The following is a 72,089-nucleotide window of genomic DNA, read 5'->3' as shown; positions in this document are numbered from 1 at the left end:
TAGAGTCAGTTGACTCTTCAAGGACTATAATATAAGCTTGATATAAGCTCATTGATTTTTACTTTATGATTTCCAGTTGAAAGCAAACAGAGATCACTCGCTTTATAAAGCTGTGAAAATATGTGTGTATTTAACATACCAATATTATTTATAAGCAGCAGCTAATATTTAAGTGCCTCTTGTATGCCTTGATAAAAGTGGTTCATGAATTCAGCCCTCTCAGATGTTCAGAGGATGTTCTTCCACATTATTGCTATCGTCATTTGTCTTTCCTCTCTGACATGTGCAGTTTTTTATGCAGGAAAACTCTGTAGACGAGGCTCGTCAGCAAGGAGGAAGGCAGCCTGAATACCTATGAGGTGTTGCTGGAAACCAAGCACCTCCAAAAATGCAAGCCTGGCTCTCCCATCTTTTTATGCAACAGCCTGGGAGCTTGCAAGGCAGAAGGGTGACCAGGAGACCCCGAGGAAAGCAGGAGTGGGATAACACTGCAGGTGTAGGGTGTTAGAAGTAGGGAAAAGCTTATTGGATAGTAAGGACTTTCTGGGGTGACAGGTAGAGGGAGAAAGGTTTAGTTTGGGGTAGGGATTAGAGGGAGGATAAGAACCCTGAGACTCATCGGGTGCTTGTGAAGCTCACAAGCCTTCTTGGTAAATGAAAGCTAAAAGACAAATCCTGCAAAAACATACACCAACAGGTGAGCAGCATTGAACCCAGCTCCTCTCCACAGAGTGCAGGTGGGGTTAAGAGCTCTTCTGTGCCACGCACTGATGGTCGGCACTGCATACACAGGGATTTCGGAGGGGTGTCCCCATGCTCTGTTGCCCCTCAGCCACCCTCTGCATCGAGCCAGCTGGGACAGATGGGCCCAAGCAAGAGCCAGAGCCAGAGCTGAGCTTTGGTGCTCCCTCCAGGACTTCAGCAGTGCAAATCAGAGGTGAAAGCCGCAAATCACAGGTAAAGTGCCCCAGTAAATGCTGGTGGCGAGAGCTGGTGCTCTGTCCTGAGGGCAGGAGGATTGCACCCCATGCACACAGGCCCAGGGAGCTGGTCAGGCTCAGCTCCCTGCCAGGGTTTACAGGAGTCTTGGTTTCGATCCCCAGGAGCATTCAGGCACTGAGAGGCAGACGATGCCTGGATGCAACAAGATTTCATACTTTTTGAGCTAATATTCATGAGATTACCATGAGACCAGCCAGCCTGAGCAGTGGTTTCACTGGCAGGGGACAGTACCTCCTGGCTTCAATAAGTGCATGGAAGAAATCAATTTAACCAGCAGGAAGCTCCTACATCCTCAGGACTGGCCATCGGGTCTCTCCACTGAGTCAAGTGGTTGGCTCTATGTCAGGTGTGACTCCACCTTTCCTTGTGCTTGTCCCCCTTGCCCCGTGTGGCTGAACAGGCCTTTCTAAGGCATCCTGTCAGGGGAGAGAGTGGCCGGGCCCAGTGACAGCATGGAGTGGGCTGCGTTTGCTGCGTATGCTGCAGACAAAACCTCGCCGAACCAGAGGGCTTCATCCTGCCCTCTAGCCGTGGACAAACCTCAAAAAACAGGCTCCGGCATCTGAGTGTAGAAAAGCAAATCTAGCAGCAGCAGCAGGAACATGTAGGTAAATCGCCTCAGTGCCACGTATTTCTTAGTAACAGTTTTTACCAGGGCAGCCACATTACTAAGTGCGAAAAAAATCCCCCAATAATGGCAAGTGCTTGGGTTTTGGTGGTTTATTGTCTGTAATTCAGATTTGTTAAAAGTCTGAATCGGGGAGGGAAGGATGAGCCAAACTGCTTGTGTCCCATCAATGCCCAGATCTTCCCAAAACCAAAGGAGGGTGTCCAGGGAATGAGGATCTGGGGTTTCAAATAAAAAGACAAAAAATGAAGAGAGGAGTGAGTTTTGTTTCCTTCCCAAAAGCATGAGTTTGTTTTCAGTCATGATATGGCAGATACAGATGAAAACAAAAAAAAATTGCATTTCCACAGTACTTATTTGCAGTTACATGGTGCATTTCTCCTGGTTTCTGAGATGCCTTGCCTAGCCAAGGTGATGCAAGCATCAGGGTGTCACTGGCACACACCGGAGGTTACCACCCATCTCCGGCGTATGGGGAGGGGATGAAGGTGCCCCAGCACCAGGCACGGGGCCGCGTCTGCCAGCGGGTGAGCCTCTGCTGCGGCAGGAGAGCTGTGAAGGCCGGAGAACATCCAGGGCCGCTGCCATCACCTGGGTATGGGCGCCTGGGCTTGGCTTAGCAGGCAGGAGGACTCAGTGGCAGAAGCCCTCTGTGGCATATCGCAAGATAGAAAAGGCTTCACGCCCCTGTGAGCTTGAGTCTTTGGGGAGGTGAGTTGTAATGATCACAGAGGAAAGCTGGTCTCAGTCCTCCAACTGCTCCATCCCCCTTTCGCACAGCTTTGGACGCTGGAAGAGATATAACAGGGTGAATAATTGGATGAGTCTCAAGACAATTTTTTGATGGTCTTGAGATCAGCTGGGTTAATAAGAGTTCCTCAAACCAGCAACAGGGGAAGGGGAGGGGAAAAAGCTGTGAGAAGAGGAGGCGATTAGCAGACTGCACCAGGGGAGCCCAGCACGAGCCAGGGAAGCTGCTACAGAGCTGGCACCTTCTCACAAACACGGCGGCTTGCCTGGGGCAGACAATTCATTTCTGGCCAGGATTAAGCCCGAGCACATGTAATGGAGGCTTCAGTGCTGGCCACTGCTCTCCCAGGGCTGAGGGGTGGTGCAGGGGCTGCTTCCCTACTCAACTGGGCCCCCTGGCATAGGTCAACCCTGAAAAAGGACAGAGCTGTAATTAGTCTGAGGGCAAACAAAGGAGAGGCTGGATACAGTGGGTGATAGCAGTGAGAGGAGACCGCATTGACCCTTCTTTGTGCATTCCCACCTGTCCAAGCCTGTCTGGTGGCCCAGCTAAGCCCTGCTCCAAAAAATAGCAACCCCAGAGCAGCAGCAGCGAGCTGGGGGCTGGTGGCATGTGGGAAGCACTGCCTGGCTGGTGTGGCCGGCTAGACTGTGGTGCTGTCCCTGCAGAGGGAGTCTGCCAGTGCAAACACAGCGGCAAGAAATCCCTTACAAGAGTGAATGACAGTAATTGGGAGTAATTGCAGCAATGCAGACATGAAAAAGGCTTTTCAGTAATTCACCACTCCCTATAATATAATATGAATAATCCCCCTCTAAAGTGATGGTTATGACTGCAGCCTCATCATTTTTTTGAGTTTCACCTTAAACTAGTTGTAAACTGAGATAATCAGTTTCTGTGGGATTATTAAGAAGATCACACATCTATTATGCTTCTCAAATCAGGCATTTTTCCACCGTGTCTTTACTTAATGTCTTTTTCCTTTTATTCACCCTTTAAAAGAAGAAAATTAACGTCCTTTATCACTCAGGTCTGCTCTCCTGGTTACAGGTGCCGTGACAAGACATTTCCCACCAGGAAGGCAAATAAAATTTGGCCCAAATTCTGAAATACTTTCACAGGGATCAAAACTCCTATCTCCAAGGTCTTGCAGTACCTCAACTAGCTTAAGCGTGATGTGACACTAAAAGAGACAGAGGCAGCCATCAGCAGCTGGTGCAGGAGCTTGCTCTGGTAATAAGGGTTACACAGAATTTGGGCTGAAGAGTGAGTGATGACACCATGCAAGACCATTGCCCAGACATCAGCCTTCAGACCTGTTTTGGGTGTAAAACTGCTGATGAAGCCTAAAACACATTTGCTTTGCCTCATGCCTTAGTTTTTTTATCTGACAGGGCTTCCTACCTTCCTCCTTCCTGCCTCCCAGGTTGTCTGGTGGCTGTTCCAGGAGAATGGAAGGTATATATATTTAATCTGCAGCACCAAATGCTCAAAAAATTCAAGTGCAATTGTGTAGGAAATGCTCATGTTGTGTTCAGAATAACCCTCATTCAGTCAATATTTTCTGTTGCATCATTATCAGCCAGCAGAGGAGGCTCAGCTGCCTCTGAAGCTGTACTCACCACATTGCTGAGAGCCCTGGAGCAATGGCTGGTCTGCAGTCTAGCTTCTGGGAGTCAAGTGGTAGCACTCCGAAAAGAAAGGGTGTAGGAAACTGAGGGCAAAGGGTCAAACTTCTCAAGGGAGTGAATGAAGGCAGATGCACCTGGGCGGGAGCTACAAGACGTTATGAAGAGGAGTAAACTTTCAGGGCCAGGACAGTTTGCGGTGCCCTGCACAGGGGCAGCCGTTCAGCCCACACCAGCTGGTGCCCTGCCTACTGCCGCCTCTTGCCTCTCACCCCACTGCAAGGACTGGGGGCTGAGGGCTCCTCGGAATGAATGTCCTCTGTACCCAGGGTCTGCGGCAAAAAGCAGTATTTCCTCACTTTGGAAAGCCAGGCCTCTTACATGGGTGTCTGAAAAGAGCTAACGAAACCACAGTAGGAATCCTCTGCCCTTATCCCACAGAGAGTGTCCTTCATGATTTCAAATAAGACAGGTTCCCCAAAAAACTGGTGGAGTTCTTGTGGACTTTCCTTCTGAACAAAGTATGCTAAACTGCTTCCGAGTAGCGCGCAATGCTTTAATCTGACATTTGGTGTTCTGGTATGCATCGTGTATTCTTGTTTCCATCGGTCACAATTCCCCTTTCAGGCAGCCTGTGAGGTGACTTCCCCTTCTGAGTGTGCAGGTGGGCTATGGAAAATGCAAACAGGCTGTAAATAACCTCTGATATGACCCACCATAACATTTCAGGGTTACCTTTTGGGTGCACACAGTAAACGAGGTGCGCTGTGGTGGCTGGCTGCAGTTCAGAAAGAATATGAGTAATTCTGCAGAGTGGATCTGGCACTGAGATTAGTGCATAAACCAAGGAGCAAAGGTCAGAGCAGCACGATTAGAGCATTTCAGACAAGGAAGGTTTGGATCTGGAGTTATTTAATTCTCTGCAGCTTGACCATTCTATAAAATTTTGGGGAAAAAAATGGACAAGCACATTATGCATTATGATTTATCGCATATGGAGAATCTTTGTGCTCTCATGGCCGTTGAGCACTGGAGTGTCAGCACTCAGGTCTAGAAGACATTCCTAATAATTTTTTTCTACTGGTAATGAGCAGGCTTTTCTTCTGCATCCAAGCCCTAGCAGCAAGCAGAGTGCCTTCTGTGGGTCAGATCTCGGTGTCTCTTCTTCCCCCTCGTCCCCTTTGGAGCCAGACACAAGACTTAGATGACTGTGAATCGTTGAATGGGGTTCAGCATGGAGCAGCGCTCTGTTTCAGGATCTCTCCTCCTGAATAGAAAGTCTACATCCACCCTGAGCTTGCAGGGTAAATCTACCCCTCTGTAGAGTCCAGAAACTTGGCTCTAAACAGGAATTTAGGCACCATCTCTAGAAATAATCTAGCCTGTTCATAGTATCAGGACAAAAATTTGCCAGTGATGGATTAAAAAAGGAATTTTCTGCCTAGCATACTCAAATAACTTTGTATCTGTCATGCTGGAAATAGCTCCCAGATAGCAAAGCTCACTCATTGTACAGGCTCTTTCTATACCAATATCTAATCCTTTTAATTATCCACTGCAGAATGACTTGTCTGCCATCACACAAACCTGCTCAACTCAACTCCACTCAACCAGTGTAGATGTAATAGCATCCTCCTAGGCACTTTTCAGAAATCCCACCAATGCCTAGCTGGGTTTCTGAATTTATGGGACCTACAAGCACAGGCTGGTGGCTCTGATCAATATGTGCCATAGCTAGGAGCTTGGTCACCCCCAATGAGTCCTAAAATGCAGTTTGTGCAGTCGTCCCACTGCCTGCATGGTTTTGGCATCTTCACAGTAATTCAAATAAAGCTGCTAATTTCTGGGAGAAAAATGACAAAGCCTGTTTCACTAGCAAGCTATCAAAAGCAACTTCTTTGATTACTAATTAAGGCAAGAAACTGAATCAGCTCTGTTTCCGTGCAGTGCTTTTGGTATTCCGTTGGTGTGTCTAAGATTTCTCATCTCCTGACACACTGAGACATTCATCTTCAGTTAGAGTGAAAACCCACAGGTTTGCAGAAAAGTCAAAAACTTGTCCTCATCTGCTGCCTGTGATGCAGTCAAATGTTTCAACCCAACAGCTCCAGAATATCTCATCCCTTTTGCAGTGTTTGCTCAAGTATGTCCACTTCTCCTTAGTTCTTTGCTCCTCTCGTGGTATTTCTTGGCTTAATGGCTGTGTTTGAAGAGGGCTTCACTATGCACTTGCAGCAATACAAGCATCAAGAGCCTTTGAGGTGCTCTGTGAAGAGGCTGTTAAACAACAGCACAGCTGTAGGAAAAAAGTGGGAGCAAAAGTAACATGAGCATGGCAGACCGAACCAGTACACCTCACGGAAACACATCAACAAAAACACAAGGGGTATGGGAACAGCAAGTTAAACACAGAGCTACAGGATAGTGCCCGTGGGGAAAACACAGACATAAATACACTTTTCAGAGAGGGGGGAAAAAAAAAAAAAAAAGAGACATTGTAATTCTGTGCAAAAATCTGAAGTGGAATATACCTTCTAGCTGTTGATTGTTTTTTTCCTCAGCTGCTGAACAGAATAATTCTTATGAAAAAACACCTCAAAGATGTGAAGAAAACATATTAGGAAATCAGAATACATTTGTCAATCTAAATCACTGAGCTTTAAAAAATTACCAAATACTAACAGCATCAGTAGGATCATCCACACATGGACACAAGAACCAGATCCTTGGGGCACCAGGGGAAGGCATGGGAAGGGAGGGAGGCATTTTGGGGCTCAGAGGCTCTAGCTCCCAGTGTCAACCCCACTCTAAATGCCACAGCACAGACCTGCTGGCTGGCAGCTGCCTCCTCGCTGGGCGAGAGCATCCCCTCAGTCCTGCTGAGCTCCTGCCTACGTGCTTCAGTTCTGGCTTGGGGAGGGAAAAACCAAAACACGTCACACTTGAGAGGAGCAGGTCCCTCATACAGGGAAGAGTTTGCTCACTTCTATAATCCCTGTGGCTGGAGAAGACCTGAATTAGCAGGATTTTTCTTTATCTGCCCAAGGACTTTGAACAATCAGCATTTAGTGGATCCAAACCACACCTGCAAATCAACCAACAATGTTTATCTCAGGTGCCTTTTCGGGGCACTAGTTGCATACAGACACATTAGTATTTCTATATTTCTACATTTCTATCACACACTCAGAGCTGCCCAGGCTGCTGTTAGGTGGCACAAATCCTGCCTGTTTGCCTGAGGTTGGCCCTGGCAGGAAGAAGAAAATCAACCCCGTTCAGCTGCAGTCACACAACGCTCTTTTAGGGACAAAACTGCAGTTCCAGTGAGTTTCCCTAATGTAACAAGGACAAATACCACTCCTAGACATTGGCCTCTTGCCCACCTGACTCTGACAGGTTTGTGACTGTATCCTGGAGTGACACTGATCTGGACTGACAAGCACACTTTTTAGCTGTAAAAGAGAATGTATTTCATTCTTGTAAAAAATGTGTAGCACTGTGAGTAGGAAGCGCATTGTGTATTCCCAAGAACTGGAAAGAAATGTAGGCATTGCTGGATCTCCAAAATCCCCCAGGTAATTAAATGTCATTTTAGACCCAGTTGAACAACAGATGTCCTGAATTAACTGCATCAATTAGAAACCAGTTCCGTGTCACTGGCACAGCCCCTTGCGTGGACACTGCCAGCAGCCAGAGTACTATGTTTTGATTTAGCTGGAGTTGGGCAGAAGACTAAACCAATTTAGTCAGACAGTGAGATGGCTGGTGTAAACAAGGTGCTGTCTGACATTGCATCCGGCACCATTGCTGGGGGAGTTTGCTTTGATATGAGGATTTCTTTCCAAGTCAAGCATCCCTAATTCCTGACTGGAGGTTGTTGTAAGAAGCGGTAGGGAATGCACAGCGTGTTTTACCACCTACAGGGCCCTTTAGCCCAGCCCAGGCATGCTCTTCCCTTTATCCCTTTTCATGTGGCAAAGCAATGGTTGTACCTGGCAGCATGGTAGGCAAAAATCCCCTTTGCAGTGGGCAAAGGAGCTGCCTGTTCCCTTTCCCCTACAACAGCTAGGAAATTGTGTATCTGCTGCAAAAAAAAAAAAAAAAAATTCTTAAAATATGCCTTTCCTCTTGGAAAAAGGCTCTTGCTGATTTTTTTTTTTTTAAGACTTTGGATCTGCTCGCCTTCAGAGTGTGACTCTGCAAGATCCTTTGGCCAGACAGATGCTGGATGTTGCCAGGCTGCAGACAAGCATGGTTTTGGTCTGCAAAGACCACGCTCAGCGCTTCTTTAGTGGCCTCAAGGTACTTGATATATCAGCGGCTAAGCTGTTTTCTCTGTGGGTCCCATGTACAGCCGAGCACTCTGCTTTCCTGGCACAAGTGGGCAGCCTCATCCTTCTCAATTTTGTGAGCTGTAAGAGCCTCAAAACAGCATTCTGTTTAAAGGGGAGCAGTCAAGGAGAGCTATGCTAATTATCTTGGGTAGAGGATCCTTTAGGTCTTTGCCAGTTTGTATCAAAGCATAAAAAGCAATTATTAAAATTAATGCAATTTACCATGTGTTCTACTTCTAGCAAAGCTATTTTTGGCAAGGGTTGCCATCTGTCCCATTCAGCAAGATCAGCCACAGACTTTTGCTCTCTATTCCACTTCCCACAGTTCTCATGTGGAGCTAGGCAAACACATGCCTTTTTGCAGAATCAAGTACCTCAACTGCAGCGTCTAGCTTACCTGAAAATTGCCATCACCTGGTGGCGGGTGTCCTCTGCATGACAAATACTTTTTCTTCTTTCCCTGCTGCTCTCTCCTGGCACTGCAGATGCCCCTGCTTACCGCCGGGGTGAGCAAGTGCTGCATCCTCTGCCCTGAGCCTGTGTCCAGTGGGAGAGGCCGTGGGGGCAACCAGCAGACCTGTCTGCAGAGTGACAAAAATCAGCTTTTGTCTGTATTTTTCACTGTTCCACAGCCTATCTGTCCTGAAGCAGCTGGAAATCAGTTCATTTACATTTTTATAAACTGAAGATAAACCAGCACAAGGAGAATAAATGAGTAGGGAATAAAGACCTGACTCCAGGACAGTGTCTGTAGGCCCGCAGGCATTCGAAGTGTTCTCACAAGGAGACTCTGAAAACCTGGCAAACACCTGTATAAATGGGAACACAGCAGGCGTGATCATCCAGAGTGGAGGCAAATGAATCCTCCGAGTGACTGGGTGCTGGGGATGGTTTCGTATTTGCCATTCCCTCACAGTCCTCTGGCAGCAGCATCCTCTGCACTGAGATCTCTCCTCCGTACAAATGAAAGAGAATCCTGTGAAGGAAATAGCAAGGGCAGCTCAGTCTGTCCTTTGTGCCATTCGTCTGAAGTTGTGTGGAAGAAGGCAGTTGGGCAGATGAAGGAGGCTACTCTAACATGACATACTGAAGTCATAGCGGTGAGCCAGTTTATTTTCATTGGAAAATGAAAAAAAAAAACCTGTATTATTACCTGTCCACTGAGCACATTAAGAGGAAGGGAAACCCAGATGTGATGCTGTCACTGAGATACCTACTTACTTGCTTCAGACTAGCTACTTATTAGCACTTTAAAATGAAGAAAGGTGTAATAGATTGAGTGAGGAGGTGTGATAATGACATAATTAAGAACAGAAACCTATTAAAAGATGTGTCTTAAATGCCAAATAGATGCCTGCCCAGTGAGAAAAAAAAAACTGGGGTATAATCCCTAAGGAGATGATTAAATACATAAAGAGGGAACTCTGATTCAAAGTCTTTAGACTCAGGCTGTCTGATGGCTGGATCCCACGATGTCCATGCTTGGCAGCACAACAGCATATTGCTTTCTGCTTGCCATGCTTCCTGAATAAAGGAACCTGAGTGACAAATTTGGCAGCAAATTAGTTTGTGCTTAAAGCCGTTAATATCCCTACCTGGTGGGAGACAAATGTTGGAGGAGCAGTTATCAGACAAGTTGTCTGGAAGAAGAATTTGGTCAAAGCTGCCTTGAAGTTGCCGCCGTTCACCTCCGCTGCAGTCTGCTCCGTGCGTTGAAGTACAACGATTCTTCCTGCAGACAGACTCTGCGCTGCGTGTGCCTGGTTCAAAATGAATTCTCAAAATAACGCCTGAATATGTTTATCTCAACGTATTATCACTGCAACATTATGGCTAGAAATGCTGCTCTCCAGAAATTACATTGCCTTTGTAACCCAGGTCCACAACAGTCTCCCCATCAGATGGTCTTACTCTGCTCAGAGGCGCTGCCCTCTCCTCAGGTATCTTTTTCTGATTCCTCCCAGCCTTGCAGGGAGAAGTGGCATTTCTCAGAATACTCAGTGCAAATTCTTCCTGTTTCGTTCTCTCTCCCAGGCATTAAACTCAGTAAAAGTCTTGCCTCTTTTAGTTATCTAAAGATTGATATTAGTGATTTGAAGTTAATTAAACAGAAGATTCCAGGCTAAATTCTGTTCTCACAAATAGCAGTGAAACTCTAAGATAAGTTCAGTGAGCTTCACTGCACAGTAACAGAGGAGTGAGGGCTCCTTTCAGGCCGGTGGAGTCACTCATGTTAAGTGCAAACAGCATTTGGCATCAATTAGCTCAGTAGAGTAACTCCATGTACACACAAGTGATTGAGAATATTTGGTTGGACTATTGTGTGCATTATCCTGCTCTTTTGCATTACATTTAAACAATGAAATAGCGGGTTGATGAATTGTGGTAACCACAGGTTTTAGTGGTCTGTTCTGATTCCAGAAAAACATACGCATTTCTATTTTACATTCATGTGCATACATGTGCATGGGCATGTGTGTCTCTCTGCATATTATAAACATATGTATAATGTCTCACTACATGAAAGAAAAATTCCGGCTGAGATTTTATCTTCCTGGAGAGTAGAAAATCTCAGTCCCCAGATGGTAGACACGCTCCCTAGCCAGTCGCGTTCCTCTTCTCACCTGATGCTCTTTCGATTTGTGCAGCAATTGTGCATACTAGAGTTTTATTGCTGTAGAGAAAGAATACCAAGAGTCTAGCTGAAAATGTATGTATTGCATAAGAACACATGCATATCTCAGAAGGTGATAATTACTTCAATTTTTCTCTCCAAGCTGCATCCTTTTTTTTGTTGTTACTGCTAAATGCACAAACGTAAGTTAAATTCACAAATACCAACCCCAAAGTTAGATCCAGTACAGGATAGCCTAGTAATAGTGGCATTGGCAATACATTATGCTGGGAAACACACACAATGCTTCCTCTGCATGGCTCGTATCTCTACAACATCAGGAGGAAACATCCTGGTCCCTTCCTCATTGTGCAGACATAATCAGCCCCTTTTGGGGAAGAGAGCACTCATTGTATCTCCCAGTGCTTTGCAGCTCTCTGACTGTGATGCAAATAGCGGGCCCAGTTTTGACCTCACTTGCATTAGTTAACTTCTGAGTTTACAACTTACTTCAGTGGAGCTATTCCTCGTTTCTGATGGATCAGGTCTACAGATCAGTATTGCAACATGCTTTTTTTTAATGATGCAAGGCCAAATTTCACAAAATTCTGAGCACAGTTGCCTACCATAATAATCAAAGGCTCAGCATCTTACAGGATCACGCCAAAGTCCACCGTATGCCATTTTGTTGTAAAGAAGATTGTTTGGGATCAAAGAGTCTCTCCTGCTTTAACTAATGAAACAGATAGGAAGAAAAATGAATGATCAGAAGTAATTGCAATTTGCAAAGTAAATTACACCATTAACTACTCCAGAAATCAATAATCAGGCACAAAAAGAAAATCAGTTGAGGGGATGACAGAAGAAAAAATAAATCTCTCGGGCATCTTGCCACTCTGGGGATTTTAATTTTGAGTTTTCCACTCCCAGCTATCCATTCTTATTGCCCATCCATCAACCTCCTGATGAATATAAAGGACTCCAGTATGAAATGCCTTAAGATTGCTGGGTTGGTAGAACAATGGAAAGAGAGTCTTTCAGGTTTGGAGGAGGAAGGATAAATCGCAGATGACAGTTTAGAAGAGCTTGTCTCTGCTCTTGCTTTTTTCCCCTAACATCTCTTTTTAATAGCATTGGCAGTCTAATAACCATTTCAAAGGTAACCAAAATCGTACTCATGGGCAAATCACCTGGAAATCTCCTCCTGATTGACTCTAACAACTGACATAATTTTTAATAGAAGTGCAACATGATTTATGCCTTTGCTTATTGGTATAGTTTTAAGCAGGGACAAAGTGGTTGTTTAATCTTACTCCCATGTTAGAGGCATTTATCTTCCACCCCTTTGCATTTACTATTTACATCTTCATAAGAATGCCAACACTGTAGCCTTCACTATTAGCAATACTCCTTGATTTAATAGCACTTAGGAATATATTTTGGGGTTTATTAATGAACATTGTGAGTTCTTCTGTGTGCCTGCTTATGACAGGTTATCTGCTATGGATTTTGATCACAAGGCAGTTAAGGAGGGGGTCAAGCAGAAAGTCTACACGAAAAACATTGCAACCACTGATGTGGTTACACAGGCAGTTGTAGAAGCCAAGACTTCTACATCAAAAGAGAGTGATGAATTAAAATGCCCATCCTACAGGAAGGGAGAGGTGCAGTGTGTGGAGAAAAAGGGGTGTTTTCAGCAAGTACAGCTGACCCAGCCTGTGAGCTGGACCCTGCTGCAAGCAGACGCTATCATGGTCTCTGGGGGCACTGGATGTCCAGGCTCCTGTGAAGAAAGTTGGTTGAAGTGCTGTGTAAAAAACCTCATTGTTTGAAACCCAGTTCCTGAAATGCAGTGCACTTACTGGCAAATTGAGGCGTTTTATGGAGGAGGCGTTTACTGGCTGGTGCAGGCATGGCTCAGTTGCACCTCCATCGCACCATGGTTCTTAGTGGCCTCGCTAGAAACTGTCCAAATCACAGCTCCTCCTGCAAAGGAAAGCGTGGACCTGTCACTTGGAAGGGGTGACAGATCAGAAAAAGGATCTCGGTGGGTGCAGCTTTACCCAGAGACTGCGGAAGCTGACACTAGGTACAGCTCTTGTGGTTTTATACCATCACCAGTGCAAGAGCAATCAACCAGTCAGGCTGGAGAAGTACTTACATCACTATCAGAAAATCCTCCCAAGGTTGGCTGTACACTTTCCCCTGCATCACCAGAGCTTTGTATTCGCCACCTTAGATCATGGGGAGTGAAGGAGGAGAGAGAAGACAAAGAGAGAAGCAGGCTTGCAGGCACATGGGAAAGGAGAGGAGAAACCTGCAAGAACAATCTTTTATACTTGCAACTAGTGGTTTAATCTTTGGAATAAACAAGGGCACTTGCAATTATGAGTATCTTTTATGGTTAATTACTGCTATTTATGTTGGCAGTTATCAAGTGTCATATATGATTTTTTTATATCCTTAAACTTGGTCAGCTGAATGTGTAATCTTTAGCCCCCTATGTGTTTAAGACTTATTTTTACATACACAGTTATATTTTTATAACTGCAGTAATTCACCAGTCAAAACATGATATACATGACTTGGGTACTGATCTTTCCATTTTAATTTCTCCCCCCCAAAGTAACCAGTCATGTTTGACTGATCTTTTCAGATTAAAAACTAAAAGGAAGAGATATGCGGAATTTATTTGCAAATTCTCCTTGTTGAGCCCTGTCACTTTAGTGACAGCCTTCCCTGAATTCCCCCCCTCATTCGGATTTGAAAAGCCGTTGTAACCCTTTCAAGGCTGGACACATTTTCTTTGGATCATTTTCCTGTTTGCCTTCATGTTCAGAGGCTGACCTTCAAAGGGCATTTTTAATTATGATAAAACTTAATCTAGAATATTTCTAATCGCACACACACACAAAGATGGCTGAAATCCCTGAATAGGAGAGAATACCCTGCAGAAGGACTTCCTACATTCCAAAGGACAGGTAAAATCTTCCAAAAAATCAGCAAACCAATTTTTCTCTTGTACACTGAAGCTGATTTTTCTTCCATGAGCATGAAAATCTTAATTTTATGAAAGAATCCAGTGGGCAACTTGCATCACTATAAACACAGATGGTCTTCAGTCATGCTGACGAAAACAAGTTTCTGGGAGAGCTTAGTTAACGCTGGCTGTACGAGCTTCTACCAAAACTGGTGCAGGATGTGGTCCTTTCCAGGACCTACTACATGACACATGTGCCAGCCCTGAGATTTTGGCAAACTGGGTGAAGAGAACTGAAATAGGATACCAGAAATCATTTAGGATAGCAGCAAAAGTGTCACCACCATGTCACCGTGGGACCTTTGAGCCATCTCTACTGATATGAATCTTTTTCCCCCTTTTATGATATATTTTATTTTGTAGGATTGAACCCACTTGCCTGTTGGAGTGAGTGGATGTTGTTCCTTGACCGTACCCCTGGTATCCAGGTTGAAATGCTAACCTTTACATGCATAGTTAAAGTGTTTATTAAGGTACAGTGTAGCAAAGCCTTAATTTTCAAGTTGACTGAAACTCAAAATGCTTCTCTAAAATAATAATAAAAAAGAGTTCAAATATAAGCAAGAGCAAAACAGATGCAGATAGGAATGAGCAGAAGCAGTATGGAACTTGGCACAGCGTTTGAACACTCCTTTGTTCAGCATATGCCTTCTTCCACGTTACTTCTGCGCGCTGTAGCTGATAAAGGGTTGCCCTTTCTCACAGAGTATTTTTTGCTGGGCTAACCCTTTGAATTTAGCACTGCAGGCGTAAGGAGCCATTTTGTGCCTGGCAACTGCAGAACGTGTTCCCCTGTGTGCCAGTGGATACGTTCTTACACGGTTTTCTCCAGTTTTTCCCTATTTTAGTGCTGAGGCAACGGCACACACGTAAAACGGACATGCATGTTAGGCTGCACATCTTTAAGGCTCTGTATGAACATTAACTAATTAGTCAGTATGGAAAAGAGCTGCAAGAAGGCTGTTTCAAATGGCAGAAGCTGCAGGGGATACAGCTCGAACACCAACTGCGGGTCTGAATGCATAAAGGCCCAGAGAACGGGGAGGGAAGCAAACAGGCTGAAAGGCTGGTGCAAGCCTGCAAGAGGGCTTCAGAAATACAAAGAAATTTAACATGTTAAGACTGGCAGCAGCTCATGTAGGTACAATGGTCACATTAAGAATGGACTGTCAATCTCAACCGTTAGCCTTTAGCATGGAGAGGAGATTATATTATAACATAAATGCTACCCAAGTCTTAATTACAGCAAATCAATCCTTTGACATACCATTTCAGGAAAACAAAGGTCCCATGGCAAAAACAGGTTTCTACATTTCCTTCAACTTTTCTCCAGACTACTGAGACCTCCCATGCATAACTTCTGAGCCCTCGGTCTCCTACTCTTAGTTTCCTTGGAAAATATATTTTTTCCTTTGGAACTAAGGATAATCTGGTAACTAAAACACTGGGCTCACATTCAAGGTCCCAGGTTATGTTCGCAGCTAACATACAAGCTCCACTGACAACACAGCACTGGTCCTTGCCCCGTTCTCCCTATTACGCTTATGCAGGCTGTGAGTTTTGTGGCAGTCTTCTTTGCGAGAAAGTCTGCAAGAGTTTAGAGTGAATGAGCATTTTTGGCAGTATGCATGAGGATAAAACTGTCTATTAAGAAGGTAAATGTGGTTGGTATGGTAGGACCTTGCTTTAAAAATCAGGATTATCATAGCTGGAGTAAGGAACTGAGAGTGTCCTCGATGTCAGTAAGACACCCAACATCAGTATAGCTTTATGGACCACGATAGGTTTGTGTCTCTTTGAAGGCAAGAGATTTGCTATCTTCCCAATGTGTAACACGGCCGTTGCAATGCAGGTTTATGGACATCGCGATCTCACGAAAACTGCCTGGGTTAGGGATGACTAAATACAACGCCTCAAGGGCCCAGCCACAGGCTGAGATGGATCCATCAGTCTTGGCACAACTTTTCTTTTTTTCCTGCCCGGACGAAAGAGCAGTGCTGAAAGCCCTTTCCTATGGGGTGAAGAGAGCGATGAGATACAAACATAATACTCCAAGAGTGTTCAAGTGCCTTCCTGGGTCTTGAGGGGAAGCCCTTAGCTGAGGGAACTGGCTAGCTGATGTCAGTGCCAGATAAAGAATATTTTTTAAGACAGAGCATTAGCAGAAAGAAAGAAGAAAGAAAGGGAAAAAAAGGGGAGGGATATGGAAGCTTTATCAGGAGATAAGGAGCTGGGCTGGCCCATCTCTATGCGGTGTGGACACACTTACTGCCTTTGAGTCTCTCAGGAAAGAGCAAAAGGAGCTGCTGACATTTCTGCTTAAAAGGAAGAATCAATGAATCTTTGTTTCCCACTGCCTGCTTGTTTGACCTTATTGTGTTGCAGAATAGAAAAGAAAGAAAAGAGAACGGGTGAAGGGAGAGGGGATTTGTGCTAATAAAATCCAAGACAAGATCACAGCCCTCTGATCATCACTGGAGATGCTATTATTTAGTTGTTGTCCTATTTGCCGCTGTTCCTCATTTCCGATTCTTGCCTTGCTGTAATAAGTCACACTCTTTCCAGCCATCATCCCTGTATTGACAGGCAAATGTCACCCACGTTTGATTGACGTCCATTGCTCCTGAATACAGAAGTATGATTTAGGAATCAATTCTGTTTGTTTATTTAAGCAGCTCTTTGTGTACCTTGTATATCTGTAAGCAGGACAAGTTCCTTAATATTTTCTTGGGGGAAATGCCAATAATACTGCACATTCACCTTCCCGCTCAGTCACAGAGGTGTTCACCAGCACCCTTGGGGGAGGAGAAACCTTTCACATGCCAAAAAAAGAAAAAAGGAAAAAAGAAAGAAGGAAAACAAAAAAAAAGAAAACCCCAAGATTTAACAAGATGCTTTCCTGCCCTTGAGTTAAGCCAGGTGCCTCAGGTCCAGTCATCTGTTGATCTGCATATGCCCTGCACTTTCCTTTGGCTTCAAAACAAAAGGGAACTCTTTCCCTCAGTGTCAGTTTGCTAGCAAAGCGGTGGCTGGCTTTAACACCGGGAAACACTGCAGCCGGTGATGAGTATGTCGATTTTAATTCACAGAAAGAAAGGTTTCCTTCTCTGCCTTTATGGTTGTAATCGGGGAGGGGCGGGGGGGGGGGGGGGGGGGGGGAGTAGATCCGAAATTGTGAGAGATGCTAATCTCTATTACTGTGCGAGGTGGGAGGTATATTTTCAGATAACTTCCACTTGGACAATTGGTAACTGTAAAGCATGCTTACATTTAAAGTGATATTTCCCAGGAAACTCTAATATGGCAGGGTAGCCTCAGAGGAGCGTTAAGCAGGAGGTGGATTGACCTTTTAATTCTCGATCGGTGACCTGAAGGGTACCCAGAGGCTGCTAAGCACATCTCTTCCTTTTGGTTTGCTCCAGAAAGAGCTGTCATCGCAAGATGCAGCTAGTGAGTGAGGCTCACGATTTCACTGTTCATCCGTTTGCGGGAGGGGTGGGGGAGGGAGAAAGGAAAAAAAAATATATATTTCCCACACTGCCAGAGTAATGCCAAACTCTCTGTGAGTGGGAAGAGCAGAGCAGATGCTGGAATGAGATGCCAAAGCAGCTCCCCTTTCCCCTGCGCTTTTGGGTGCCTATAAATTGCTCCAGCGCGCTCGTCAGCCTCCTCCTCTCCTGGCAGGTGGCACCCGGGCAGGATCCCGCTCTCCCTCCGGCTCCGGCGCGGCGCGGCGGCGCGGGCTCTCGGCGGCGGGCACCGGGGCGGCTGCGGGGCGGCCAGGAGGCGCGTCCCCGCTGAGGACCGTCGTCTCTGAGAGAAAAAAAAAAAAAAAAAGAAAGAAAAAAAACGAGAGAGAGAGCGAGCGAAGAGGCGAGCGGGGCGATCGCGAGAGGAAAGGCAAGTTCCAGGGAAAGTTGACTCGGACTGGCACAGCCTGCAAAAAAAAAAAGTCGATCGCCAGCGGGAGCATAAAAGTGCGGGCGGCCGGGGCGCGGCGGCAGCTCTCCCTCGCCCTCCCTCCCTCTCTCCCTCCCTCCCTCCCGCCCGGCGGCTGCAGCGGCCGCAGCGGAGCGCCGCGACCCGCGGGAGCCCCCGCCGCCACCGGCAGCGGGCGGGCGGCGAAGCCCCAGGGGAGCCGAGCTCGCGCGGGCTCGGCGGTTTTTCGGCTCTGAGGAGGTCCCCGACCAACCATCAAGATTTTGTCCAAAAGCAGGCAAGAGGATCGCCCTGCGCTGAGCCGGCTGGTGGGCAGCAGGCGGCGGCTGATCGCGGCCGGCGCGCTGGGGGTGGTGATGGTGCTGCTGCTGGTCATCCTCATCCCGGTGCTGGTCAGCTCGGCCGGCACCTCGGCGCACTACGAGATGCTGGGCACCTGCCGCATGGTCTGCGACCCCTACGGCGGCACCAAGGCGCCCAGCACGGCGGCCACGCCCGACCGCGGCCTCATGCAGTCCCTGCCCACCTTCATCCAGGGGCCCAAGGGGGAGGCCGGCCGGCCGGGCAAAGCGGGGCCCCGCGGGCCCCCGGGGGAGCCGGGGCCGCCCGGCCCGGTGGGGCCGCCGGGTGAGAAGGGCGAGCCGGGGCGGCAGGGCCTGCCGGGCCCCCCCGGGGCGCCGGGGCTGAACGCGGCCGGGGCCATCAGCGCCGCCACCTACAGCACCGTCCCCAAGATCGCCTTCTACGCCGGCCTCAAGCGGCAGCACGAGGGCTACGAGGTGCTCAAGTTCGACGACGTGGTCACCAACCTGGGCAACCACTACGACCCCACCACCGGCAAGTTCACCTGCTCCATCCCCGGCATCTACTTCTTCACCTACCATGTGCTCATGCGGGGCGGCGACGGCACCAGCATGTGGGCCGACCTCTGCAAGAACAACCAGGTGGGCGCCGCGCCGGGGGCAGCCGGGGGCTGAGGGGAGCCGGGCGCCGTGAGGGCAGCGGGCGCCCGGGGAGAGCCGAGCTTCCAGAGGGGAGCGGGCGACGTGAGGGGAACGGGCGCCCGAGGGCAGCCGGACTCCCCGAGGGAGCGGGCGCCCGGGGAGAGCCGGGTTCCTTGAGGGAGCGGGCGCCTTGAAGGGAACCGGCGCCCGGGCGGAGCAGGGCTCCCTGAGGGAGCGGGCGGAGCGGAGCGGCGCGGGAAGGGCGGGAAGCGGGCGGCCGGCGGGGCGGGGAGCTGAGGGGAGCCGGCGGCCGCCGCTCCGCAGCCGCCGGGGACCCTGCGGGCGGCCCCGCTCCACCTCGGGTGCCCGAGGACCCGTGAGGGACGGGGGCTCTGCCCCGGCCCCGCCGGGTGGATGCGGACTCCACGCACTCTTTTCCCCCAGCGCCGTGACTCCCCGCCCGCCGTCCGGGCCGGCTGCCGTCCCGGCGGCCGCGGCGCGCTGCCCACAGCTCGGCCGGGACGGGAGCGGGGGGCGCTTCGCGCTGGCGGCGCTGCCGCCGCGGGGGCGAGCGGAGCCCGGGCCGGGGCCGGGCGTCCCCCCGGGGAAGGGAAAGTCCCGGGGAAGGACGGGGAGCCGGGGCGGCCGGGTGAACTCAGGGAAGGGCAGTGCTGCGTGGGGAAGGGGTGAGGTGCGGGGGAGGAAGGCAGCCACGGCGCGGGACGGGGCTCCCACGCAGCGGGGCGCCGACTTAGAGACGCGCCGAGCCCCCGGCGGGGAGCGAGGATTCCCTCGGGCAGGGAAAGCCGGTAACCTGTGAGCGCGGCGTCCGCAGACCTCGGCCTTGGCGGGCCAGCGCCGGGGCAGGCGCCGGCCGACGATCGCGGGGTGGGGGCCCGCCGGGCACAGGCACGGCCCCGCGTCTGCCGGCACCCCCGCGGGAGGAGAGGAGGGAACGTCTAAAATAGTTAAAGCTCATGCGAGGCTACCGTCTGAAAGACAGAGCACTCGTCCATTTTAATTAGGAGGAGCGTTGCCACCGCGCTGGCAGAGGCTGTGCCCGTAAGATTGCCCCCGGGGAGCCGTCCGTCGCGATTTGGCGCTTCTTCCATCGGCAGTTAACTGACACAGCCAGGCTGGCTCGAATTACGACAGCGCCTAGCGATACCGCCAGGCTATCCGCCACCGTCCCGCCCTGGGTGCCGGGCGGCAGCGCGGTGTGCCCGGGCTTTCCCGTGTCTCCGGCAGCTCCGCGCTGCTCCCGGCGCTCCCCCCCGCCCCAGCCGCGCCCCAGCCGCTCAACAGGTCCCTCCCCGCCGGGGCTGTCCCGGCACGCAGGGGGCTACAGGGCCGGGCTGCCGCTTGCCCAGGCCCGGGGAGCCCGGAGCCCAGCGCTGCCGCTCTCCCCGGGCCGTTCAGCCTCTGGCGGGGCGGGCTGCGGGGGGGTGGGGGTGACCCGCTCTGCGCGGTGTCCCTGGGACTGAAACGGGGACTGGGTGTCCCGCCGTGCCGCGCAGGTGCCGGAGGGGCTCCTTTCTTCGTTTGCGTGTCTCCTCCCCCGGGCAGCGCCGCCAGCTCGGCGGAGCCGGCAGCCGCTCCACGGCCCTTTGTGCTCCCCGCAGGCGGGAGCGGCGGCCGGCCGTCAATTCATCTGCTGTGCCACTTAACCTTTCGTTTATGGCTCCTCAGAAGTACTGTGAAAAAAGAATAATGAGGACATCGGCAACAATTAATTAGATTAGAAAATGTCTACCATAAATACTACCTCAGCAGATAAACCGGGACTCATAAAACAAAGTACATTGCAATATATTCACTTTGATTTCTTCACACAAAGGCGAGATCGTCCACCGCGAGAATACCATTTTACTTGCAATTAAAAATTAATCTATTTTTGACCTTTAATGTTTTAAAGTGTTTATTTTCCCAAATCCTGAAAAATAAATACATACCAGTACTTTTTAAAAACTAACCAATTACAAATATTATATTGAGGCTGAAGTCTAACGGTTCCCAAATATAACTACTTCCAGTACCAGACACGAAACAAATTAAACTCGCAGTGATTCGAAGGAAAAAAAAAAAAAGGCAGGGGTTCTATGTATATATCTGTATTTATCTATTCAAAGATAAGTATTTAGGTAAATATCTGCATACAAACTACTTAAAATTAACACACAGTTTTAATGCAGCAGTGTCTCCTTTTGATTATAATTTATACCTGAAACACTAAACACTGATGTGATGTGATAGCAGTTAACTTTGTGTATTATTTCTAAGAAAGCTCAGAAATTTTGGAAGTCATTAAATGGAGTCTGGCGTTGAAAAATAAATTCAGTGTTTTCCAACAATGAAAAAAACCAAAATTCTGAAAAGCTTGTGACTTACAGAAAAAAATCATTCCTAAGCAATGCACAGGAGGAACCTCGAGGTCTCCACTGTTAACACTTTTCCTTCTTTAACGGTTATAAAGCTTGAACAGGGAGTGCTGAGGTCGTATAGCTGAACTAGTACGTCTCTGCAACCTGAGAGCGTAACTTTACGAAAGATGAGTTGAGCAGTCTTGCAACTTATGAAATGTATAGTCCGTTAATGGTTTGATTTTGAGATACATTTACCCTCTTGCAGCAGTACACTGAGAATTCATTTGAGACTGTTCTCCCAGGCTTTGAAAAGAAATTGCTCTGGCTAACCAAACAAGGAGGTAAAACCTCTAAGAATAGCACAGTGGAGTTTACAGGACGTTTGCTTATACACAGGGCAGTAAGATCTACACTTTGGTTTCTAGACTTTCATTATGCAGAATCTTTTTTCCTCCGCCAGTACGTACTGTCTAGAATCTTAAAAATGAAATATCCATTGTTATTGTAGTCAGTGTCCATATGCTGACTCCCTTAGGGTAGTCACTAATACAATTCGAATTCTCCTTTACTATCCACAGAAAAAAAATACATTTTAGACAAATTCACGAAGTAGCATTTCATTATGATGTAAATGGAAATTTGGAAAGTCATTTAAACCATTTTGTTTGCCAATATACAAGATACGAGTTCTCTGTGAAAGTTTTTCTACCTCATCTATAGCCTTTTCACTCCTTCCCATTTGCCCTTTCCATTTACACCTCCAGGAGCAGCCTCAGCCCGTTATTTCCTTTGGGTTAATGGCCCAGAGCCTTCAACTCCACCCTGCTAGTCATTAATCCAGAGGAAGTACCCTCTGCTTAGAATAATTATTGCTTAAACACTAGCAAAACAGATTGCCTCTGTAAACACCACCAGGCAATTCAGGATGAAGAAGTCCTGAAATAGTTGTGGTTTACCATCATGTTTAAATCAGTTTAAATTTGCAGACTGTCACACCACTAGAAGTCTTCTAAGCTTTTCTCACTCTTCTTACAGGATGTAAAAGAATTTCCACCTATTGTGATTTTTAAGCTGCATATTGCCATGAGATCCTGCATGGTAAAGAACCCCCTCTCCATTTTAATATTTCAATATTAATGTGAAATTGTATCACATGAAAATTTAATTTGGAAATTTATCATTTAAACTTTGAAAGGAATCCATGGAAATTTGTGACTTATAGCCTATTTTTTCAATTCAGAACAGATAAAATCCCACATATAGTACGCCAAGTCATGCATTATTACTTAGTTCAGGTTTGCAGTACCACTAAATCACTTACTGCTCTGTAACTACGCTAGAACAAAGACAAGCAACAAGCAGATGATGTGTTACACTGAAATAAATCACATACAACTAAGTTTAAATATTTTACCAAACAGGGTCAAATTATATATAAATGATTTGGAGACTTACAATGGTATGGGCTATTCATTGCTGGAAACCAACATACATCTTGAAATTACAGATTACTTCCAGTTTGCTAGCAACGTCAAATTTAATCAGTACTGGAATAGCAAGGGAAAAATTGGGAAAAAAAAACATGTTTAAGTGAAAGTTGCAAATGAAAAGTCCTCAATTACCTGTAAATTCCAAAACCTCTTAAAGCAAATAGCAACTCACCTGTGATTTTTCAAATGTGTATCTCTTTCAATGCACAGAAATTAAATGTTTGCTTACTGAAATGTGGCCATAACGTTTTTTCCAAACCCCAACTTACCTGCTTGTGTGCATTGGAGTGTGCGTGGATGTGGGTGGGTGGGGGGGGGGGTACTGTTTGTGTTCTTTTTGCAGCATGATCTTACTGGTAGTATGACAATAAATCCCCTCTGGAAAAAGTGCAGCCTGGTATCAGTAGGGCCTCACTGTGGATCCTCACCAATGTCAACCACTTGTCCTGCTGAAATAAAAGTTACACCAGTGTAAAACTGGCACACGACCAGATTCAGCTCTCCGAACTTCAGCTGTTATTGCGCATATATTTAGAAAGGCTCCAAACATCTACAGGAGTGCAAGTAGTTGTGTATTAATCAGCCGACTGAGAAAGGAGCACGTTACTGCTTTAGTTTCATGTGTTGTATTGTAGGAGAAAATAAGCAGTAACCACAGGAAAAAAACACAATATATGTTGCCAGACATTTAAAGTGGCAACTCATGCATGCTGAATAAAACGTTGAGGATGTGCTTTAATTTCACCATGCAGGGAAAATTCTCTGAGTTTTCGTAACCACTTATTATGTATTTTATGTAGGTTCGAGCTAGTGCGATTGCTCAGGATGCTGATCAGAACTACGACTATGCCAGTAACAGCGTGGTTCTTCATTTGGAGCCAGGAGACGAAGTTTACATTAAATTAGATGGAGGAAAAGCACATGGAGGAAACAACAACAAATACAGCACATTTTCTGGATTTATTATTTATGCCGACTGATAATGAGTAAAAAGACCCACCAAACCAGTCCAAAAATGAAGCTTGCTCTTCTAAGCAATGGATTTGCGTGGCAAAAATCAATGAAACAAGCACCCCAGCAGAGCGCGACCACCGAACACCTCAGTAGCGGGGAAAAAAAGTCGAATGCTACCTGATTCACATCTGTACCACACAGAGAAACCTTACGTTAAAAAATTACAAACCAAGTTAAACAGATGTGCGAGCCACTACCGCCAAAGCAAATACTTCCTCATTGTTAGTGTTCATGTGAATGAAGTCCTACATAGATCAAATTTTTATAGAAAAAACCCCACCTAAGGACGCTGAGCTATTTCTTCAGTGTATATGATACTTTGATGTGTTATGATCTTGCTGCTTTATCCATACTTCAGCTTCGGTTCTTGTGACTTACTTGCTAACAATGATGCTTGGAGTCCACTCATAGTGTGGTGAGGAATGATTTTACAATAAAAGGAAGAGGTAATCAAAATATACTTTCTCTCTCCAAAGGAATTGTTTGCCTTGTACTTTTCTTATCCTTCCACTTAAAACTAGAAACTAATCAGCTTCAAGCCTTAACTCAGTGTTCCTGCTTTGTAGGTTTACATTAGACTTTTAACATAAAATCAATCCAGTGGAGTTGTTTAAATTTTGTCTTCCCCTTAGCTGTGTTCTAAAAGAAAAGGGATAGAAGAAACACTTTTTCTTTTTTTTCCTGAAAAATGTAACAGTTGACAAACTATTCTATTGGACCAAATCCCTGATTCCACCAAAGCCAATGGCAAAACTCCCATTGATACTAGGATTTGGAAAAAGGATTTGGCTTTTAATTTGTAAATGTGTAAATATATATTTAGACAATTATTACAGGCCCATTCTTGATGGTTAGTTGTGTAAATATTTAGCAAGCCTGGCATCCATATCCTCAGACTAAGGTAGAGTGTTTTCTTTGCAGCAATTAGTCTTCATTAGTCTTTTAGCACTTAGTCTGTACTTGGGTACTATTTTTAATAAAATAGTTATGACTTACTGCAGATGTTCAACTAGAATTTCGTAGGAATATAATGGGTCAAAACCTTATTTGTCTTAGGTGTCTTGTCTCACAGTGGGATTATTCCCACAAAGGAAGAGTGGGAGATCTGACACGTGAGAAAATGGTGTCACACAGACCTTTTCCATGGTAGTTAAGTTACCAGTTTATAGTAAGGCGTGCCTATGAAATGGACACAGATAAGCATATTACCAAAAATGATAACACATATGCAAAGAAAGAAGCAGATATTTACATGCAAAAAAAAAGTGTGTATTAAAACCTATTTTTCTCATTCATATATATATATAGAGAGAGATATATATAAAGTCTCAAAGAAGTTTAATCCATATAAAGGATTAATGGCTTGGAGAATTAAACTAAACACAGGTACTATGAGTTACATAGTTATAAAAATGCTTTAAAATCAGTCGTACCAGTAATGTCCACAAAATGTTTTTATTCAGAAAATGGATTTATTATTTGTTTTGGTTTTGGGAGGGGAGGCTGTCTATTTCTCTCAGGTCAAAAACTTGCAGATTTCATTCTAAGCCTAAAATTTAGCGGGATAATTCACTAGCTCCTTAGCACAGTTGGTTATGTTATTTATTTTTAACGTTTTGGCAAAATCAAGGTAACATTTCTATAAATTGTTAAGGAGTAATAGAGGCTACCCCTAGCATTTCTATTTCATGTACTTTGCCACGAGCAACCTTGTCTAATGTACCAAGGGTACAAACTCAGATTTATCTGCACTAAAATGTCAAACATGTCTGCCACTGTGACAAAAAAGCTCTTCAGTGCTGGCTGCTCAGTAAAAGTCTGATGAAGATTTTACGAATCTCTCTAAAAATCTCTTGTTTGAATGAGTGAAGCTTTTCTTAAACAGAATGTGTTACTCTTTCTGTTTCTGTTTTGAGTCGTCCGATTCAAAACAAATGCTGAGTTAGTCTAGGCTGGCTGAGAGGATCGCCAGTCTAACTCATCTAGGATTTATAAAGGGACATTGTGCTGCCAGTTGCTTGTGTATCATCTCACCAGAATGGTTAACGCTTTTACTTTATGACAAAGTGCCAACCTATATTCGTACATTGTAGTGGTTACTCCTGTTTTTTTTCTACAAGGTAATGTATTTTAGTAACAGATGTGTAACTGACTTCATGTCTGTTCATTTCACTGTTGCTTCTATTGGTTAGCGCACTCACAACAGCAGTGTAGCTAGAGATTTTCTACGTAGTATCAAACAGTAATGTACCAACTAGAGATCATTTACAACTAGCAATGCATATTTACTATGGTAGTTATTGGAAAAGCTCAATACTACAAGGTGTATACGGTCAAATTTGAAGAAGCTTTTGAAATCAGGCTACCGCTGCTACTGGATAAGACCATTTTTTGGATAAATCACCTGCCCTGGTTAAAGTTAGACGAGAGCAAAGAACACACTTTATGTGAAAAACACATATAAGGCAAACATTTCTTCCATTTTCATCATATCTTGATATACTGGTTTGTAAAGACTTATATCACAACCTTTGTTATAACTATTACAACTCATTAAAACTGTATTATGTAATATATTTTGACTTTTGGTGTTGCATCCTTACAAAAAGAAGCTGGTGTGCATGAAGTTTCACGTGATTGCTGTGAGATTCCAAAAGTTAAGGACAAAAAATTAATGCGATTAAAAGAAGACATTTGTAATAATACTGCACATAGTTTAAGAGGTCATCAAACTGCTTTATTGAAAAATATATTTTTTCCCATGTATTTTTTACACTTTCAGTTAAAAATAAGTAAAATATTAAACTAGAAAGAAACAGTATCATTTTAAGAATTATTTGAGATTCCTTTTGCCTTCTGTTGTCTGTGGAAGCTATTTAAAAGTCCCAGACCTTCTATCCAGCATTATTTAAAGAATATAAGGATAATTAAAAGACTGTCAATATTACAAGGATTAAAATCACCACCTGGAGAAGGGGAATTTAATTGAAAACCGTAATTTCCTTCAAAGTCCACATGATGCATCTTCAAAAATATTTTTGGGTAACATTTAATAATAGTATTATTCTCTAGAAACAATTATTTTAAAATTTAAAGTGGAAAGATTCTGCAGCTAGGCTTATATCCAGCAAATCATTCATGGACAGACTTTTAGAAGGGAGAAAATGCAGAGAGAATACATAATTTTGTTGTTCTAATTAAAAAGAAAAGTCATAATCAGTTTGTTTGCACCTAATTAATAACTTCCAGTTTTCTCTGAAAAGAACAGAGTTTTAAAATTACTACTCTGCTGAAAAAAATCTGAATTTTATCAAGCTTCCCTATAAAGCAGGAATATTTATTCATTATTCTTACTTAAAAGTCAACCACTGCTTTGGATTTGCTAGGAGTATTTTATCAATTTTTTCTTGAGATATGCCTCTAATTAGCATTTTAGGAACTATATTTTTAAGGATATGTGAATATCCATGACCTCCATATTTCATCAACCTATTCTTAGTGTGCACATCATGAGCGATCAGAATTCTGTCTTCATAGCCTTCATCGATCAGCATACGAATCCTGCAGAAGTAAAAAGCAAACCCATCAGTGAAAGGTTCTCACTCTGCAACAGCACAGAACTGAGCAGGATAGGCATTTTTTTACATTACTGTACTGACGGACTGTATTATAACTGAAAATACTTATTTTTAGGTACTCAGAAGACATATTCCTTATATTTAATTGAAATTAAAGCACATATTTTATTGAATGAAAAAAAAAAATTTCTGAAAACATATCAACCACCACACATCTCATAGTAGAGAGGGAAAACTCTTTCCAGCTGCTACATGACTGTGTATTTCCAGTCCCGTTAAGTCCACAGAGGAATTCAAGAGCTTTGGCATCACTGAGCATGGGACACGGGTTTTATATACATGACTAAGTAATAATTTCTTACATAAACTCCTTCTCAGCAGGTTAGTTCTTGCTGCTGTCACAAAGCTAGTCCATTACATTTGTTAATGACCAGACTGCATGTGGCAGGTCCTTTAAGAAGCCTGGCTCAATTACCCAAATACTTCTATGTCTTTAGTTAATTCCCATTTAGCTAAACAGGTTAATAAAAATTTGAAGCTGTCAGTATCTTATTCCATATAGACAGTTACCATCCAAACATGTTTCAAAGATAAATAAGACAGGCATTGCACAGTGCTAGCATATGCCAGGAAATAAGAGGAGTTAATTCGGCAGCCCAGCTAAACAGACTTGGCAAAATGACAATAAGTCAGCTTGGAAAAAGAAGTAATCCTTCTGGTCACTCCCTTGTAGTAAGTCTGCTACAAGTCCTTCTGTTCCATGTTTCACTCACCTTAATCCCTCGTTCAGCTCATTTTTTAGAATCCGATTGGTGGGTGCCTAAACTCCTGTATTGCGTGGCTGCTAAGTTTCCCACTAAGCTTCAGTTTAGTTTGGCAGTAGATTGCAGCATTCAAGTGGCAGAGATGGATAGTCCAGACCTAGAAAGTGCTTGTTCCTCATGAAGGCACCCAATTCCATGAGTTGCCAGTGCTGTGAAGTTCTAATTCTTATCTTCCCGACTGTGCTTTGATCAGCAAGAAAGCAAATACTAGTTTTTTAAGTAACCACACTATATCTGAAAGCCCTTACTGTCAGTTTTTATTACAATTAGTTATGAGGAGATACATGTCACAGGATCAAATCAATATGGGCAGCAGGAAGAAGGCAAGTAAGATAGAACTTGGTAAAATATTAGCATCTTTCAAAAAACACCGTAAATAGTGCCATACGGTGCACAACACTATGTATATCGTAGTATTACAACATCGCAAGTATTTTCTCTAGATTGAAATACAGAGACCACAAGCCAACCAGAGAGTAAGAGCAATAACACTGGAGGGACTAAGTTCTTCGCTGACCAAACATCTTCTTAGAATCATCTCCTTTCATATTTGGACTAATTTCATGGGTTGGGGAGGCATATGGGTCCTTTATATTCCATATTCATTGCTGGGTTTTGCTCATTCCTATAAGTTTAGTTAGTACTTGCTTCTGACTCAAAGACACCATCCCTGAAAAAATTCAGGTTTTTTACTTGCATTGGCAGAAGATTGCATAAACTGTGTTCGAGTAGGTATGGCATGACTACAGAAGTTTATGTTTTGAATAGACAAGACCTGAACATATATTTTCCATTTAGTATTTTCATCAACACATTTAAAGGTCAATTTGATTTCCACCTCTCTGGTGCTGTTAGACAAAAAAACCCAACCCTAAGGAGATAGCCGCTGACATCTTATGTCCAGTGTGGGTGCACCAAAAGCCCAACAAAATCCATTTCATGGCACTTCAAACTCAAATGCACACCATGCAGTGAGACAAACTTTTTGTATTTTCTTCCTGTAAACAGCCTGCTGCAAGAAATACTTGAATGCTAGAGAATGTAAGGAGAGACATCGGTGGCTCAGCAAGTATCATGGATGGAATGAAAACTTTGCCATGGTTGAACAAGCACTTGTTAACCAAGGCACAGTCCATTCCTCTACATGTATTCCTCACAGTGCTTCTGTACATGCTGACCTCCCGTGGTACAGGAGAGGGGAGGAAGCGTAGGGGAGGGGAACAACTTTACCCATTCTAAACGTGAAAACTGCGGATTCATTGCAACAGTTTAAAATACTGAGTGCAAGACTGAGAGCCCTGTTAAGAGAAACGATTTCTAGTGTGAAAAGCAGCAGCAAACGCTTGGCAGTAAGTGGAATAGTAACCACGGCTCCTTCTTAAGAAGAGAACAGTCTGAAAACAGAGCTTAGTTTTGAGGTTAATCTGACAATGCGGGGGAGGGAAGCTATGTCTGAAATGTAAGTGAAAACTACAAAGTTACTTCATTAGTGATCAGGGATCATAAAATCTTTCTCATCAAGGAGGACTAAAGAACTGTTTATGACTCTGGAAGGAAAAAAGACACAGGCAGGATGGCATCCCCACCCCTCAGAAACGTGCCACTTCACTGCACATGAACACTGTGGACAAACAGCACTGGAGGATCACACCTCTGGACAGAGTGGAGGGAGTGAGATGCTCATTCCCTGCTGATCCTACCTGTCTCAGACAGTTTCTGCAAGGAATGCATCTCCTTGGCAATGTCTTGTGTTAGCACAGCACAACAGATTTGCTGTGCAGGTGAGCTGAGACTGCACGCGCTGATGAGAAGCAGGGAAGAGGTAGCCTGCCAGCGGGGCCAATATTTTCACATTGTGAGTGTGAGGAGCATGGGATTTTTGAGGAGACAGGAATCTCATCCTTCAAAAGAGAGAAGGGGCAAAAGGAGAGGGGGAGGAGTGGTGATAAAGTGCTTGGAAGAAGAAAGTCTGGTTTTCATGACAGCAGCACAGGATCAAATCCACCCAAGACAACCAATGAGTTTTGCTGGGTTAGCACACTGATGAGGAGATGTAACAGGCTCAGATGATGCTTAGCAGCAGCACTAGGTTTCCAGTACTGCGTTTCAAACAAAAGTCAAACCCTAACATCAATCCAGTATCTCCAGCCTTTTTTACAGTCTATATATATATGCAGTAAATGATAAAATTCAACCAGATCAGCATGGAATTAGGATAGAGGATGAAGTTAAAAAAGCTCCTGATCTTCTTCTCAAGTAACTTCCTACAACACTATGATTCTACATCTTCCTTTGCAGACAAGAAATTATACATGCTGCTCTGAGAAGATGTGACAGCAGCAGAAAAAAAAAAGTCATTATTTCAGTATGAAAAAGGACAATTGTGAACAGCGAGTAGAATCACTCCATGATGCCCTTAAAACAAGTACCAGTAATATTCCTTTGTCAGTGGCAATGCTATAGCTTAAACTTCATGGAAGCAGATACCTTGCGATTCTTTCATTGTCGCTCGGCATGTCAATATCAGGATGGAACTGGTAATGAAGAAATTCTGTGCCAAATAGGTCATACTCTAAATAGCATCCAAGTTTAGCAAATTCCAGAAGTTTCTTTGTATCAAATATGGTCCTGCAGAACATATATAACACAAAGTCAGCATTGTAACAGAAAGAAAAAAAATCTCATGGTATGAGGATAGGTATTTTGTGACCTCCTACTTGCAAGGAACAAAACCAATAATCTAAAATTTAATTCACCCTTTTGAAAAACAGGACTCCTGTTTGACACATGCAACTTCAGCAGATTGTCTTTCTCACATTCATCTGGGACTTCATGCATTAAAAAAACCAAAACAAACCCAACTCTTCCCCCATGAAATAATGAAAACATTTATGATAATCTTTATATGGAAACAGGAAAGTTACTTACTTTTGATATCACTAACCCTCTCAACAGACAACCTAACAAGGAAGGACATTTAAGGAGGTGGTTAATTCATAGTGACATTTAAAAAAAAGACAATGGATTACTTACACAAGACAGATTTACTTTCCCAAGAGTTACAGGAGACAGCTACATCCAGGGCTTGTTTCATCCATCACACACCGGTAATACACAACTTTGTCTTTAGTTTCTATTCTTACAGTGATGTTTCTGGACTGTCATTACAACAGCAATATATCATTGTTTGCACTGGGACCTGGCCAGAACGCCTTAAGGAAACGCTCTCACCAAAATATATAATGGCACTGTGACTACCTGGGACATGGGTTTTGCAGCAGATTTGAAAAGTGAGGAAATAAAGCTACTAGAAATCTATCACTCATTTGGAAAAGAATGGCAACTGAAGTCAGAGCTCTCTGAAATACTTTTTTTTTCTTTGAAACATTTTAACCAAGAGTATAAGCTATTCATAGGAAAACAAAACTACTCAAATGATACATTATAATTTTACCTTTATAACCACATTTTTTTTTCATCTAAGGAAAAAACAAATTTCCACAAGCACAGCACAGTTAACTAAAAGGGCAGTAGCTTAATTTTTTTATTATTGCAGATATTGATGTCACACAGTAATTTTACCCTATACAATTACATCACAGTCTGTTGCTATGGAAATGACTCATGTCACAATTTCAATATTATGACTTAACAACAGGACCAAGTAGGAGGAACAGATGGGTTGAGAGAGAGAAAACCCTTGTTCAAACAAGCCTGCCATCAGCAGGAGTCTAAGACTTGCCAACTGTAATTAATAAAAAATGTTATTTTAAAATAAATGTTACAGTTTACAGAGATTGAACATTTATCACCAAATGAGTTTTCAAAGTGCAGAGCAAGAGAATGGGTTATTTTAGATCCAGCCCTGCTCAGTTCATAGGGAGATGGCAGCCAAGAGTATTCATCCTGTGCAGGTGGCAAAAAACACCCAACATTGTATTTCAGAATCACAGCCAGAACAATTTCTTTTTAAAATTATTGTTAGTGTTGTGCTTTTGGGTGCTCTGTCCCAACGAAGAGCAGGAGCGCTTAATTTTATCAGCCATTGGGTCCCCTTGTAAAGCACACGGATGTAGCAGCAGCAGCAGTTCCTAGCTTGAATTGCTAATCTCTGCTGGAATTGGGTGTCTGGGCAACACGTGTCCCTGAGCAGCCCTGAATGCACGGAAAAGGAGATGGGTTACAGGGAAGCATCTTATAGTTTGGACCTCATCCATAAATCAATGCAGGGACACCCACCAAACCATTATCAAGCAGGCATTCGTAACAGTTGCTGTGAGTTTTCTAACAAAAGCTACTCAGTTGAATGAAAGTTGATCTCTACCAAGATACCTTTATAACCTTAATCCCTAATAAATGGCCAAAGCCAAGACTCAATAGCTTTTGCTTCCCAGTTTTTATCTACACCAGTTTCACTAAGGACAGTTGCTACCTTTCGTTCTAAGGTGCTAAACAGCAAAAGATGGTAGCCAGCATTTTAGTTTTATCATTTGATTGTAAATCCACCTTTGAAAACTACCATTCTGTCTGTGTCAAAAGCAAACATGAAATATGGAGCTATGTACAAATTTATCTCACATTTAAGGGACTGGGATGCTCCCACGTGGATTCTTCTCACTGGAGGAGACTTAAAATGTTAAATCACATTGCAAAGCCAAACTTCACAGTAGTTTAGAGTCTATGTTATAGCAAGTGCCAACCTGAATGTGTGAAAGTAATGATAGAAGGAGTACAAGGAAATGTCATATTGTGCATCAGCGGCTGTTAGTGAAACTGCACCTCTGTCTTGACTGTTTTCCTACTTATATTGCTTATTTTCCACCAATAAATCATTAAATTCAACGATTTACAACAGCGTATAAAGGTAAAAAACCATAACTGGATATTTATGTTGTATCAAAATGGTTACGTAAGTACTGATACCTGCAGCTTGCCCAGTCCTCTTTCATAAAAAGATTTGAGTAATCAGTTTTTCTTTAAAAAGGAGAGAAAAATATAGCTATAGATACAATGGAATGTGGGTAAATACATAAATCAGGCCCATATCATTTCTATATAATCAAATATAAATAACATTTCATGGCACTGAATTTTATGCTCCCAAAATCCCCAAGTAAAACACTGAGCTCTGTGTGAATACAAAACACCTGTAGCTTGATTTGCAAGCTCTTAGAGCCTGTAACCATTAGAAATTTGGAGCACGGTGCTCTTGCCTGTATTACACTCACATTGAGGGCAAACAATCCAATTGCTGAGAATCACATGACCACAAACGGTCTCTATTATTCAGCAACTGGCCAAACTGATCAATGCTTGGACACTTTCCAGCTCACCATGAGCAACACAAGGTCACACAAAACTGGTTTGGTAATAGAGGCTGTGTTTCTATACTGGAGAGAGAAAAGCATCCCAATTCCTTTCCATGTCTGATGTGAGGCTCCTGGTTTTTGGTCTCAAGGAAACGAAAAGTTAGCGCTTTGGTCTATGCTAAGACCATCCAAAACACAACTGGGTTTTTTTTAAGCAATATTTATTCTGTCTGGTAGCAGAACGTCAAAGATCTGCCTTCTGCTTTGATCCAGAATCCAGCCAAGTCAAGCAGTTCTCCATTAGCTTCTGTGGCCCAGTTTTCAAAAATGCTGGGAGCCCCGCAGATTCCCACCCCGTTTGGTGAGAGCTGCTCAATGTCCAATGCTTTGTAAATACAGGGATTTGTGCAGGGATATGAATTAATGGAATTCCCATTTTTTAAAAATGTGGCTACAGTTGTTCCTAATCTCGCTCCCAGAGAGCAATTAAAATCCCAAAATACCTTTATCAATGTGAATCTAAAAGCTGATCCTGACTGAAGTGCTGGAAGCTGATCAAGTTCTCTGTAAGCAGTTATTTTTAAATCAGTAAACTTGAAGGTAATTCTTCATGTTATGATCCCAGCGCACAACAGAAACCTAGCTATTTGCAGCATAGTTCCCCAAAACCCCAGTGGGTTGTGGCAATACTGCCAGAAGGACAGCAGAATAGTCTGCTTACCTGTCGAGGTGAGACATGACTGTCTTTGAAGCATCAGCTCCAGCTTCCTGCAGAATGCGGATAATCTGGAACGGTGCATCGCTGTTCCTGCCAGGATGGATGATCACGGGGCACCCAAGCTGTGACTGAGCCTGTGCTGTTGCCTGAAGCACTCTGTGCTCGCTCTCAGTCAAAGGCCAGGAGCAACCTATTTCTCCCACTACACCACATTTGATGTTAGTCCCATCTGCTCCATTGAGTATCTCATCAACAATAATGCCTGTAAGCTAGAGAACAGGAAAATGAGATTTTTGGTTATTAATACTATTTGTGTTAAATAGCAACAAATTTGGCCCATGAACACCGTGCTAGTTATACTCCTGAGGTCTTTCTGAACTTATTTAATTAACAGTTGGGTGTGTGAAAACACTGCAGTTAAAATCTGGTTTCTGTCAACTGATGTTATGCTAGCCATTCACTAAGACCAAAATAAACACAGAAGCAAATCAATTTAACAGTATCCACTCACACGGTTCTCCAGGTTTGCCAAGAAAGATGGTTTACATATAATTTGAACACTGATTTAGACTGAGACTAATTTTTCTTTTTTTAAAAAAAGTCAGTTTATCACAAAACCTGTGCCTCACACTCCTGAACTGGCTCCAGAAACAATTCAACGTATTATCTTGCGAAACAAGGGATCAGAGAATAAGGAAATCTTGTCACTCAGATAGGGAAGGGAGAAGCTCTGGCAAAGATCCTGAAGAGACAAGTTTAAGGCAAATTCTGCTTGTAGGAATGCCAATGTAAAACAACAGGACCTCTGTTGACTTCAGGACTAAAAGAACAAAGCTCAGCTGACAAATTTACAGAGTCAAAATTGGCTTACTTTTAAAATATTCATAGGCAAAAAAGACATCAGACTCTCCTAATAAATGCAGCTTGTTATAAACTTTAGTTTTTCTTTTCCAGAATAGGCCACATATCTTAAAGCATACATTCAGAATTGAGAGCACAAAATGGTACTGATGATGACCTTCTAACTCTTTGGCCCTGAATGTTAAGGAAATTGTGATTTTAAGGGAGAATAAAGCGAGCAAAGGAAGAAGGAAGGCTTGCAAGCAAATTCAGGAAGCCAAAAAAACCCAAAACAATTTTCAAATAAATCTGTAACTTATCTCTACTCCACACCTTGTCTCCTCAACAGCCTCATACAACATATTGGTAAATACCCAATCTACACACAAAAGTCAGTCCAAGCTATTACAATTATAGTAGGCTTCTGCCCAACGCTTTATCCTATGATCACACACCTTTTGCTTCATGTATAACCAGCCTGTCAACCACTTCTGTAGACAACCAGATATAGAATTCACTCTTCTCCAGAAGAACACCTCTCAAAATATTCAAATTGTCTTTGTCTAATCAGAAAACATATAATCATGTCAAATTCACTGGCACATGAGGAACCACCGGTTATCACAGATCAGTCACTGTACAACCCCTTCTAAGTAACTAACTGTTTTCTGGACTGGATTAAGTATTGATTACCTGCTGAGAACAGGACATCTGTCGGTCTCCAGCAATCCACCAAATACAGAAGGGAAACCTTTGCCCCAAGAAATCTATTTGTATCAAATTTCAAGCAATGGAAGAATATTTAGGAAAAGTCATACTGTTCCATACAGCTTGGGCCAGCTTGGGTCCAGTGCAGCTGGTAGCACTGCTCAAGTTTTCGCCATTGATTTTTAAAATTAATTTGACTCATCTGTAAACTGTGACAGATTTTTAAAAAATTTTCTCAGCTCTGTTCATCCACATTCACAGCGTCCTGCCTTGGAGAGTTCCCCTCCCTCTTCTCCCTATCATCACATATTCTTAATAAAAGAAGAATGAATATTTATTATCATAGGAGTACATAGGGACCTCAGTCATTATTAACAGATTGTCTTAGGCACTGTACAAACAATCTGATGTAAACTCTGCCCTGAAAAGTCTGGACAAATGGTAGAGAAGAGAGATAGAACACACAGCCTGAGCAGAGCAATGATTTACAAGCATCCTATAAATATTGCAATTATTTATGCTTTTTACAAGAATTCTGGGTAATCTCATTGAGAAACAAGTAGCCAGAAAAAGAGACAAGAGGCAGAAGGGATATACTCCTTCCTTAAAAACTGTAACAAGAACAGGATAATTGGTGTTGTACCAGATGCCCACACATGAAGTACTTCATTTTCGTTTTACTGTTGCATTATAACAAATCCCTGAAAGAAAACAGAGCTTAATAGGAAATGTTGATAGATAATCCCAGCACACACAAATAGTGCTGGTTCAGCTATAACACATAAGCAATAATGCTGTTCCCCAGTTTTTCACGTTGAGAGCTTCTAGATTTCATCTATTTTGCTGGAACTTCTCTCCAGCTTTGACTCAGCCAGGGATAATTCATAGGAGAGAGACACTGAAGCAATGGTTAAGACTTACCTGCTCCACTGTCATGGACTGTGTTTGAGAAGAATGAGTGGAATCCACATAAAACCCAGCCCCAGCAATAATATGGACTCCAGTTTCTTCAGCAAGTTTCTTCAAAGTATTCATATCCCGACCAATTCCTGTGGTTGTGTTTTCCACAATTGTCCCACCACCTGCTGCTTTAAAATGAAACAGCTCCTCCTTCACAGCATCTGTTTCCTGATACAAAAGAAGGTTTTCTTTATGGCTGTAGGGATTTTGCTTAATCCAAAACAAGTTCTTCATCTCAATGGGCCCATCAGACAGAGGCTCTTGGCCTGGAGAAGGTGGACAAAAACAGCTGCTGTAGTTCATAGTCAAGTGTTCATGAGTCAACGTATAGCCAAGGTGGTCTGGCTCCACAGGGCCCAAGACAGTCTGTGCTTTCCCTCTCAAGGAAGGCATTTTTCTTCAACAAAAGGGAAAAAAATGATCAGATTCCAAGAGTCTGGGAAGGAAGAAGAAAGGAAACAAAAACATTTCAGAAACAGCAAACCTTTCTTACACAACTTCTGAATTCCATCCTCTCTCTCACGCACGTACCTACAAGCTGTGTGTGTTCCCTGGAATGTTCTCAAACTCTATTTCAAGTAGAGTGGACAATATGAAAACCAAAGCATTTATTTCACCCAACTGCTCTTGTATCAGTACTCTAGCAATGTAAAAATATCACATTCCAGTACAAGGAAATCATCATCATTTATTGTGCCATAGTCAATATCACATTAAGATAAGTGTTTCCTATTTAATAACAACCACTGTATGTTCATTTAGGATTCTCTGCTCTTCAGCAGCTGTCAAATTTTGTCAGCTTGAGCCACCAGATGAACATACTTGGCATCAAGGCTGAATATTCCTTACTGGTACATTCAGTTTATTTATCTGTCCTCCAAGATTCACTGTGCCCCGCACACGCTGAGGAAGCTGTCCGTGTTTGGGCACCTTGTCTGCCCCTCTGTATGAGGAACGCAGGGATGGGGCTAATCATCTGCTCCTTCGGCTTCAACAGGGGCTCAGGTTCTCCTGTCAGCTGCGCTGTGAAGGTCTGGAACAGCCCAGGACAACTCCTGACAACAGCTGCTAAAGATACAGCGTGGCCTCCAACCAGCGGGGCAGAAGCCAAGGTGCTTCTCCCATCAGCTTCATTGGCCAAATATTTTACCAGTTAAGAACAGACCTTAACCTAACAATTTATACGGCTCATCCTCTAAGAGACATTTTCCTTCATCTTTAACATGAGCAAAACGATGTTATTTCTCAAAACTTCAAACGAGTCCTGACAAAGATAAACATTGTGGCTACTGTCTGCAGTTGGTTCATGTCAAAGGCATCTGCCCTGTGCAAGACTGGCCTGACTCACTGCAGGTTAGAATTAGCCACAGCTCTCCCCATGGAGATTTTGGGGTATTTTTTTCTTTGGGGGGCAGGGGTGTAGTCTTTTTCGTTTATGTGCCATATTAACATTAAACATAGCTGACTACCCAGTTCATGTTAGATCTTCCTGATGCTAGTTGCAAAGGCTTGAGGATATATAGTTATAATCCCTAGTCAACGAAAATCATCAGTTATGAAACAAAATACATGTTTAATCATGTCCAGAGGACAGGACTAAGTAGAGCATGCATTATTGATTAAAGAGAGAGGTCTTTCCCATTTCTGTCTCCCTTTTAGTGAATAATATCACAAACATGGGGATGTTACTGGTGAAGCCCTCAGAGGACATTTTCCTTTTAACTGCTAAAGTTAATCTACCAGGATGACAGAAAAACTGGAATCTGAAGGGCACTGAACTCTACATATCAAAGGGCACAAAACGTCAAGATGTCTTTGGGGATACTTTCATCTCATGAGACGCAGTCATTGTCAGAGTACCAATGTATGAAAGTGACCCAGCCCCTGCAAAAGGAGATATCACCTGCCTAGTGAAGTCTGTAGTGCTGGCAGTTATTTTAGTATGAAAACTTGGTCATCCATAAGAAGGAGAAAGGAGTGACCGACTATGTTTGCTTGCCTTGTGTAAAAGCAGACTTAGGAAGAACTGTTCTTTTATGAATTTCATTTCTAGACTACTGTGTTGACTTGTTTGAAAAGGCAGAAAAATAATTACTCTCATAGAAGAGGCTGGTGGATGATTAATATAATGATTTATTTTTTGCCAAATAAATTAAGTGCATGATTTCAGAAAATACTATTCTTGAGCAAATAATTAAAAGCAAAATACCTGTCTTAGTCAGAAACTGCTGCTAGCTGCAATTCAATTAAGCTGTCCAACCCAGTCACTAATTCCATCCTTGAAGAAAGCTGGTGTTCTATAGATCAACCCACTATTTTGGAAAAAGTTCAATGATCGGAGTCATTCTCATATGCACAGCAAAAAGACTAACATAATTCTAAGATAATTGCACTAGCTTTGCTTTTTTTTTTTTTCCCAACGTTAAATATCTACACTCTGGTATTCAGTAAAACCCTGACAGCATAAAAAGTGGTAACTACTCTCTGCATTGGAGACACACTTTTCCTTCCCCATGTTCACTGACAATTTTCAAATCCATTTATTAAGTTAGGAAAACAAATATATATTTTTTAATGTAATTACATATATAAGTATTGTTCTTTTGATAAAATTTGACACAAATCGATTAGAGTGTTTCCTTAACAAGTTTCTACTTGAGTTTTTTAGTTATTTAATAGTGCAGTTAGTCAAAAAGGCCACTCTGATTGAATGTAAATTTTTGCTCACTTTCAGATTACTACTTTGATAAAAAGTTGACTTTCAACATTTGTTCCCACTAATTCCCTTCTGACACAGTTAATTTAGATTACCCTCAATTAATCTGGCCTGCCCACTGCGAAGACCTATGGTTGCATGTGTGAGATCTTCTTATAGCCTGAGGCTGCTGTCTTCTGATTTATAACAGCAGGAAACATCTAAAACTACCAGTTTCAGTGCCAGGTTTCTCTTGTAGCAGATACCAATCTGTTGATTTTTAGACTCTAGATCTCAGATTATAGCACACATACAGAGTTTACAGAACCAATGCCTGCTATTGAACCTTTTGACTGAGGCCAAGGATTTTTATAAATATAAGAAGCATCACAAAACCAGAAACTGACACAAACAGCATTTAAAGTAGGCCTAATTTTATCTGCATGAGAAAATGATTAATATTAATGTCTGCCTGCTTACTAACACAGTTTTAGAAACCCACTGCTTTTAATAATGAAAAATATGAGAAATAAAGACAGCCAACAACCTATGACTGGAATTATTTTTAACACCACTGTCCTGATATCTTCCCTACTGTCATTTACCCAGACAGCATGCCCTGATTATGCTATAATGATACATTATTCCTAATAAGATTCACCTGATGGAACCAGAATTTAATTAGTGTCTTTAAAACAGATTTTAGGTGCAAACAGCTTTTAAATGGAATAAGGACTGCTGCTTAATTTAAGTATGTATATGTTACTACAGAAATCAACATTCATGTGCTTTACTAATGACTTGCATGCCATGTTTTACACAGAACTTTCTTCTGAGAAAGTTTCTTCTTTCATACACCCATGACTGAATCCATATCAACTCATTTAGCCATCTAAAATGATGTACATCTTCTACAGAATAATTGTCTAGATCATTTTCATAGCGGAGATGGAAAGACATATTCATAGGCAACTCATCCAGCCTATTTTGAATGCTTGTAGTAGGACAGGACAGTCACTTTCTGTAATATTTGCCTCCTTACATGGTCTGTGGAGGGAGACAAGAAACAATCCTGGACAAGTATATTTTAGATGGTCCTACATAAGATGTGTGAATTACATTTCCTGAATCTTAACCCAGTCTGAGGGGAGGGGGACAGGTGCTGATTCCTATGAAAAAAGATAAGCAGCTAGGCTCTTACCTGGCAGTAACAGGTATTTTAGTTTTGGAAAACACTAATTTATGCTGTGGTATCACCAAGGTGGTCCTGCATACACCAAGGCTTCTCTGCTCCAGGTGCTGTATAGAGAAATAAATGATATTACCTGAAAATTACATAATCAGATAAGAAAAAGAATTAGAATTACTTTAAGATATAACCAAAACTTGTATTATTTCACAACAGCCTTGAAACAGTATCTTAACATTTCTGTAATGAACTCAGGACAAATCTTTACATAAAATACGACTCTCACCATTAGCCAACTATTAAATACTGGTGAAATAAATATTTTTTTCTAGAGGCATTGTTAAGAGAAAAGAAACTTGCTGCTAAAAAGGTCATGGTACTGCATTACTGACTGGTAAAAACTCTACTGAGTTCAATAGACGTTTTGATTGAATACTGATGACAAGATTTGTGTTTCCGCTTTTCCCATCTGAAACTTGTGCTTCAGTCATTGTGTCATTTTAATGGTCTTGTAATGGGAAGTCTCCCTAGGTTTGGATTAGTTGCTTCCTACAGTAATCTCATATTGCTGAAACATTATAATCGCATAAACACAGTTTCCACATGCTAACGCTGCATTTGTTTTGATTCGGTAAGCACATTTTAATGGTATTAGCACAGATTCTCTCTAGACTTGTAGGGGAATCATTTTATTGCCATTACATTACAATGTGAGATTACAGCGACAGTAAATCCAGATTGCTGTGACACAACATTTACAAAAAAGCATAAAGAACGGCTGAATGGGTATTTATTATATTCAGAAAAAGTTAAACACAGCTGCCATTTAGAAACAAGGGCTGCCCTAGCTGCATCAAGAGCATTGTAAGAGGGTCTTTGCTTTATAACCATGCAGTCCTAGGAGATGTGACATAGTGAAGGTTCACTATATATTTACAGATGGAGGAAATGCTTTGAGCATTCAATTCTACTGTGAGCAACCTCTACAGAGCATGGAAAAGCCCCAAATTAGAAATAGATGACACATCTGTAGTAAATTACCATTAGCTAGTCTATGCTGTGTTATTTTACCATTTCCCACATGTAAACATTTTGCAACAAGGGGAAAAGTTAGCCAGATGGAGGGGCAGAGGGTAAGAGAACACATGTAGACTATGTCAGGAAGAATTTAAAAAGTGAACTTCCTTCTCTTCCCCCATGCTTCTGCCAACTCTGTAGAGGTTTACGGGATGGACAGAACTCAATGCTGCCAGCATGGTTCTTCCTCTTCCACACAGACAAGCAAGTTTTCTAACTTCTCTGACAGATGGGTGCCAGATCTACTTTACCTTCTTCAAAAATTTATTCACAATTGCTAATTACTGGCCAAACATGCCTGACACCCAGCTCCTTCTCACACACTGGTTTCAGTTTTGCTCATGCAGAGCATCAGGGAAGAACAGCGAGAAGGGCTGTGGAGCAGAGTTCGCCATAGCTGGCTGGGTGAGAGCAGCAGTAGGACTGAACTCGCATCAGCTCCAGGACAGATACAGGCTTATCTGTCATTTAGCCCAGCAATTCCCTCTGCGTCAATGTCTGCAAAAGTGTCCAACACCCTACGGCACCATACTCCTACACGGGAGCACCGCTACTCTCTACTCCTACTCTCACAGCACCGCTACTCATCTCTGTGTTACACCAGATAACAGCACATCTCATATTGCTTTTGGGTTATTTTGCCCTAGAAACAGAATTTGGAAATGGGGTAAAAGTATTACGAAAAAATGCAGGTTTCTGGGCAAACTCCTATCTCTTCTGCAGAAATGGTAGATAGGTTTCTCTGAAGGTGACGTAGATTATTCTCATTAAAGTCCTAATTGTTTTTCCCTATCTTCAGAATTGACATTGGTCAGAAGGCACATTGATCTTTTTCCTCTCCCAGACTGGAGCTATGAGATTATCATGATTTGCTGAACTTCAAGCTAACTCGGAAAAATGAGCCATGGAAAACAATCACCTATTCAGAGGCAGTGGGTTTTTTTTCACTACCTACATACTCTGTTAATTAAAGAACCACATAAGTATCATGACAGTTTTTCATAGTGTGGCCCCTTGCCTAGTGCAGAAGTGTACTAAGGGGACAAGGGCACACTAGTACTTGGATGAGCATCAACACTGAGGCAAGCCCTTGTGTCCTAAGGATCGATGCCACATGTGAGATTTTTCATGCCTTGACTAAAGCTCTTCTCAAGAGAGGAGGGGAACACTTACGGTGCCTCTCTCCTACAGGAGCTCCTGTCCAACCCCACACGAGCATATGTTGCCGATCTTCCCTTAATGGGGCACCTGCAGTTTCTCATCTTTGGGTGGCTACATTTTCATGCAGCAAGTACAAATGTCACCAATTCAGGTATGTGTAATCTCTCAACCAGGTAGAAATTGGCCAACAGACTTGAAACCTAGAGAACTGTTGGGGAAAATATTAAAAAAGCATCACCTATCCTTACCTTGCTACATTCTTCCTGAAACACTGTTCTGGAGATACTCAGAATAGTGGGTTAATGCTGTGGCCTTCAACGACCTACCTCTGGTCCCCAGACCATTCAGAAACATGTATTTCCTTAAGAAGCCAAGCTAAAAGAAATGCTAAACATTGTTTTTCACTAGATTTTCTATATATGCTTTGAGCAACTAAAAAACCTTTTGTCCTGGTTTAACCAGGATAGGGTTAAGTTTCCCCAGCAGTGGGGTGGAGCTCTAGCCGGGTTATTCAGATACCATGCTGAGGTCACATCCTGGCAGGTCACATTTTCCTGGCGCGGGAGCGCAGTGCACTCGTGGTTTTGTACATCGTGCTTCTCACTGCTGTATTTGGTAGCTATTTTGCTCTGTTAATTGCTATCACTATTAGTGTTATTGTTATTATTGTTGTTGGTTGTGTTGCTATTGCACTGTTGTATTAAACCTTTCCTTATTTCAGTCTTGGGGCTTTGCATTTCACTCCCTTTGTGGGGGAGGGGCAGCAGCCGCGTGGTCTCAGACCCCGGCAGGGGCTAAACCACCACAACTTTACACTACAGAAGTGAGAAGGGATACTGAAAGTAAGACTTCATATAAAGTTACAATATGTGCTATAAAAAAAATTATGTGAGCTTTAGCCAAGCCTTAGATAATCCCACCATGATAAAGCAAAGTCGAAGCAAAAACATGCATGTATACACACCACAGCAGTTACGTTGCTTGAGTGGCACTGGCAGTGTTCTACAATCTAAAAGCAAAGTCACTTAAATTTTAAGAGAAATTTAAACTATTAAACATAGGTGAAAGGCAAATATATTGATTCCCTGCCCTCAGAACTTCCAAAAAGCACACTCTGGGGAGAGGAACTGGGCAAGTGAGAAACAAAGCTTTTAAATGTTGATCTGAAAGGGTAAGTGAAAATTCTCACTGCGTATTCCCTCCGTTGCTCGGCTAATGACAGACAGACAGACCTTCCAGCTTCGCGTGGTTTGAGGGTCACATTCTTGCTGTAGCTAGGCTTTGAGCCAGACATACATAATACAGATTTCTTCCTTACAGTTGAACAGCCATACCAGAACACGGGGCAGCCTCTCGTGCTGGTTTCACGGTATGGCCATACCTCTGGGATCACAGCAAGCACATATGATCTGCACGTGACCACATATGCACACGTACAGTGATTTGCCCCAGAGGCAGAGTCTAAGCCACTTAGTATGTAATACTCTGCACAATCTTTTTTTCAATTTGGTTAAAGTTCAGCTGTTGTGAACAGAATAGTCAGACTTTTATTTTACCGTATTTCTGTGCGGATAACAGTCTCAAAATCTAGGCTTCTCCGAGCAAAGTCCCAGTGAAGTTTCTCTTCCCCAGAGAGGTCTGAGACCAACATCCCTGTAAGTGTTTTTTCATCAGCATCTCCTTTAGAAGAACTTCAGGGGATTTTACATTTTGGGCAGCTTCCAAAATTACTCTTGATAAAAGGTCAGATCAAAATTCTCCCCTAGGGTCCAACATTAAATTAATTATATTTTACACGCACACATGGTGTTTTTAGGCCAAAAATCAGAACTGAAGTCAAATTATGCTATATGCAAATATGGGCTGATAATACATTTGTATTCTTAAGCCTAAAGAGAATCATATTTGCTTCTCATGGGCTACAAGCACATACTACCTTCCTTGCTAGGAAAACAAGGTAACAGGGAAAAAGTCCATGCTTTTCAGGAATGCATGTCCAGTCTTCATTCCCTCTAAATTTCAAGTTTGAAACAAGCATACATCTAACTCCACCCTTACTGTTATTCTCATTGAATTTGTTTTCTCTTTAGTTAAGGTCACATACGCTTAAATATTTTCACCAGCTTAAATATTTCAGTAAGCATGCTGAATGGGGCATTATCACTCACTTGTGCAGCACCAGCACCAAGACCCACACCAAATGGATCTTTACAGGCAGAAATAAAGAGAAAAGGAATGGAGGTCTAAGCACCAAAGAACAGACATCATCCTTGTCACCACACAAACCTAAGCAATGTTAGAGTGATGTTCATTACTACCTCCTGATCAAGACTGGACATTACTAGCTAGAAAAATTCAGACGAATGAATCCCAAGGTCAGCTTTGCAGCAGAACATACCAGTCATGGATTGACTAAGACCGGTGAAGCCATGCATGGTGGAAAACAGCATGGAGATGGGCTTTAGTGGCTCATTCAAGATCACAGATTGCAGCAACCGGGGTAAGCAGGGACTTCCAGAAAACCACCTTCTTTACTAGTGAGTGGTGGGTTTAGATGCACAGAACTAAATTCAGTTTCCCACTACTGCAGACAACTGTATCCCAAAACTTGCAACCAATCTGAAGACCCACTGGAAAAAAAAAGTACCCCAAGAAAAGCTTTCAGTTTCCACTGTGACTGTTCTCCATGGCTGTCAGGAAATGGAAGCCGTATGCCCTTCTCAAGGTCCACTGCTGGTCTAACAAGAAACTAGCCCACACAAGAAAAGTTAATGTAAGCTAAGGGAAAGCTTAAAGCTGATGGGTATAATTTATGGAGTAATTTTTTAACTTAGAGATTGCCTTTATAGAGTCTGCATGCTTTGTCAGTGGTCAATGACCTCTTACTTGTACAACTCCTGTTGTTTTAAGTTCTTACCCCCAGCTGGGTACAATAGTGGAACAGCAGGAACAACCAACACAAACAAGCTGACAAGATTGTCAGGTCTCCTGCATATCCTTCTGCTTTCTTTCCAGGTATTGCTGAACCTTCAGTCTTAACAAGAACTGGACACAGAACCCTGCTACTGTTTTCTCTTTTTGTATCACAGAATGTGATTATCACAGTACTTCTGAAAGAAGATACAAACTCAGTATCTTTGTCCCGGAAACTATTAATTATCTGTTTTTAAAAAAATCCTTGCTACCCAGTCTAAAGTGAGTATCAAAGAACCAAGTCCTGCAATAAGTTCGCAACTCACAAGAGTCTGAGCAGTAAGACTAGTTGAACATTTCCAGACCCATCTCAAAATGACCCATCTGCCAGAAGGTACACAAATTAAAGCAAAGAAAGACTTAAATTCATTTCCTCTGGTGACTAGTCCTCACTAGAGTGACTCTGGACAGGGCAAACACAACTGTGAGATAAAACAATTGTCCTTTTACACTTTGAGGCAAGAGGTGAAATCCAGAAAGAGCAGAAAAAGAAAGCACCTCAGCAGGTAACATGCCACTCTTCTTTGGTCCTCCCTCCTCCACAGAAGTTACTTGAGGAAAAACCCTGTGGCTTTGGCTCTATGCAAAACCAAGGTTTCAGAGTATCTTTGAGAAGAGTGATCCTACATGTTTCTTAGACCTGACTGAAAAATTGTGATTTACTTAAAACTGTCATGGAAGAGATGATGGTGGTGATCTTTCTTCCTTCTTTCTTCCTCTTACCCAAGTAGTTAAATACTTCTGAAACATATCCCAGCCATCGCTAGGATAAAATGCCTTTCTTTGATTATTACCCACATATGTATTACTATCAGACCAAAGACATGGCCACTGCTTAGAAAATTCTGAGGAAGCTTTTTAATTTGTGACCAGAAACTGGTGCTAAAGAACAAAACCCACCCTACCAGTTTTGAGAAAAAGATGAAACTTCTTTTCAGAACTAGGGGGATGTGACACTCCCTATTCCTCCCAGTACAGCTGGTAATGCAATGACTTGTGTATTCTCCAGAAATACAGAAGTCCGAAGTTCAAAACCGCTTTGAATCAAACCAGGAGCCTGAACCTTAGGTTGCCACAACCTACATGGATTTCTAATCCTCTCCCTACTAGAGAGCTGGCCAGTCTGATATAAGCAGAAGTCTCCTTTCTCTGTTGTCATGAAACCTTAAGAAGTCAGTTTCAGCCTACTAAAATATGAACCTTGTTCAGTACTTCAAGTCTGAAAGATGGAAAAAATACTTGAGATCTACATCAGTGAAATAAGAAATAAAATCCACAGAACGTTCAGAGAAATAGTCCTTTAATAAACACAGAACTCATTGGTGCCATATGCTTCACTATATACTGATTTTCGTATGTGAGGAGCAAGCTGACAGCTCCCTAACCACAGAGGGAAGCTGTGACACCTGTTCCTGCTCTGCCATGCATTAATTTATTTAAGTTAGCACTGGTCACCTACATGAAATGTAATTAAGCATCTGAATGCCACTGTTACCACCTTGGATTATAACTACAAAAATTCATGTGATGATGGTGACATGATGGCAAATATTATGTTGTTAAATTCCAAAACATGAGAGGCATTCATAATAATAAATGACACTTATGTAGTCTTTCATATAACAATCCCAAAGTACCTGACAAAATGATACAAAACTACCTGTTAGAAGCATTGCTTTACCCATCACTGAAACAGAGCCCCCAAGCAGAAAGAAGCAACAACCTTTAAATGCTACAGAACATATTACAACAGAGGATGTTGAATAATGCATCCAGTATAAAGCACTGGGGAATTCCAGACAAGCAAAACACAATTTTCCAAAAGCAAGTGACCTCCGGCTAAAAATTTGTTTCGAATATTCAAGTTATCACAAGCCTCTGGCATACAGAAGACACCATCCTTAACAACTAACACACCTAAAAAAAACCCTATTATACCTACAAGTTTCTTAGAGATCATATATACATTCAAATACTTGCTAGGGCAAAAGATGCTTGTCTTGAGTTCCTCACCAACAGGACTTGTATGCTTCACCTTGGGGCCAAGTTCACCACAACACAAGACCTACTGCAGAGGGATTGCCAAACACCCAAGGCCACTGTTGGGCAGTGGCCTGGCTACAGTGCTGAAGCACACGTGGCAGAGGTGACCCGAACCTCCCTCCCTCAGAACCAGCACCCCACTCCACAGCTCGCCAAACTGGTGCAAGGAAAGGAGAAAGCGGGGCGTCTGCCGCAACTGTGTCTTGTAAAGGGCAGCACACCTCAGGCCAGGGAGAAAATGCATGGTGTATGGAGCTCAACAAGGCTCGCAGGCAAGTCTGGGGCTTTGCTGTTGAGCCTTGTCAGGCTTAAACAACTCTGGAAGCATCTTGAAGAGGGCTGCGGGTGCTTCCAGATGAAGAGGCAGCTGAAGGCAGGCTTTGACGGTCCCGGTTTTGGATTGAGGCATTTGTTCCTTCACAGAGCCACCCTCGGGGACTGACAGGAGAGGAGTACTAGAGAGGACGTCGTTCCAATATTTAACTTGTTATGACTGTACAAATATTAAATAGCAGCACTAGCATTGCTGCACTCACACAGTGAAGCCCTCCTGAGCTCGGGGGTTATAACGGCTGATAACTATCACCCGACCCTGTGAAGCGCCTTTCCAGAAAGGAGGCGGTGTTCATCGCCTCAATCTCCACACCTGCCGCGGCTCTCCCTGCAGGAGCCCTACCCGCCCCAGCGCCGCTGTCCCGGCCGCGGTCTCCTCTCTCGTCCTGCCGCCCCTGCCTCAGCGCCCTTATCCGCCCGCAGCGGCGGCCCCGAAGCCCCGGCGGCCCCGAAGCCCCGGCGCCCAGACCTGCGCTCCCCGCCACGAAGCGCCAGCCCGCCTGCCTCAGGCCTCCCGCCCGCCTCAGGCCGCCGCCTCCCGGCGCGGTCCCAGCCCGCAGGACGGCGACTGGCGGCCCTTGCCCGCGGCCGCCACTTCCCGCCCTCCCCGCCTCAGGTCCGCCCGCCCGGCAGCGGAAGGGGCGGAAGCAGTTCTCGCCCCTCAACCCGCCGAAGTTTCCCGGCCCGGGCGCTCGTCGGGCCGAGGCCGTTAAGGGCGAGCCCGGGACGGGTCTGAGCCGCAGGAGGCCGCGGAGCGGCTCGGCGGGCTGAGGAGACGCGCCCCGGCGCCCCGCCGCGCCCACCCACCCGCTCGCTCACCCCGCGGGCAGGACCCTCCGCCGGCAGCACGTCCGCCCCGCCGGCCACGGCAGGGCCCCCCGGCTAGCAGCCCGCCGCTCCCGCCCCGCTCGGGGCGGGACTTCCCCGCTGCGGCCCGGCCCCGGGGACGGGAGCAGGGCGGGGAGCGGCCCGGGTGCGAGGGCGGCGGGGACTTTGGAGCCCGGGGCGGCCCGGGCGAGCGGCAGGGGAGGGGAGGGGAGCGGAGCAGCGGCCGCTGGCTCCCTGCGGGGGCCCGCCCGGGTCGGTGCCAGCCGTGGGCCCTGGCGCTAGGCCCCCTCCCCGCCGCCCTGTGTTCGCGCTCCCCAGAAGCCCCCGTGAGGGAGGTGCAGCAGCGTTTCGTGCCGGCGTTGGCTTCAAGTACAACTGGGAGTCGGTGAATGAATGTCGGCATCCTGCCTGTCCTTGCTCGTCCCCCCTGTTTACACAGCAGGGAAGAAGTTTGGATCCACTGAGTCATTCTGGGGGGTTGGGAGATCGCGCTGCATGCTTGGGCTTGCAAGAGGCAGTTGTTTTTTAATTTGCCCTTGCAATGCAAATAACTGGGAAGGTTAAAGAGGCGCTTCCCAGTATCCATAAACAAGGTGACAGTGACGATGATTCTGGGTAAAAACGCAGGTGCAAAGTATGAAATGAAAACAGAGCTGACACCAAGTTCTTACACTTTCCACCCAGGATCTCAAAAGTGTCTTATTTCCCTGAGGCTCACAGCATCCTGTGTGGTACTATTCCATTTTATAGAAGGGTAAACAGATGCTGGCAACGTGACTAGCAAAGGCACAAAGGACGGTGAACTCTCCCAGCCCTCACACACAGCCAAAGCTGCAGCAAAGCCACTCTGTGCATTGTACAGACATGTTACCTGAATCTGGGAAGGGGACCTCAAGCTTTTCTGGGAGGAGTACTTGCTGTTCTCATTGCTATCAGTTCTACTTTGACTCCTTCCCTGTCCCCATTCACAGAATCACAGAATCATCTAGGTTGGAAAAGACCTTGAAGATCATCTAGTCCAACCATTAACCTCACACTGACCATTAAACTGATTCGTACCAGGTTGGGGCCAGCAATGGCCCTGCATCCTGCTGTGCAGTGTTCAACCTGCGCTCAGCGCTGCAGCACAGCGCCTGCGGATGGATTCTGGTGTGCTTTGCCTGTAATACGGCTGTTCTTTGCCTGTGGGAGATGGATCCTAGCTTTTATTCAGATCCCAGATAATCCTGTGATGCAGAAAGTGAGTGGGCAGAACTGGGAATGAAAGCCAACGCATGCTGATGCTCGGGCCTTTTATCATCTATCTTACAGCGAAGGACAAAAGTGGAGGTAGTGGATGAAAAATGAGGAGGGTGCAGAAGTAAACAACTTTAGAGAGGTAGGAGGTAAGAGAAAGTTGTGCTTTTATGAAAGTGATGGAGAAATGGAATTTTGGCTTAAAAAAAAAAAAAAAGAAAAAAAATCATTGTGAAAATACTAGACCTGAAGGGTACAGTCCACAATGACTGACGATATTGGTGTGGGGAGGGCTCGACTTTTAGGATCTCAGCCAAAAGGGAAATTACTGCCCAGCAAAGGGAAAGTAAGGATGAAGAAGGTGAAGCAAGTGAAATGCTTGGGATCTTTCAAATTAGCAGCTAGTCATCACGTATATGCATCAGGGATTAATACAGATAGATGGCTATAGCTAAGGTGCTGGGCTGGTTCCAGTCATCAGCATCACTCGTCTTTACTTGGTTCTCATATAAAGTCAAGTGAGTATGGGTCCTGCAAAGATTAAGTGGAGATATGAAAGCCTGTCATTTGTAATGCCTTGTATTTCAACATGTTCATATTGCTGGGCAATCAATGCAGGAGAAATTATGTATGAGAGCTATGTTAAAAATAGTCATGCAATGCTTTATGGGACATCATTTGTCACTGGCCATATCAAACCTGTTTTGAAGATTTGCGATGAATTTTACATAAGGCCTGCACTTCTACATCTCTTTTGTTTTTTAAAATATAAAAGCAGTATTAAAATTTGGGTAGGTACAAAGTAAAACCATATTCAGTCTGCATTTTTACACACAGAATGAGCTTCTCTTTAAAGCAATCTTCACTATGTCCAAATCAAAGTAAGGTACTATATTTTTATTTTTTATGTCCTTGACTTCAACCTGCTACAAAACAGCGGCTTGTAAACACAAAGTAATGAGACTGTCTCGTTCAGACCAAATGTGTAGTGAACAGTGAAAACAAGTCAGCAGCTGGCAGAGTCTATATGTATGACACTGTATTCACAGTTTAGGTGATATATAACCTTATGTAATGTATCTGGCATTTGTATCCCCTTTCCCAGGCCTGAAAACCAGGCTGTGGGCTTCCTAGAAATGTTGAATTGGTTACTGTAGTAAATGGCTCATGAAACTGGGGAAACAAAACCCCCAAAAAACCCCTCAGCTATGTTGCCATACAAATAGCAGTGACAACTGTCAGTAACATCACAAGCTAAAATACCCATATTGCATGGTTCAAAACCAAGAAGTAGTTTACTATTAAAAAAATAAATATATTTTGCCAGGTCTGCAGTAAAGAAAAGCTTGGTGTCAGTAGCTTTTGTAGAAGTTACGGTCTGCTCAGGGCTACATAATGCCTGTGCTTTTGTCCACCTCTGCCATGCAGTGGCCAAAGGGACATTGAAGTCAATGACTGATCCTTTTCCCATTTGGGACACTGTTGTTAACTCTGTCCACTGTTTAACAGTTGACACAAAATAAGGACCAAATACTTGCAGTGCATGAGCTTTAGTAGCATCTCTTCTCTTTTCAGAGGCAGAGGAAGAAGAGAGCAGACCAGTAGGTGCAATGCCAGACCTAGTGCAAGGGAGGGCTTGTCAGGGTGACCTAGAGGGAACTGCTATAAAGGGACCGTACCCAGAGGATGCACAGAGGTCCCAAATCTAGGTGGGATTTCCCAGGACAGAGAGGCTGTGACAGCCACTGCCTCCCGGGTAGCTATGGAAACAGCTGAGCTGCTGCACCGGGACCCCAGGGACCGAGTGATCTCCTCCAGCCTGAAATCTTCTGCTCAGGGCTCAATTACTCAGGTGTTACAGAAGATTTAAAAACCATGCTGTGTTTTGGTTTACTCAGAGAGCAATTGATAATGTTTACACTATCTTATATGCAATATTTTTCTTCTTTGAAAGACACCCTTTTGGGGGGCTGTGGGAACAGTGAAACATTATAGCATGCACTAGGCCAACTCATGAAACTGGAAAACCAGACAAACTTCCAGACACAAACAAGCACTTCTTCAATGTGATGCTGTATATGAGTTCTTCTTCCGGTATGACTTGAAGACAAGAGAATTCCAGTTTGCTTTAATAGAAATTGGTGACTGAAGACCAATCATTACCACTATTCTTTCTTCAGAAAGATAATAAGCAAGGAAAGGAAAAAGGCAAAATGTAATTTCAAGCAGTATTTGTGCAAGGGCCATTGCAAACATAAGCATTTGCACATACCATTGAGAAATGGGAAGTGAGAGTATCACACCTGCACACATATACAATATAATCCACAATATACAAGTTGGTAGCATGAATAAATAGGAACCCCAGAACATAAAAAACACCACAGAGAAAATTCATCCAGTGAGGGTAAAATATGCAAAATTTAATCCTTCAGGGAAACCCTTTATTGATCATGATAAAAAGGCTCACCCCCCACCCCTTTCAAAGTGATTCCATAAATTGAGAGGGTTAGAAAGAATAATTTGCTTGTCAGTCTGGCATATGTTTGTTGCCCTGACAGAACAGACAGGAGTCCTTCAGTTCATGCAGGAGATGAATTGTATGGTAAGTAGGGTTTTAGAATCAATCATGACTGTTTGGAAGGGGCTTCAGGTGTGTCTTTTTTGTTTAGGAAGGGGTTTTTTGGTTAGCAGTGTTATTAAAAGATGACAATGACTGTTCTTGAAAAACTCTGATGTGCTGCAGATGTAGGTACCAGTCTGAGTGTTAAATTGCAGGTGCTCCAAGAAGCAAATGAAAATTGGAAGAGGTAGGCAATACGTAATACTTAACTGGAAATTACACAAAGCTATTCATTAACGGCAAAAGTAAATATGTCTCTGAAGAATATTAAGTTACAATTTTCTGGAGGCAAAAGGCAGAACAATGTTGACTTTGACTAAAGACTTGCTTAATCTTACATTCTTAGTTATTGTTTGAGTTAGTGGAGGGTATTTAGAAATAGCCAGACTAGGCTGATAATTAAGAAAGTTTGCAGAATTCAGCTTTAATTTATTTCAGAATGCCATTTCTCTCCTTACATTTGGGATTAATGTCTGCTTAAAATACATGGAAATAATGCAGAAGAAAATAAATTACTTGTCATGACTGTGAGAGATTGGAGGACCAAGCATCTCTAGGATAAACCATAGCTTTCCAGCCATTGAATGCAATTCTCTCAGCATCTTCACCTGTTTTTATTTGCCTGACTAGGCTAGAAACTCTAAGTGGGTTATATGATGGTATTTTTGTTACCTTATTGATTAATAATTTAGGAAGGTAAGTATTTTCAAGCTTTTGTTTGATCTGAAAAATATCTTCTTGGTTTTTGGTTTTGGGTTTGTTTTTTTGTTTTTTTTTTTTTTTGGTTGGTTTTTTTTTTCCCAGAGAGGAGTATGCAGACAAGTATTCCTGGGAGTCTGTAAGCTTCTGAGGTATTTTCAGCAAAAAGCGCATGTTCGCTTTCTGACTTAAGAGGAATTTTTTTCAAAGACATGTACATAAATCTACTCAATCTGTATGACAAGGGACTACACAGGCTTTTTTTAAAGAAAATGACAGGTTTACTAGTCACATATAATCTTAAACTGCAGGTGTCTTACTGTTGATGATTACACAGTAGAGGAACAGAAGGAGAGGAATGAAATCTCTGGTTGCACTGCTGGAGTGGAAGATGGGATGATGGGGCAATTTGCATAATTTATAATGGACTGCTGATTGAGAGCAAAAGGTTCCCAAACAAACATTTCCATCTCTTTTCAAGAAATAAGGATTTTTCTACAGATACAACAAAAAGAATTTTAGAGTGACTTTTACTGTTTCACTCACTATTATTGACTTCAGCATCATTTTATAGTACTATGTGGAGGAATTTTGGAAATGACTGCTGCTTTGTTTCTAGCTCAGTGCTAGGATGCCTTCATTCAGCAGCACAAAATTCAAGCTTATTTCTGCCAGTGATCAGTGATAACACACATGAGTAAACCAAGAGTGGTCACTTCAGCCTGCCATTTTATCTTCATTCTTTTGATAAATCCCAAGAGCTGCAGATAAATGACTTTGATACTGTCAGTACTTGCAATTAGTACCAAAGTTACGAATATCTTCGTGTGGATGTAATTGAGGGCAAAACTTGAGGCTGCTAGATTTCAATTCACTGTACAAACACAATTTCTTCCAGTTAGTTGCCACCTTTTAAACTTTATGTCTTTAATGAGAGAAACCGAGAATGAGAAAACTCCTTAATGAGGGGAATTGAAATGGAGATGGCTCCACAGGCTCAAACTAAACCTTAAAGGGAGGCTAGACTGTTTTATTTTCCCACTAACTCACTGGATCAAATCCTATCTCCTTAAATCAGTTCCCTATCTCCCATTTCTTTATTGCAAACAAGATTTGTCCTTTATAGCCTCAAAATTTCCAATGCTTTGGAAAAGACCTTTGAAGGTCATGAGCTTGCTTATGTTTAAGAAAAGATGAAATTTGGCTTAGAAGCCTTTGGCTTGTTTGCTTAAAGCACATTTCTATTTTGTTTAAATGTGTTTCTCTGCTAATTTGGGCACAGAAAGATGCTGTAAGTAGTGTTCTTTAAACCTAGGAGTGAATTTAGGGACATGGATCAGGTCTTCTATGCCCCATCCTCTAAGTAGTCTTTTTGAAATTAGTGAGGAGAACATAGCCCTTATTCTGTCCAGACGGTTGTTGAATTATGAACATTATTTAATAGAAGATACAACTGATGGCAATGTAGAATCATATGAAATTAACATGAAACATCCAGGCTGCTATCCAAAATGGAACAGATGGGTCTGAAATTGGTTTATGCTATATCAAGGAAATCTCAAGTATTTGTGCTTATTAATGCTATCTAGGCTACCCCTAGTGATCACGATGCACCCATGCATGCCTTAGCTTGCCTGTACTTTGCACTAAGCTAGCCTGATCCAAAGAACTACACAGACAGCAAAGGAGTTATCACATGATGCCTTTAACCATTTCCCTGTTGGGTAAAACTTTGATAGTTCTGTCTCCAGCCATCCACATCCTAAAAGTTTTGTGATGGCTTCTTTTTTTAAACTTATATTATTGGTCTGTATTTTTTCACAAGTAGAGTTTCTTTATTTTCCCTTCTTGCAGCATGGCCATCTGCTGCCACTTCAGCTTTAACTACATCTTCTTGATCTTTTATTCTCACTTGTTCACTTACCCGTTGTTTTCACCTGTCTCTCTAAGTAATACTAAGCATACATCTTTCCATGCTTCAGTGTCTAGCTTCTTCTCTCCTCTATCGTCTCAGTTTTTGCCCTCTGTCACGGCTCATGAGACACACAGTTCAAAACTTTCTTTTAGAGAAATGAGAGATACTGCATTTTCTCCAGTCTTCCTCTAACTCCTCACTTGAACCTTGATCTTTTCTCTGATTTTTTATTTTGACATAAACCTATGCATAACACTAGACCAAATAGATGCCTCTCCATACAATGTATTATATTATTATTTCCTCTTTTATTACAAAAATATTATTAGTCTGTACTCACAGCAAAAATGTAATTCAGCTTTAGGCCTTACAGAATTGTGTTTGGGAGATTATGCAACAATTGTTCTGATCCGTGAAATTAACTACAAAACACTAATCTTGATCAGATTTAGCACACTAAAAGGGGATTCAATTAAAAATTTAAATGCCTAAGAGTTTTACTTCTGATTTGTAAAGCTGAAGCTCACTCTTACCAACCCTGACTATATTGCTTTCCCCTAACACCTGCATCAAGAACAGTAATTTCCATGTGGAATCCTCTCTTTAATGTCACTCTTTCTGGACATCAGTGTATTTGGAGGGACAATCTCTTCCACTCCTACTCTGCTGTCATATTTTCAGTCAGTAATGCTGCTGTGATGGTAGGTCTGTAAGTGACCTGGAAGCTCCCCTGGGATCAGATTGCTATTTAAGTATTGAGCCCTGTCAGTTTGCCTGCCCTGCCAGGAACTTGCTTTTATCTATGGTAATTGCTTTTAGAGCTGGATAGCAAAGAGGCTCTTCTCTGAGATTCCCATGCTTCATCCTTGCTTGTGGCAGACTAGTCTCACAGCTGCTTCAGCCCATTTAGGAGTCATTTTTCTTTCACCTAGTGGACATAAATCTGCTGCATTCCGCCTACAATTGACTGTCCTTCTGCTTCACTTTAGGACTTGTCCATTCAGCACAGCTTAATGATCCTGATCCTGCAGTCCCTTGGCGTTGACCATAAGTTGGGTGGGAGAGGGGTCAAGTTTGAGGCTGATTGATAGAAGCAGAAATGACTGCCCCTTTCAAGTCAAACTAGGGTGAGCAATTTCTGCTGGCTTGCTCAATCTAGGATGCAGCTGCAGTCCGTGCTATTTAAAAGCAAATGTTTACAGGAGAGAACCAGTTTTCACAAGGCAAACAATTTTCTCTGGTTCTAACAGATTTTCTAGTTATTGATCAGCACAGCTACTTTTCTGAAAGGGAAAGAAAGAGCTACTGGGGTGAGCAGCAAAGTAGTAGAATTTACACTGTATTAATTTGTATGATACCAACTATCTACTAGATGGTATTGCTTCCAGCCATATTACATAGCTGTAGAAATTTCAAGGCTGACTACTGTTACTTCCAGGGGCTATCGCAGCAGCTGGGGATTGCTGGAGTGAGGGTGACCTGGATTTACCTTTTTCCTGCGTAATTCCTCAGTTGCAAAATTTCTAACAGGGACAAGAATCCAGCTCTGAAAGTAAAAACATTTCCTTTCTGCCTTGCATACACCATGCAGGAATTGATGTAGCCATGGGGAAACGGGAAAACTGACAGCTCTTCAAGGATAAACAACTGGAGATCAGGCAAACAAATAAAAGGGATTTTCTCATATTGAATGTTCGTGGGAGAAGGACAGAACAAAGAAAAAATGTTTTCCATTTTGCTGTTACAAGGAGCTCCTTGAGTTTTTAGATCTATATTTTTTTGCTGTTTAGTCAAGTGCCTGCTTTAGACAACATTTTGCATCATTAATTCCTCCGATCCTGCAGGCTGTTGCATGTGGGAAGCCCTGTGCTCCCATGTGGAGCCTCACCATTTTTAATGGTGTGCTGTGTGGGCAAAGGCATTTCCCCCGGAGAGAAACTTTCAGCATGAGGTGCATTACTGAGTATTGCATTGTTTGTGTTGATCTTCCAGGCAAAAACAGGAAGATAAAAGGTAGCAAAGAACTGAAAGTCACACATGCATCCTCGTACACGTTCACACGGAAGTACACATGCAAAAAGACAGGACCAGGCATCAAAAGAAGCTATTCTGGTTAATTTTTATGTTGTCTAGATTACGAGCTGACAGTATCCCCTTGTATCCTGAAACAGCAGTCATCAATTGCAAAATCTCACAGGGAGAGATTTCTCAGTTTTCCTATGTTTTGTTTTCTGAGGATAGTGCTACAGTTATTTTATATGTACATTTTTATTTCTATTCGTATTTGCTGTTGAATCTTAGTTTTACATCCAGATGAAGAAAGTCAAGGACAATTCATTTTCAGCTGAAAACATTCTTTCTTAAAAAATCTGGCTGCTGTGTTCTTTGATTTATTGCCTTGCTTATGTTGGACAACATACCAAGTCTCATGTCACAATATTCCTATTATGAACAGGAGTGTTTTTTTCTCCTCTCTCAGTGATAGATAAATCAGAAGAGCTTGCATTTTAGGAGAAAAAGCTACAGTTTGCTGTTCTGAATATTATATTAATTATCTCATACACTGCACTTGGGACACTACCTGCCTATTTAATTGCCTTGCAGAAACTCTGAGTTCCTGTATCATCATGCAGATTGTATAATCAGTTACTCCTGTGCAAAGGGATGTGAAAATTGCACTTACTGAAATTTCTTCTCTCTTGTCTGTACCAGTGACAACAATCATACATGGAAGCCCATGTTTATAGAGAAATAATTTTCTGCGGAAGACAGATGGGACAAATTAATCAGAGATAATAGGCACATTTTACAAATTTGGGGGATATTTTTGTTTCCTGTTTGAAAAGCTATCAATTCAGAAATGTTAATTTAGTATGAATATTTAATATAGTTGTCTGTAACTTGGGTGCCAGTTTGCTAGAAATATGCAGAGCCAGATCCAGCTACTTGTGTTCTATCAAATTGTGTCTTCCTCTATTAAATTAAGGAGAATATCTACAACTCAGAAACTATGTTACATGCCAGAGTTTTGGACTCAGCCAGACTCAATGCTCAGTGCTTGATGTATAGTGATTTTCTAGCCAGTAGCCCTCAAAACACTATCCAGATGATGAAGATCCTGGTCATAGCTTCCTTTCAGTCATATCACCTACCTCAGGGGCCCTGAGAAGTGGATGCCCCCTTTAACAAGGATGCCTTTACACTAATATTAAAATGTCCCTTAAATTACTGGAAAACATGATGCTCTGTAAAACAACAGGGCATTTGTTGCTAATTTGCCTAAGTTGCCTTAAACATTTCCTTTGTTTAGAAAAGAAGGTACTTGGAGACTGTCCAGCTGCTGGTAACGCAGTAGGTCAGCTTCAAAATGCATCTCCACATAAAATAGAGTGGAGAGCAAACAGCCATGGAAAACCTGGAAAAAAACTTTGTCATTGCCTGTATCTGAACCTGATGAACATCAAAATAAAATAACCTGCTAATATTTAATAGAATGAAGACTGGGATATTATATTCAAAAAAGACTAAGCAATTGTTCTGAGCAAGCTAAATATCTCTATGACCAATATCATGAAATCAGACAATATTATAAAGCACCAAAGAAAGGTGTGAAAATATCTGTAGGACTGTTTATACTCCTAACCATCCTCCCACAGAAAGACCCTATTAAGTCAAGGTAAATTGTACCAACTGCCTTAAAGCGATGCCTGTCTGTTCTAATTTTTTTGATACAGCAAGCTGAAGCTTAGTGTGATAGTGATTGTACTGACCTATTAAGGCTGAAACTGATAGGAAAATGCAATTGTCACCTACGGCTTTGTTATTATGCTGCAACAGAAATATTCTTTTCTTGCACTGTTCTTGCTTGAAAGGGACACAGTGATCCCCTCCTTTCATTGTCCAATTAGATAACACTGGTACATTTTGCTATAAGGATGCATTTTAAATGGGGTTCTTTTTAAAATGCATTTGGCAGCCCGAAGACACTACAAGAATAAATTAATTATGCTTAGTGCTGCATTCAAACAGTACCTTTTCAACTGCTTTGAAAATAAAGTCACTCCACACTTTTAGTGGTTTATCACAACTCACTACAACTTGTGTCATTCTGCTAAACTAGGTTGGTGACTTTTCCCCTTTGAATTTTTTTGTGTGAATTTAGTGTTCATGAAAGATGCGAAATTAACAGCCCTAGAGACTCTCCTTTATTTTCAGAGAATCAGCAGTGAGAGTTCAGTGTTTGCTACACTGCCCCAGCAATGTGACATTTAGTTGACCACCTCAGCTGAAGGAGAAGGTAGAAGGAGAAGGTACTTCAGATTCTTGCAGGCTGGGTCTTTGCCTGTCCTGCTCACATGGCCTCAAAAGGAGGCACTGCAGTGCTGTGTGGCATTCAGAGCTGAAATCATAGATTTTCTCCTGTCTGCCACATCTTCCTTCATAACAAGTCACTGGCTTTTCCTCACACAATTTTGCCAGGTCTGTTGCTTGCTATGGGAAAGTGCAAGAATGATTAAAAGTGCTGTACAGTGATGGCTGTATAGGCATGAGTTCAAAAAAGCAGTTAAATGTGGTCCTGTAGAAGACAATGGGCTACCTGTCTTAAGCACTTGCTTAAGTACTATATTTATCTCACATTCTCGATGTCCATTATACTTATTTTACTAAAAGCTCTCTGCTGATAATCACTTTTGCTTAATATTGAAAGTCATTGGGTGGTGGTGAAGTCCTCCCGTAACACTTTATAAAGTTATATAAGTCGAGGAACAGCTTCTGGTTTATGTACCAAAACATGCAGATATCTGAGGATACGGGATATTTTCATGTGTGTGTGAGTGACTTAGGAGCTAGCATCCTGGCTGATAAGTAAATGTTGTTCCTAGTGTAGGCATGACTTCAGGTTCAAAGAGATATATTTTTTAAACCATGAAATAGCAGGTGTCAAGCTTTGCTTGCTTCTTCCACTTGGAATTCAATTGTGTAAACTTTACACCTGAGTACTTGGACCATGAACAATTTATTTGAAGATGCCAGTCAAACAGTCAGCAGTACAAATACTCCCAAATGCACCTGCATTTGATTTTGCAGATACGGAAGGAAAACTTGTTTTCAGTGCAGTTGAAAGCCCCCAAATTTTGTTTCTTAATTAAAACTTTGGGGATTTTTTTTACATGTTCAGTAGGGGCTGGAAGAGCAGCAGCAAAAGGATTTTTGTGGTTTTTCTTTAAAGATCAGCAGAAACATTTTTAAAACTACAGTTTCAGTGAAATACCCAGGAAGGAATTAGGACATTATAATATTATCAGTAGACTCACGATAGGTTTTTCTCAGGATTTGAGAGTTAGATTCTCAATCTAGTGATACAATTTGCTCCTATACTCAGTTGACCTAATAAGAGACAGATGAGACTTACAGAGATTTTTTTGGTACAGAAGTGTTAATGAAGGCACTGCTAACTCCTCTACCAGCTGACTTGTGAGTCACTGAACACATGGGTCAAGAGCAGGGAGGGGGCAAGGCAAAGCAGAGCTCAGAGCTCTGCTGTTTAATCTTTCAGTATATAAGTGTTGCATTGGGAGACACATAATTTTTCTCAGGCCATCAGTCTGTTAGTAATGAATCTTGGTGTACTGAAGCACCAGGGAATGTGTCTTCCCTCACTAGGAAACCGGGCTGATGCAAACCTACAGAATATACCAGATCTACATTAAAGCAACATAAAGTAATTGTTGCAGTTTAAGATATTCATGGGAGTTTGCTTTGGTGTAGCTAACTTAAAGACAAGGTCTTAGACCTGGGCTGCTTGTGGTCCTACAGTTTTGAGTAAGGATGTGCTTATAAAATATGCTAGGTATGTGTTATGCTGTCCAAAAATTCCTGGTAATGGGTTTGGATAAAACATTCTCATCTTCAAGGCTTGGAGTATGGTTTAGTATTGATGTGCACTGTTAAATAGCTCTTGGGTTTCAGATTAGAGTTGTCTGTATTTTGGCATTAGACATGTGATGCAAGAGCGTGTAAATCAACTTGGTACCTCACTGTAGGAAAGGTGCTTCATTTAGGTTAAACCTATGCCCTTAGTGTCTTTCCATGGCAGACTATTAAAACAGGGATGTTTTCTGTAACTGGGGGAGCAAATACAAACCTCATTTGTGATATAAAAATGTAGACACAATTGACTAGTAGTAGCTAAAATATTAAATATCTCAAGAAACTTCCTCTCCTGAAAACAAACTGGCATTTTGGGTGTGATCCAGCTCATTCTAATGTGTTTTTTCATGACAAGTCTGTTTCCTCATCCCCTCAGAATACTCTCATTTTATATCTCTTTGTATAAAATGTCTGCATTTCAGACATCTGAGGATCAGTGGATGCTGACAAAGAGGATTTCCTAGATACCTTAGACCAAAGGTTTAGTTCCTGCCCTCATAATAGACTGAACACAAACAGTGTTTACCTTTTCTAAATCTCTTGTCCTTGAATATGTTTATAATTTTTTCCTTCACATAATCTCTCCTCTTAAAGGTACTTAAGCAGGAAAAAAAAGGAAAGAAAATACTTTTATCACGTAAGATTTTTTGAAGCAAGAAAGCTCCAGAAAATCATCTTATATGCAATATGTATTACACAAAATTAGTTTATATTTCTGAAGCCTTAGTCATCATGCTTCCAAGTGCAGCTAGTAATGAGGACATATTAAATAATTAGTGGTAATTGCATGCTGAAATAATGCTATGTACACATTAACATGAGTCTGTTTAGACCATAGACACATAGACTTTATAACTGCTGTCTGAACAAAGTTATAGTCAAAGCTATGGATGATACTGGCTTGTAGATACTGAGATATTGTTCAGTAGCTGTAGTCCTTGAATAGGCTGAACATTTCCAAAACAAGATGAATATTCTATAGTTACATTTTTTTAAAAAAGGCAGTGCCCCTGAATGTGCTAGCTTCATCACAGAATATGGCTTTTAGAGATTCATGAGTTTTTCAGAGTAATGTTTTTTCTTCATAAAACTTTGGTGTTTTTTTAAAAAGGAAAACTACTTTTCACAAAAGACAAAAATTTCAACATTTACAATTGACCACTTCTCATAACAATTTATAGAAATTCAATTTTCAACTTGAAAAATAAATTGCAGAAGATAAAATCGATGTTACCTGTATTACCTAGAACTTGGCTACTTGGTAAGTCTCACAGAATAATTGTAAATGGGAAAATAATTATCTGGCAGGATAATTAACTGTTCTTGGCTTGTTGCTGTTCAGTTGTCATGCTAACTATTTTTGAATCCTCATGCTAAAATTTACAGATAGATATAAAAATCACAATGGCATAAATTATATATGCCATGCTTATCTGAAAAACATGTTTTTTAAGTTCATCCCCATATGAAGACTTTTATCTAGACTCAGAGAAAGTATTGATAAGGTGAGGGTGTGATTCAGTAATTCTGAAAATTACATAGGAATCACAGCAGATAATCAAAAGAAGCCAAGTCCCCGATCTGATGCTGTATGCAAGACAGCAATGTAGTTTCTGCATGCTTATACCTGCCAATATCAAAAAGAAGTAGGAAGATGGAATTCCCTCACATCTATAGTGGCAGTGACTCAAGTCTTATTTAACCATTCTTTCCCATCCTTACCTCTTCACAAAGGGTACTGAAAATCAAAGAAAGGGCTCTGGGAAGAGTTACAAGAAAGAATCAAGTAAAACACGAGAAGAGAGACTGAAAAAGCTCCATCCATTAGTTTTAAAATATTGTTTATCAAGGGTAAGATTAAAAAATGTGATCCTTATACATTAAGAAGAGGTAGCTGGTTGTATATGGCTCTTCATCTGAAAAGGTAAAAACACTGAACCTGAACTAGACAAACTCAGATTAGAAATAATACTCTGTTGTTTAACAAGTAAGAGTAATTAGTCACTGGAACTATTTATTAAGGGACAGAACAAAGTATCCACATCTTGGTTTTAAATCAAAGGATGCATTTATACACGATCCACAGTCATTCAACCCAAACTTGTGATTGTGATGTTGAAGTGTTGAGACAAAATTCTCTGCTCCATAAGGCTCATGCTCTTGGAATCCGTTAATTGCTTTTGGTTGCTCTGCTTCAGTGACAACACTCTGCATTTCTCTAGTACTTTCTACTAACAGCTCTTAAATATTAAAGTGAGACAGCAGATCTCTACAAAACAGCAATGCATCTAGTGCTAGATACTACACCAGGACTCTGGAAACCTGGGCTCCATGTCTACGGTAAGCTAGTTGTTTCAGCTTTTTGTACCTTTCCTTCTCATCCCACCTCCTTTCCATCCCGCTCAGTTAGGTCCTTAGATTTGATGTCAAGAATACAGTAAAGTACAAACAAAACCATTACAAAAGTTTCCAACCTTATTTTGTTTGTTTCTCCAGTACTAGAGGTTCATGTTTTGACACCAAAAATGACCTGCAGATGATCATGTTTCTGACAATCAAACCTAAGATATTTACATTTCCACACACCTTTTCTATTGGTCCAAGTCTGTAAAGATTTTGCAGTCCTAAAGATTGTTTCACCATGTTAGTTATTTATTTTTATATATATATACATACCCACATTTATGTACACACTGTCTCCTACATTCTTCTTTTTATTCTGTCCTCTTAAATATCTCCCAGTTTCTTCCCCTGTTGGTTTCCTCTGAGACACCAGAGCCTCTGATAGCAGCTTGCTGAACAATTACAAATTCACTTAGTATTGCTGGACAGGGGATATTTTCGTAAAAAATAATATAGACTTAAAAGGGCTAATTTTAAAATGAGGAAACTTGATAAGATTTTGGGGGATTTTTCTACCTCCTCCATGTCTAATATGATGGTACACATCACAGCTCATTTTTCTGTGTAATAAACACTGACTTTTGAACAGAGCCACAATTTAATACCCCTTAGTTTCTGTGCCTAAATTACCCAACTTGTACCTCCATCTTTAACACCTAGAAATCTGTTTCTCAGTGTCATGTGTCAACCTGCATAAAAAGGTTTCAGACATGTCTGTTGGTTTACAATTGCATTTTTGACAGATCCCTCATGTTGTTAATGTCTGTGAAGACCATATGACTATTGGTATTACCACTGTGGAAAGTTCCAGTTGTAAAAGAGAATTAAATATCATTGGTGACTTGAAAAAATTGCATGAAATACCTTAAAATGGCTTGTTTTCATTATGTCTGCATCAGTGTGCCAGAAGGTATGCAGTTAGATAGCAAACTATTGGCTATTAAAGATGGATTCATAGAGTTTGCAGTTTAACATTTGATAGTACTGAATTTGAAACACTTCTAGCTACAGTTCTGTTGATGTTTTTAATTGTGAAGGTAGTTATCTTGCTGTCAAGCTTTTTTCCACTTAGCTGTGAAAGGACTTTTTTTTTTTTAACACCTTTTTAAGACTCTGAAAGTGCTCTTCAGCCATTAGTAATGTTAAATAAGTCCAAGTAGGAAATGTTTTTCAGCCTCCTTGGAAGAGTTTTCTTGATTGCCTGTTCCACGTGGGGATGAACTCAAGTATGTTCACCTGTTTTCAAACTGGAGAAATGAGAAAATCAGATATACTGGTTCTCATTCAGGACAGACACAAATGTTATGTGAATGTGGGCATGAAAGGGGAAGCTTATTCCATCTCAGGTTTAAAAGCAAAAGCCACACCATACAAAATAAGGGGAGCACAGCCTATCCTTCCCTTGCAATTCTGTTTCTGGTCTTGCTCACCTCAGAATGACTGAAAACACAATATTTTGGCCACTCATTTGAGAGAAAAAGGCTAGGATGCAAATATTAGCTCTGAATCTCTTTTTTTCTATCTTTCCCCCCCCAGCATAGTCATCTTTGTTGAAGCACATCTATTTTTTTTTTTGCACAAACTTTTGGTTTTGAGCAGTTGACATATTTTGACAGAAAGATATTTTACCAGTAAAATTCCTACCAACTCCAGTATTGATCTTTTGGGAGGTAGTAGCAGGACTCCAATTCTATCAGGAATTCCATCAGCAAATGTAAAAGTAGAGAGTTTAAGGCATATATTTTCAAATGTTTTCTCTAATTTGAGAAAGAGGATTCACATCTCCTGTCGCCTTTTGCCTTGCTTCTACAAATAAGCCAGATTTCTTCTTACTTGAAAATGTCATTATGCTTGTTCCTTCAGCTGCTCTAAGCCAGGAGAGTGAAACATCTCTATATTTTGTAAAAGAATATATAAGCTTTGCTATTTGAATCTTTCTGCCTGGTTCGAAATAATCTTTATATGTAATTAAGTATCATAACAATTCTTTTGTGGCATTAAGATAAAATAAAAACTTTTATATGTAAAAGGCCAGATGACTCTTTCCATTTAAGCTTTCCCAACTGTAAATGTAAAGCATGAGAGCTAAGGTACATTTATTAATATGACAGAGGAATGCACTATTGTGGTATCATATTCGGTGTGCAGGAGGGGTGCCAGGATGGGTAGCACAGGTACAATGTAGGCATAGATATCCAAATGTTCACCACTGCATGTCTTCAGCTATGCGCTCACCTTCTGAAATGGGAATAGAAATTGTCATGTAAATAGATCTATTATCTCTCAGAAACATTTATTTTTTAACTCACGATTTCTTAGCATCCATTGCTCTAGGTTCCTGCAGCTATAGTCATGCAGTTTATAAACCCCTGCTCTTCTCAGAAACATAACTTTAAAAAGAAAACTAATTGCTCTTCCCAATCAAGATAGGTTTTTCCTGTAGAACAACTGTTTTCCTTCCCTTTGCCCAGGCTCTGTTTCTCTTTGCTGTTTGGTGCCCCTTATCAGACCATGTCATTCTCAGCAATGAAGACTGAGTAAAATTGCAATGCTTGATAGCCAACTTTGGTGTCTAATATTGAAAAGTTTGACTCCATTCAGCTAAGGGATTCATGGCTGAAACATGGAAAATAGTACATGTAATGAGTAAGAAATTGGAAGAAATGGTGATTTATGAGAGAAGAAGAAGAGATAATAACATTTTAAACTTGTTTTCTTCTGAAACTAAATTGTAAGGCATCTGTGTGCATGTACTTGTAAACAAATGGCTGTATATTGGCCTATGTGGCTATAACTGCTTGATTTGCTAGATCTGCCAATTCTTGTCACTGTATTTCTGGTGTTGTAAAGAGCTTGAAAGTCTTAACAGGGTTTTTCAGAGAAAAGAAAAGTGGAGAAATTTGCATCAGACCTCTGTGCTAACAGGTTAGAGAAAGTCCTGACTTGTTGCAGTGAGATATTTTAAAAGAGAAAGGATCATAACCAAAAATTGGGCTCTTAGTATACTCTGGAGTCTCTGTGCCCCTACACTGTCAGGATTGCGAACAGTTTTCCCTGGACTCACAAGAGAGACCCCTGTAGTGGCCTTTTTGGTAAGGCTGTGGGATGCCATATTCCCTGACAGGTTGTGTGTAATTAGCCTGATGACTTGGTCCCTGTCTACCTGGGCTAGAGCGGGGTGCTTTCTTTTCTTGGTTGACTTTTAAAATACAAAACATAACTTTATCACAAAACTTGTTAGGAACAATTAATTTTAAAAACTAAAATGGATTTTAAAAATTATTAATTTTCGTCATTTTGCCTTGAAAATATTTTAGGTCTCAGATTTTCAGCAAAACTGTTTATAGGGTAAAATAGGTGGTGTTATTTCTTAAAGGTATCTTGTGATAAATAATTGGAATTTTTAACCATTTCCAACATACACCTCTATGGATTAAATAACATTCCTAGAATGTTTCACTATGCTTTTTTTACTCTGATCTGGTATATCTACTCATTCAGAGTATTCTCAGAAATGATGCTGTATATTCAAATGAACCCATCATGATTTCAATGAATACCAAAGCAATTAATAATGATTAAACACTTACATTAAATGTCATTCTCTGTATTTCAGTTAGAAAATAATTTCTGGCATCTATTTTTATTTGAAGAGAGTCAGATTGCCCACAGAAAATTTCAAGTGCATACTCAAAGTTTAGCAATTAGCATAGATCAGAAGGCCAGGAACAGAACAGACAGTGAGAAGCAGTTTGGAGTTTTGGTTATTTCACGGGAGGCATGTGCTTTCTCAAGCTGTTTCTTTCCTGGAATCAAGATGAGAACCAACATGCAAAAGAAAATAATTTCCAGTTTTTTGAAGAAGAGAAGAGATGGGAGAGCTTTCTTTGTTGCTGTTGTCACATTTGGTTACAAAAACCCAGAGTGGAAATTTGAGTGCTTCCACTTTCCCCAGATCTTTTGGCAGTCCTGAGGTGTTAGAAGAGGTTTTTCCTGTTTAGTTTGGCACAGTGGGCCTTTCAGTTGTCACTTCTGAACCAGACTGCAGGGCTAATGGGGGGCCCCTCACCCTCCCTTACTCGGTTTCCTTTGTGACCACACATATTTTTATATACACAGACACTAATAGCAGGGAGGGAAACGTGAGACAATCAGAGCAGTTTCATATATCTCTGATCATATAAAATACAATAAGCCTTGTAGTGGGGTCAAAAAGAAGGTGAGGATATAAACATCCTCCAGGGACAGTTTGTCATTGATTTATGACAAAATCTTCTCCAAAAATCAAATTGAAATGGTTTCCATTTTGCGTTTTGCAGGCCCCACTATACTAGCAGCCTTGTCACCTTTCAAAGGACGAAAGGTAAAAGAGTGGTAAGTTCAATGCTTGTACAGCAGTTCAATATATCTAACCACAAGACTACTGAAATTATTCCCCTTTTCTGGCATGATTGTGGACTAGAAGGACATGCAATTGCTGAACTTGTAATAAGATTCAGTAGTTCTGATAAAAGTAAATTATCACTCACTGCCCCTTTTATAGGCTTGATGGTGTTTATAACTGTATTACCCAGAGTCTTTCACTATGCAGGATAGAGTCTCCCTCGCTAAAGAAGAATTAAATACAGCACCTGACTGACAGGATATGGAGCAGATGGGCAAACGGATAGTGCAACTTCATCTTGGTCATTTCTTGTGTTGTGGCCTTTATGAAAGAAGAAACACACTTTTTTTCCCGTTTTTCTCAGGGTATAGCAAAGTGACATTAATCTGCCATGATTGAGATATCAGTTTGGTTAGCAGGCATGAAAGCAACCTTAAGCAAAAGGGCAGAGCAGCTTGAGAAATGTTGGTTGTTAGTCTTCGGTAACAACCCGATCGAGAAGCCCTGAAGTGGTTCAAATCACAGACTGCCTGCTAAGTGGTCTTTGGGGAGGCTGTTCTGCATCTAATCCCACTGAGAGAATTATGAACGGGAGCAGACTGGAGATCAATGTAGGTGCCTTGCTTGGGATATTAACTACCCCACCTTCACTTCTGACTCCTGCAGCATGACAACTCTATCCCCAGAGGGACAGAGGATTCTGCTGGGGTCTGTAGCAAAGTCTGTTGAAAGCAGGAGAATTGACATTTTGCTGATTGTCTTGACTGCTTTGACATCTCACAGGCAGTACAAATGATCACTTATGTAAAGGTTATGTGAATAAAGGTAACATCCCTTGGTGTGACTTAGCTGTGAAAGCATTCTAGTTCCCTTTAGGTGTCCCTCTGAGATTTCTAGTCTCCTAAAATGTGCATGTATTTCTAATTTTCCTGTAGGCTAAGAAAAAGCTGGAATCTAAAGTCTGCAGAGCTTGTCTGAACTGGCAGAATATACTGAAACTAGGCTTATTCAAAAAGGCTCTTCCAGGGCTACAAACAAGACGTGAAAAAAATATTTGAGACATTTCTGTCTCAGGGAGCTCCTTTTACTAAAAGCATCAAAGCAGGAGTGGGAACAGACAGGGAGCTGCTGGGATGGATGCTCCTGCCCACAGAGTTACTGGGGAAGTGAAGGATTTGCTCTGCAGTGGGGAGCTTTTCTGTGCAGCCCAAGGGCTGTCCGCTCCCCAGTGGCATGGGAGGGTTCCTCCAGCTGCGCAGGGAAGGAGTCCTTCCTTCCTGGGAGCATGGGTTTTGAGAGAAAAAGTCATACAGCTTGAGCTCTCATTTATCTTCTCAGTCTTTGCAAGCAGTTGGATCATGTTCATAGGATTTTCTCAGCAGCTCCCCTTAGGGCTAGAGACGTTGGTGAGGAAGAAATGTGCTGGTTTGTTTTGGTTTTTAAACCAATATTGAACATTTTTAGGTGAAACTGTTTAACTCGAGGAGATGAAGCTTTAAGAAGCACTATCAAATATTGCAAAAGGCTCATGATGTTTCAACAGCAAAACTGAGTATTAGATGTGGCTTGGACACCCATTCTTTGCAGCTCCTGTTGGAGGAGGACCTGCAGTGGAGGTATGGCAGAGACACTTGTGCAGAATTCCTCTAGAAAGGGGAAAGCCCATGTCCTGATGCCCTAAACCAAACCTGCTATGTGCTGTCAGAGCTCTTCTGGAGACTTGTGCAATTAAACCCTGCATCAACAAGGCATTTTCTTCATTAACTGTATAGTTAACTACATCTAATTAGTGAACACAGACATATCTGAAATATGCAAAAATCTGACATGGAAAATTACAAGCATAATTTTAGATATTGCTTTCCTTCATGTCTGAAAACTTCTCAGATACTTTGCTGCACAGATACTGTTAGATCATAAGCCAAAATGAAGTTACCCTAGGTTAGTGAAAATGGTATGTATCTGTAGGTGAATAAGAAGTTCAGCTTCTCAGAGTACTTGTCCTGAGCTCTGAATTAACCTGATGCAAAATCATTTTGAAAAGATCACACCTGGTATTAAACCCAGTACTACTGTGTTGTGCCGTAATGTGGGAACTGTGGTCAGAAGCATTTGAAACTCTCCTGTGTCTCAGAAACTCCCTTAGTTATGCCCCTGTGATGTACTGGAGCTAAGGGAAGGAGGCCCTGGCCACTTCAGTTGCAGAAATGAGCTGACTACCTTTGTAATTATGATTTGTTCCTACTTCTAGGCTCAAGAGGGGTCATGAACCTGATGCAAATGTGGGTTCATGTGTTGATTACAAAATAGCCTAGAAGTGGTATCATACTAAAATCATATGAGGGTCACATGGTAGTTATGTGAACAGATTTCTTATTGCTCCTTTCAAAAGAGTTTCTGCTGTGACACCAAGATCTCACCAAATATGCTGAAAAGGGCCCACATTTGTAGATTCTGTGCAATGTAGCTCAAAAGATTTGTACCTGCGTAATAATATTCCTTAGGAGGCTTTTCTTATTAGGCTGTGAACCAGAAATCCTGATTTACCTTACAGAGAGTAAAACTTGAGCCTACTGCTGTTGCACAGAGAAATTTTCATGGCTCTGGAAGTGGTGGCAAGGTTTCCATCAGAAAGGGACAAAACTTCAATCACTTTTCACAAGAGAAGATCTACACCCTACTGACACAGAAAAGCTATAATACTAGTGATTTTTTCTGTGCATTTTAGTTGTAAAGTTTTGCTAGAGCTCTTTTTTAAAAAGAAAATGCTGTGCCATAAGTACATTAAGAACATGAGCTGATGCCAAGCTATAGCAGACATCTGGAATTGCCTGTTGGATTCATAATTGCAGTAAATTAGTGTATGATGATTTTTATAACAAATTATGAAATGCCAAGTTAATTATTAATTATTGGACACTTGTTATACAGTATTGCCTGTCAATGAGTGACTCCATCTGGTCTGAAACTATTGCAAATACTCTAAAGCAAGACTATTTAAAAGAGTAGGAAGGACTTCATAAAGTGCAAAGTAAAAGGATGACAAAATAGTAAAAAACAACTATTTCCAACTTTTGATTTCATTTGCTTGGTGCTTAGGTTCAGTGAAATTCTTGTTAGACTTTTCAGAGTCCTGTAAGGACTGAAGCAGAGCTGATTTCATGAAGTTCCCATGTCATGCAGTCTGCCTGCTAACCTATGTTTGTACCAACATGTAGGTCCAAGAGGAGTAGACTAGCAATGAGAGAAATAATTATTTGTCTCATGTCATTGTCATTAGCAGACTTTTGTTAGACTTTCTGTATTGAAGAAAAGTAATCATTGCTAAAGCTATGAGGAATACTGACTGAGCAATACAAGGTGAAGTTAATTTGATGCTGCTGTGCTCTGGGAGCCCAAACTGGAGTAGGGGTCATTCTAGGCAGCAAAGAATGGTGCTGAAGTCACATTTAATGACTCTGCTTTGGCAGACTCTTTATAGGAGCTTGCCGTGGTAACCAGATTTGTTTCTAAGTGTCCCAAAGTCAGTGTGCTTGATCAACCCTCACCTTTTTTGCTGCAGCTTTCTTGCTTTCCGTCATATTTCACCATTTGCTCTCCAACAAGGGCAGGAGGTTTCTTTTGCTGGATATGTTGGTTGACCTCCCACATGCCATCTTCATTTCCTTCTAACACGGCATTTCAAATGTAAAGCTGCAATTTATTTGCTGAAAGGCATTTGAACATGCTTAGTGATAGCAGTGTTATACCAGAAACAAGCGACTTCACTGATGTGACTGTCACTGTAATCCCACCATTCAAGTGGGATGTAATCAGCTGGCCCAGCTTCATGCAAGTGTTGCTCACACCCAGAGCTATGAGGCTTCCCAGGTTCTGGGTCTAAATATTTTCTTCCCAATTTGAAAAACAGGACTC

The 72,089-nt window shown here is 42.2% G+C and overlaps 2 protein-coding genes across 7 annotated transcripts; one reads left to right on the top strand and one right to left on the bottom strand.

Annotated features, from left to right (window-relative positions):
* Positions 1-17,530: 17,530 nt before the first annotated feature.
* On the top strand, positions 17,531-26,319 carry C1QL3 (complement C1q like 3). Its single transcript, XM_074865157.1, has 2 exons — positions 17,531-18,880; positions 23,534-26,319. The coding sequence occupies exons 1-2, from the start codon at positions 18,293-18,295 to the stop codon at positions 23,711-23,713; spliced, it is 768 nt and encodes a 255-aa protein (XP_074721258.1). The 5' UTR covers positions 17,531-18,292; the 3' UTR covers positions 23,714-26,319.
* Positions 26,209-49,092, bottom strand: PTER (phosphotriesterase related). Of its 6 annotated transcripts, none has more exons than XM_074865146.1 (7): positions 48,975-49,092; positions 40,581-40,678; positions 36,646-37,120; positions 34,180-34,445; positions 30,637-30,777; positions 27,209-27,308; positions 26,209-26,393 (listed from the first exon to the last, which is right to left on the bottom strand). In XM_074865146.1, exons 3-7 carry the CDS (start codon positions 37,075-37,077, stop codon positions 26,301-26,303), a joined length of 1,032 nt encoding a protein of 343 aa, XP_074721247.1. In that variant the 5' UTR covers positions 37,078-37,120; positions 40,581-40,678; positions 48,975-49,092; the 3' UTR covers positions 26,209-26,300. The 6 variants fall into 6 exon arrangements, with proteins under 6 accessions (XP_074721247.1, XP_074721226.1, XP_074721213.1 ...); XM_074865125.1 differs by lacking the exon at positions 26,209-26,393 and adding an exon at positions 38,894-38,996 and having other exon boundaries at positions 26,463-27,308; XM_074865112.1 differs by lacking the exon at positions 26,209-26,393 and having other exon boundaries at positions 26,463-27,308.
* Positions 49,093-72,089: the final 22,997 nt, after the last annotated feature.

The sequence above is a fragment of the Strix uralensis genome, chromosome 1 (assembly GCF_047716275.1).
Source record: "Strix uralensis isolate ZFMK-TIS-50842 chromosome 1, bStrUra1, whole genome shotgun sequence".
NCBI lineage: Eukaryota > Metazoa > Chordata > Aves > Strigiformes > Strigidae > Strix > Strix uralensis.
The sequence above is the reverse complement of the archived record's forward strand: the minus strand, read 5'-3'. Positions and strand labels throughout refer to the sequence as shown.

Excerpts from the sequence above, each read along its gene's own strand:
- C1QL3 (XM_074865157.1), top strand. The coding sequence starts at position 18,293 with ATGGTGCTGCTGCTGGTCATCCTCATCCCGGTGCTGGTCAGCTCGGCC. Across the intron at positions 18,881-23,533 it reads ACCTCTGCAAGAACAACCAG|GTTCGAGCTAGTGCGATTGC; the intron begins GTGGGCGCCGCG and ends TATTTTATGTAG.
- PTER (XM_074865125.1), bottom strand. The coding sequence starts at position 37,077 with ATGCCTTCCTTGAGAGGGAAAGCACAGACTGTCTTGGGCCCTGTGGAG. Across the intron at positions 30,778-34,179 it reads GTCATGTCTCACCTCGACAG|GACCATATTTGATACAAAGA; the intron begins GTAAGCAGACTA and ends TATGTTCTGCAG. Across the intron at positions 27,309-30,636 it reads GACAATGAAAGAATCGCAAG|GATTCGTATGCTGATCGATG; the intron begins GTATCTGCTTCC and ends TTACTTCTGCAG.